The following is a 72,089-nucleotide window of genomic DNA, read 5'->3' as shown; positions in this document are numbered from 1 at the left end:
GAAAGTCTGATTTGCAAAGCAGTCACATTATATAAAACACCAAGTTTTCAAAAAATTACTAGATTTACGAAGAAACATGAGATTGGCTCATACACAGGCAGAATAGCAATCAATGAAAACTGTCTCTGAGGACTAGGAAAATACTTTAAATTAGCTACTTTAAACATGCTCAGAGAACTATACAAAACCATGTCTAAAGAACTATAAGTAAGACAATGATGTCTCACCAAATACAGAATATCAATAAAGAAACAGAAATTATTTTAAAAGAACCAAATAGAAATCTTAGAGTTAAGTTCAATGACTGAAATTAAAATAAATTAGAAGGTTGCTACAATAGAGTTGAACTTTCAGAAGAAAAACTTACCAAACATGAAGACAGATCAGTTGAGATTATCTTGTCTGAGAAACAAAAAGAAAAATAATTTTTAAAAATTAGGAGTGCCTGCCCTGACCAATGTGGCTCAGTTAATTGGGCATTATCCTGCAAAGCAAAAGGTCACCAGTTCAATTCCTTGTCAGGGCACATGGCTGGGCTGCAGGTTCAGACCCCAGTTGGGGCATGTACAAGAGGCAACAGATCAACATTTCTCTCTTGTATCAATGTTTCTCTCCCTCTCTTTCTCCCTTCCTTTCCCCACTCTAAAAATAAATAAATAACATCTTTTTTAAAAAATTAAGATTACCTTAAACACTTGTGTGAAACCATCAGCATACCAACAGATAAATAATGGGAATATTAGAAGGAAGAAGAGAAAGGAACAGAAAGAATATTTGAAGAAATAATAGCCAAAAAGTTGTAAAATTTTATGAAAGAATATAATTCTATACCTCCAAGAAACTCAACAAATTCCAAATAGAATAAACTTAAAGAGATCCACATCTAGACACATCATAGTAAAACTGTCCAGTGACGAAGAGAGAATCTTGAAAGCAACCAGAGAGAAGTGACTCTTCATGTACAAGAAATATTCAATAAAATTAACATAATTTCTCATCAGAAAACTTGGAAGCCATAAGGCAGTGAGATGATATATTCAATGTGCTCAAAATATCTAATTAAGAAAAAAATTTCTGCCCTGGCTGGTGTGGCTCAGTGGATTGAGTGCTGGCCTGAGAATCAAAGGGTTGTTGGTTCAATTCCCAGTCAGGGCACATGCCTGGGTTGCAGTCCAGGTCCCCAGTAGTGGGTGCATAAGAAGCAACCACACATTGATGTTTCTCTCCTTTTCTTCCTCCTTTCCCTTCTCTCTAAAAATAAATAAATAAAATCTTTTTTAAAAAAGAAAAATCTATTAACTAAAAATTCTATATTCATAAAAACTATCCTTCAAAAATGAGGAAGAAATACAAAATATTCCCAGATAAACAAAAAGATACAATTTGTTACTAGCAAACCTGCTATACCAGAAATATTAAAGGGAATTCTGCAGGTTGAATTGAAAGTACACTAGGCAGTAACTCAAATTTATATAAAGAAATAAAGAGTACCAGTAAAGTAAATTACACAGTTAAATATAAAAATAGTATAACTGTATTTTTTAAAGATTTTATATATTTATTTTTAGAGAGAGGGTAAGGTAAGAAGAAAAAGAGGGAGAGAAACATTGATGTGTGAGAAAAACATCAATCGGTTGCCTCTTGCACACCCCCATCCAAGAACATGGCCCGCAACCCATGCATGTGCCCTGACTGGGAATCAAACCAACAACCTTTCAGTTTGCATGACAACACCCAGCTCACTGAGACACAGCAGTCAGGGCATAAATGTATTTCTAACACTTTTTTCTTCTGATTTAAAAGACAAATGCATAAGGCAATAATTATAAATCTGTGTTGATGGGCATGAAATAAAGATGTAATATATGACAACAGTATACAAGCATAAGAAACAGAGCTAAAGTTTTATATACTACTGAAATTAAGATGGTACTAGTTCAAATTAGATTGTTATAAGTTAGGATGTTAAACATAATTCCTATGGTAATCACTGAGAAAATAACTAAAAAATATATACTAAAATCATCAAGAAAATAAAAATGTTACTCTAGAAGATATCTAATTAACAAAAAACAAGATAGCAATGAAAGAACAGAGGAACAAAAAAGACATGTGACATAGAGAAAATAAATAGAAAATGGCAGGTGAAAATACTACCTTAACGGTAATGACCTTATATGTAAATGGATTAAACTCTCCAATTAAGAGGTAAGATAGGCAGGATGGATAATATAACATGATCCAATTTATATGTATTTACAAGAGACATACTTAAAGACACAAATAAGTTGGAAAAAATGGATTAAAAAGATAGAACATCAAACAGTACCCCAAAGAGAGCTGTGAAGGCAGACAAAACAGGCTTTAAGACAAAAACTGTTACTAAGACAAAGAAGGACATGTTATAATGATAAGAGTTAATCATCCACCAAAAGGACATAACAACTATAATCATATGTTCACGTAAAAATAGAGACCAAATACGTATTGCAAAAACTGCTGTAACAAAAGGGAGAGTCAAAAATAATAAAAAATAAATTTAAAAAAAAGGTGAAGCCCTGGCTGGTATAGCTCAATGGATTGAGTGTGGGCTGAGAACCAAAGGGTCGCCAGTTCGATTCCCAGTCAGGGCACATGCCTGGGTTGCAGGCCAGGTCCCCAGTGGGGGCCACGTGAGAGGCAACCACACATTGATGTTTCTCTCCCTCTCTCTCCCTCTCTTTCTCCCTCTCTTACCCTCTCTCTAAAAATAAATAAATAAAATATTTTTTTAAAAGGTGGAAACAACTCAAATGTCCATCAATTGATGAATGGATAAACAAAATGTGGTGTATCCATATAATAGCATATTATTCAGCTATAAAAATTAATGAAATACTGATGTATGCTACAACATGAATGAACACTGAAAACATTAAGTGAATGAAGCCAGACACAAAGACCACATACATAATTCTCTTTGAATGAAATGTCCAGAATAAACAAATCTGCAGAGGCAGAAAATAGGTTAGTGTTTGTCAGAGACTAGGAGAGGTTGAGGTGGTGGTGGCAGAGAGATGGGGAATGACTACTAATAGATGCAGGGTTTATTTGGGAGTAATGGAAACACTCTGGAATTAGATAATGATGATGGCTGCACAAACTTATTGTGCAATATACAAAAAAGCTACTGAATTATACGCTTTAAAAGGGTAACTTTTATGGCAGATGAATTACCTTTCAATAAAAAATAAGTAAAAATTTTACAAGGTAGACCTGCCCCATTTTTTAAGATGATGGAGAAGTCTCAATTTTGCAAAACCACATGCACATCCCTCAGTATTCACTTCTACCTCCCTCCTGGTCACTACACCAGTACCTATGCTGAGTTACAATACCCAGATGAAAAGGTGATAATGGAAAAAAAAGAGACACTACACTGAAGAAGCTATAGGGCCTAGCCAAAATGTTCCATCAAGATCTAATTATTGGATCTGGATCCTAAGGATGCTGGTTCAAGGAAGCAGGGTTGGGGAGGGGGGAAGTTCCCCTTGACATGTGAAATCGGCATGAATCTGTGTTTATTCTTATCTTGGGTTACATCTCTTTCATACAATGTGAACCACTTAGAGCTCTGGCCATTAGGAGGATTTCCAAAAACATTGCTTTTTAGGTCCATTTCTAACAGCAATAGCAATACATTTTCAGTTTGCATCCATATTTTGAGCTAACCAATCCATGAATCAATCTTAGCCATTTACCACTTTTATTTCATGAGGACTACTGCTGGGGCCTGCCCCATCTTATGACTTGGTAGTTATGACAGACTTGAACTCAAGATGGGCAGCTCTGTTGCATAATCACGTGATGTCCCACAATTAAACACTCCATTTTTGCCAGGGTCCAGTAGCATTCAAAGAGCTGTTTTGAATGGTATGTAAGTTTTTGAATGAGGCTGCTGCAAAAGACATGACCTAGCTCTCAGCTCAAGGGGTGGTTCTTTTATTTTAGTTTGCCCTATACCCCACACAGCGTTGTTTGCCACCACACATACCTCTAGTGCTATGGGGTGTTCCTGGTTGTGTGGAAGAACTACTTATATCACAGCCTCAAACTACTGTGAATCCCCTTCCTTCTAGAGGATCCATTTTAGAGCTGGCCAATTCTGCTTTAGCTGGTAAACAGGTAGGAGCAGTATTCTGAATGATGGCATATGCTACTATGGACCAACTACTGGATTCCTAACAGGACCCTAAATTTTCACAGGGTTCAATACCGCCCTTTGAAGATTATGACTTACCAAGACTAGTCTAGCTATGACTCCACTGGTTCCATCACACAATCCACACCCAGAAACTGATAGCCTGACAGTAGAGCAATGGTCTCTTGAAGATTCAGGTAAGGCATTGGCTTAAATATTATACTCTTCACAGAGAGGGCCATCTTGCAGGATGCACTGTATACCCCAAATCAACAACTGTGCTATGTAGAATACATGGGTCTGGGAACCTAGGGGTGAAAAGAGAAATGGCTCTGCTTACTGCCACTCGGACTGACCCACTAGGAGAATTTGTTTCCTAACTACATTTTTAGGCTCTGTGGGCCTAAAGCTACACTGTCCAATAAGGTAGCCACTGGTCACATGTGGCTGTTTATATTTAAATGCAATTAAATTAAATTAAAATCTCAGTTCCTCAGTCACATCAGTCACATTTCAAGTACTCAACAGCCACATGATAAAATGGCTACCATACTAAACAGCACAAACACAGAACATTTCCATTATTGCATGATGTTCTATTGGACAGTAGTATTCTATAGGACCTGGTTCCCAGAATGGCCCACTTTTACTAGGGGTTACCAGTCCTACTGAAATTTAAGCTATGGCTGCTGCAATGTCACTTTGAACACTTCATGCCAAGAGACTGCAAGGCCATAAAGAGAGTCACTTAACTGGCACAGCTCATTGGCCCTGGTCGTCACAATGAAATGGTGTTGCTGTTACACATACTGGAGAAAGGGAAGAATATTGCACTTTGGTTAACCACTGGAGGATGTGTTAGAACTCTCATTTTAAATGTTAATGGTAATTGGACAAGTAAATCACCCATGGCCTCAAAACATAATAACAAGTAAGGGCTCATACTCCTCAACGATGAGGGTCTGGGTTACACTAACAGGCATGCCACTTACTCTAGCAGAAGGGCAAGCTGGCACATGAATGAGGGACACCTTAGCAACTTCCTGCATGGTAACATGACAATGATTCAAGGTCCAAATGAGTATGCCCCAATGCTTTGTTACAGTGCAAATCTCTCTGTAGCACTGAAACAATTGCCATATCTAAGGGTTGGGAGACTGGGACTGTCTGAGATTCGATTCCTCCAACTACGGAAAAAGAGTGGCTAAAACTATTTTTTTAGTTGTAGCCACTGACTGGTATGGCTCCATGGGTTGAGCATCATCCCGCAAACTGAAAGGTTGCCAGTTAAATTCCCAGTTAGGGCACATGCCTGTGTTGTGGGCCAGGCCCCTGGTTGGGGGGTGTGCGAGAGGCAATCGATCAATGTTTCTCTCTCTCCCTCCCTTCTCCTCTCTGTAAAAATAAATAAATAAAATCTTATTTAAAAAAAGAAAAATAGTGGCTAATATAGAAAGGACTATTTACAAAATATTTTTTGCCAAATTTGCCCCTCAGAGCCTTTGCATTTGCTATTCTTTTTTCCTAGAATACTCAACTCTCAGAGCTTTCACGCAGCTGGCTTGTTATCATTCTAATGTCATATCTTTAAAAGAGGTTCTCCCTGATCAACAAACTCTTCCATCATAGATATATTTCTTTTTTTTTAAGATTGTATTTATTTTTAGAGAGGGGGTGGAGACGGAGAAAGAGGGGGAGAAATATCAGTATGAGAGAGACTCCAACTGGTTGCCCTCCCTTCTCCTATATGCACCCTGATGGGGGCCCGAACCCACAACCCAGACATGTGCCTCAACCAGGAGTCAAACTGGTGACCTTTTGCTCTGTGGGATGACACCCAACCAACTGAGCTGCTCAGGTCAGGGCACAGATATATTTATTTTTCCTAGAACACACAGTTTCATTAACTCCTTTACATCTAATGAATTCTTTCATCAGACTTCTAAAACATATGTTGATATATTTACTAGTTTTTAATTTTCCTAATTTATTGTTCAATTCCACTACTGGAATTTAACCTTCACAAGGGCAGAAACTGGTTCTATGCACTGTAATAGCCTCAGTACCTAGAACAACATCTGGCACATTGTAGGTTCCAGGTAAATATCCATTAAATAACTGTCACAGAGGCTAACAAAACTAGATTCAAAGTTAAGGACATGTTATTTCAGTGCATTCAACTGACCAATAAGTCAGTGGGGACAAAAAAAAACCCTCAAGAAAATAACATGCCCAGAACACATAGCTAGTTTGTAACAGATTCAACATCAGAATCATGGTTTGGTGCTACTAACTACCCTGCTCTTTCCACTGAATCACTGATAGAAAAGTAAATGACAGATATTGCAACTATTCTTAGGATGTGACAAGCAGCACTGAAGTCACATGCAGCAAGCAAAGAAAGTAAATTTTAATTAGTGTTGACTTTAATTACTATATGAGGTCTGTCCAGAAAAATCCAACCATTGTTTACAGAAAGAGAACGGTTTGTGTGACATCGATGTAATGTGGCAGCCAAGGAGAGTGGACTGGAATGCACATGTGTGAACAATGATGACTTCACTGTACTACTTGGTGGAGGTGGTAGACTCTGTGCGTGAGCATGTGTGCTGTGCGGCTGTCACATTCAAAATGACTGAGTATGGCAACGAATCTGCATCAAATTTTGCATTAAGCTTGAACGTTACTCTATGGCAACTATTCAGATGATTCATAAGGCTGCAGCTGTGGGCAACTGGTGACTGGCAGCCTCATCACAACATGTCTGCTCATGTCTCATGCAGAGTTTTCTGATGAAACATCAAATCACTGAGGTGACTCAGCCCCCCTACAGCCCAGATTTGGCACCTTGTGACTTCTGGCTTTTCCCAAAACTAAAATCATCTTTGAAAGCAAAGAAATTTCAGACCATCAATGAGATTCAGGAAAATATGATAGAGCAGCTGATGGCAATTGGGAGAATTGTGTGAGGTCTCAAGGTGCCTACTTTGAAGGGGACTGAGGCATCATTGTCCTTTATACAATGTTTCTTGTATCTTCTTCAATAAATGTCTCTATTTTTCATAGTATGTGGCTGGATACTTTCTGGACAGACTCACACCTACCACCTCTTGTCTTTGTAACTTGAGAGAAGACAACAGAACAACTCTCAAATATCCATGACAGCAGCAAAGACGGGGAGAGTTAGCAACTTTCAATTCACAAGAGAACCCAAACTATAATTCTTTTTTTACCTGACCTTTTCATTTTTATTGTTATTTATTTTACATTTTTATTGTATTTCTTCCATTACCACTTATCCCTGTCATAACCTCTTCCACCTCTACCCCCTGCCATAATCACCACTCTGTTTTCCATGTCCAAACTATATTTTGGTATCACCATTACTCTTCTAAATTCTTCTTGAGGAAGGATAAAGAAAGTCCTCCAGTATCCATGCTAGATAAAAGAAGTGGGGTTTTGCTGTGAATAATCTGTACCTAGAACAATAGTGTTCTGGAAGCAAAATACTTCAAGAGGCCTAAAATGTCCTATAGTTTTTTTCCTAATTTACCTTGGAGAAAGCAACAAATTTACACATTGTGACTATTAGTAATTGTGCTAAAGTAGAACGCCCATGTCAATTTTCCAAATTATAATTATGCATTGTAACAAATATAACAAGTCATGCTCAAAAAAATTCCTAAAAGAAAACTGCTTGTCCAAATCAAGCTCCTTTTCTCTCATCAATGATGCTTTCAAGTAAAAAAAGAAAAAAAAACAAAAACAAAGAAGAATCAACAAGGAAACTAGGCCTTAAGTGACTCATTAGATTGGATGGATTTAATTGATATTGACAGAACATTTCATCCCAGAGCAGCAGAATATACATTCTTTTCTAGTGCACATGGAATATTCTCAAAGATAGACCACATGTTAAGACATAAAATAAGTCTCAACAAACTCAAGAAAACTGAAATCTTATAAGCATCTTCTTGGACCACAATGGCATGAAACTGGAAATCAACTATAATTAAAAAAAAACCCTCAAAAACATTTAAAAACATTGAGGCTAAATAGTATATTATTAAACAATAAATGGGCTATCAATGAGATCAAGGAAGAAATAAAAAATTACCTGGAAACAAATAAAAATGAATGCACAACTACTCAAAATCTATGGGACACAGTAAAAGAGTCCTGAGAGAGAAGTTCATAGTATTACAGGCCTACCTCAAGAAGCAAGGAAAATCTTAAATAAACAATCTAATCCTACATCTAAAAGAACTAGACCCCTGGCTGGTGTGGCTCAGTGGACTGAGTACTAGCCTGAGAACTGAAAGGTCTGATTTGATTCCCAGTCAGGGCACATGCCTGAGTTGTGGACCAGGTCCCCAGTTGGGGTGTGTAAGAGGGAACCAATTGATGTATCTCTCACACATTGATGTTTCTCTCCCTTTCTTTCATCCTCCCTTCCCCTCTCTCTACAAATAAATAAATAAAACCTTAAAAGAACTAGAAAAAGAATAGCCAACAGTGATCAAAGCCCAGAGTAAGTAGCAGGAAGGAAATAATAAAGATCAGAACAGAAATAAATAACATAGAGACTAAAAAACAACACAAATCATCAATGAAACCAAGAGTTGGTTCTTTGAAAATATCAACAAGATTGATGAACCTTTAACCAGACTCACCAAGAAAAAAAGAGAGAAGACTCAAATAAATAAAATCAGGAATGAAAATGGAGCCTTGGCAGGTGTGGCTCAGTGAATTGAGTGACAGCCTATGAACTGAAAGGTCTCTGGTTCTATTCCCTGTCCAGGCACATGCCTGGGTTGCGGGCCAGGTTCCCAGTTGAGAGAGTACAAGAGGCAACTTGTACATTGATGTTTCTCTCCCTCTCTTTCTCCCTCTCTCACCCTCTCTCTAAAAATAAATGGAAAAAAATATTTTTAAAAATGAAAAAAGGAAAGTAACAATTGACATCACAGAAACACAAAGGATTATAAGGAAATACTATGAATAATTATATGCCAACAAATTGGGCACCCTGAGTAAAATGGACAAATTCCTACATATAATCTTCCAAACCTGAATTAGGAAATTCCAGAAACCTTGAGTAGATCTATTACAACTAATGAAACTGAAGCAGTAATCAAAAAACTCTCAGCAAACAAAAGTCCTGGAATGGATGGCTTCACAGGTGAATTTTACCAAATGTTCAAAGAACTAACACCTATCCTTCTCAAACTATTCCAAAAAATTCAAGAAGAGGGAAGACTCCTGAGCTCATTTTATGACATCAGTAGTATCCTGATTCCAAAAGCAGACAAAGACATTTTGTAAAGAAAGAAAATTATAGGCCAATATCCCCAGTGAACATAGGTGCAAAAATCCTCAACAAAATGTTAGCAAGTAAATCCAACAATACATTAAAAAGATCATATACATGATCAAGTGTGGTTTATTTCTGGGAGGCAAGGTTAGTTCAATACAACAAACCAATTAACATGATACACCACATAAAGAAAATAAAGAGTAAACATATTGATAGATGCAGAAATGCATTTGACAAATCCAATACCCATTTATTATAAAAGTTCTCAGCAGAGTGGGAATAGAGGAAATGTACCTCAACATAATAAAGGCTATACATGACTAACCCATAGCTAACATCATACTCAATGGGAAAAAACTAAATGTATTTTCCTTAAGATCAGGAGCAAGACAGGAATGTCTATTTTCACCACTCTAACTCAACACTGTACTGGAAGCCCTAGCCATGGCAATCAAATAGGAGGATGAAATAAAAGGCATCCAAATTGATAAACAAAGAAGTAAAATTGGCATTATTTGCAGATGACATGACACTGTATATGGAAAATCCAAAAGATTCCACCAAACAACTACTAGAACTGATAAATAAGTTAAGTAGTAGGATACAAAATAAATATTCAGAAATCGGTTGCATTTTTATATAACAAAAACAAACTATCAGAAAGTGAAGCTAAGAAAGCAATCCTATGTACAACTGCATTAAAAAAAAACACCTAGGAATAAATTTAACCAAGGTAAAACACTGTACTCAGAAAGTTATAAGACACTGAGGAAAGAAACTGAAGAGGATACAACTAAATGGAAGCATATACTGTGCTCATGGATAGGAAAATTTTACATAATTAAAATGTCCATATTACCCAAAGCAATCTACAGATTCAATGCCATTCCTATTAAAACACTGATCACACTTTCCATAGAACTAGAATGAATGATCCAAAAATTTACATGGAACCACAGAAGATCCCAAATAGGCACAGCAATCTTAAACAAGAAGAAAAAAGTTGGTGGTATCATGCTACCTAATATCAAACTATACTACAAGGCTATAGTAATCAAAGAAGCATAGTACTGGCATAAAAACAGGCACATGAATCAATGCAACAAGATAGAGAACCCAGAAATAAACCAGCACCTATACAGTCCATTAAAATATGACAATAGAGGCAAAAACATATAATAGGGTAAATACAGTCTAGTGTTGGGAAAATTGGACAGACACATGCAAAAAATAAAACTAGACTGTCTTCTTATACCATTATAAGAATAAACTCAAAATGGATTAAAGACTTAAATATAAGACTTGAAACTACAAAATTCCTCAAAGAAACATAGGCAGTGAACTCTCTGACATATCTCTTAGCAACTTTTTTTCTGATATATTTCCTGGAGTAAGAGAAAAGAAAAAATAAACAAATGGGACTATACCAAACTACAGCAAATGAAACCATCAACAAAACAGACAACATACTGAATGAGAGATATTTAGCAATGATACATCCAATAGGGGGTTAATATCCAAAATGTATAAAGAACTCATAGAACTTAACACCGAAACAACTCTAAACAATCCAACTTGAAAATGGGCAAAGAACCTGAACAGACGCTTCTCCAGAGAAAACATGTAGATGGCCAAGAGACATATAAAAGGTGTTCAATATCACTAATCATCCTAGAAATGAAAATTAAAATCACAATAAGATATAACTTCATAGCTGTCAGAATGGCTATTGTCAATAAATCAACAAATGACAAGTGTTTGCGAGGCAAGGATGTGGAAAAAAGAACCATTGGTGGGAATGCAGATTAGTGCAGCCACTGTGGAAAATAGCATGGAAGGTCCTCAAACAATTAAAAATGAAACTGCCTTATGACCCAGCAATTCCACTTCTGGGAATATATTGAAAGAAACCCAAAACACTAATTCAAAAGAATAAAAGCACCCCTACGTTCATTGCTACATTACTTACAATTGCCAGGATATGGAAGCAAACCAAGTGCCCATCAACAGACAAGTGAACAAAAAAGCTGTGGTATGTTTACACAATGGAATACTAATCAGCCATAAAAAGAGTGAAATCTTACTTTTTGTGACAACATGGATGGATCCAGGGGAGTATTGTACTAAGTGAAATAAGCTAGGTGGAGAAAGACAAATATCATGGATTTCACTTATATGTAGAAACCAAAGAACAAAATAAATGAACAAAAATGAAACAGACTCTTAGATACAGAGAAGAGACCAGTGGTTGCCAGAGGGGATGGAGGCTGTGGGGGAGGATAAAAAAGGTGAAGGAATCAAGAAGCACAAATTGGTAGTTACAAAATAGTTATGAGGATATAAAGAACAGCATAGGGAATAGAGCTGATAATATTGTAATAACTAAGTATGGTGTCAAGTGGGTATCTAAAATATCAAGGATCATTTTGTAAATCATATGATTGTCTAACCACTGTGCTGTATACCTGAATCTAATATAAAATAATATTGAATATCTATTGTAATTGAAAAATAAAATTTAAAAACACTCACTTAGCATAATGCTTTCCAGTTCCATCCATGCTGTTGCAAAGGGTAGGAGCTCCTTCTTTCTTTCAACAAAACAAACAAGAAAAATAAAACCAAAGACACTGAAATTGAGAACAGGCTGACAGTGACCAGAGGGGAGGGAATTTCAAGGGAAAATAGGAAGAGTTTGCAGGAACAAGGATAAAAGACACATGGATAATAACAAGGGGAGGGGTGGAAATGGGAGGGAGATGAGGAGGGCTGTGGGGTTGGGCTGGGATGGGGGTAAAAGGCAGAAAACTGTACTTGAACAACAATTAAAATAAAAAAAATTAAAAACACTCTAAGATGCTTAAAGACCTAAAGGAAGACATGAACAAAGGCAGAAAATAATGTATCAACAAAATGAGAATATTAATGAAGAGGTAGACAATAAAAAACAGACTGAAAGAAATTATGAAGTTGAAAAGTATAACTGAAATGAAAAAAATTATATCGAGGGGTTTAAAAGCAGAACTGAGCAAGCAGATGAAAAAACAGACTTTAACTCCAAAGAGGTTTAAGGACTAAGAAGGACATTATATATTAATAAAAGGTTCAATACAGCACAAAGATATATAACAATTATAAACGTTTACATACCTAATAACAGATCCTCAAAATATATGAAGCAAAAATTGACAAAACAGAAGGTAAAACAGATAGTTCTACAAATTAGTTGGAGACTTAATACTCCACCTTTAATAATGGATAGATCAACCCAACAGATGAGTAAGGAAAGAGAGAACTTGAACAACTCAATAAACCAGATATATTTAAAAGACATGTATAAAACAATCCATCAACAACAATAGAACATTCTTCTCAAGTGCACATTCTTCTCTAGCATACATGGGACATTCTCCAGGATAGATCACATGTTAGGTCACAAAACAAGTCACAATAGATTTGAAAAAATAGATATCCTACAAAGCATCTTCTCTGACTAGAAGGGGACGAAGCAAAAGAAGGAAAACTAAATAATTAAACAATATGGAGAAATTAACCACATGCTCTTAAACAATTAGTTGGTAAAGGAAAATTTAGAACATGTTAAAGTGAATAAAACTGAAAACACAACATATCAAAAGTTAATGGGATGAATTAAAAGCACTGATAAGTTGGAAATTTATAGCTGTAAATGTTTACATAATAAAAGGAAAAAAATCTCAAAATCAATAACCTAACTTTACAACTTAAAAAAACTAGAAAAAGAAAAACTAAGCCCAAAGATAGCAGAAGGAAGGAAGCAATGAGGATTAGGCCAGAGATAAACAAAATAGAGAATAGAAAACAATAGAGAAAACCAATAAAACCAAAAATTGTTTCTTTGAAAAGTAAAAAAATGGACAAATCTGCAGCTAGACTAACAGAGAGAGAGAGTGAGAGAGAGAGAGAGAGAGAGAGGATATAAATAGCCAAAATCAGAAATGAATGTTGGCTATTATTACCAACCTTCAGTGATAAAAAGGACCATAAGAGAATTCTATGAACAATTATACACCACCAAATTAAATAACAGAATAAATTCCTTGAAACACACAAATTACCTAAACCAACACAAAAAGAAATATAGAAAACTTCAAGTAACAAGTAAAAAGAGGGAAGTAGTAATGAAGAAACCTCACAAAGAAGTAAAGTCTCAAACTAGGTAACTTCACTGGTGTATTTTACTAAATGCTTAAAGAAGAATTAATACCAATCCTCCTCAAACTCTTCCAAAGAAGGGAAGGGAAGGAAACACTTCCTAATTCATTTCATGAAGCCAGTATTACCCTGATACCAAAGCCAAATAAAAACATTACAACAAGAAAATTAAAGACCAATATTCCTTATGAACATGGGATGCAAAAATCCTCAACAAAATATTAACAAGTCAAATCCAAAAGCATCCTAAAAAAATTATTCACCATGGCCAAGTAGAGAATTAATCAATGCAATTTTAACACATTTATAGAACAAAGGAGGAAAACCACATGGTTATGTCAATTGATACATGTATGGCATTAGAGATAATTCAAAACCTTTTATGACAAAAAAAAATAAAAACCCTGTCATAAAACTAGGAAGACTGGGACAATTCTTCAACACAATAAAGGGCATTTATGAAAAACCCACTGATTGGAAGAAGTCTGAAAGCTTTCCCCCTAAAAACTGGAACAGGACAAGGATGGCCACTTTCACCACTACTATTCAACACTGTACTAGAACTTCTAGCCAGAGCCATTACATAACAAAAAGAAAATAAAAGGCAGGCAAATTTGAAAGGAAGAAGTGAAACAATCTCTGTGCACAGATGAACAGATCCTACATATAGAAAATCTCAAATTCAAAAAGAAAGCTACTGTATGCAGTATATAATGTGCTCCCATGTGTAATGCACACCCACATTTTTGTATGCATTATACATAGCAAACTATGGTACTCATCCTAATAAACTAATTCAGCAAAGTGGATGGGTACAAGATAAACACAAAAATCTGTTGTGTTTCTGTACAGCAGCAATGAACAATCTGAAATGGATATTAAGAAAATAATTTGGTTTATAAGAGCATCTGAAAGAATTAAATCATTAGAAGTAAATTTAACCAAGAAGGTTAAAGACTTGTATACTAAAAACTACAAAGCACTGCAAAAAAGCATTTTAAAAGACATAAATAAATGGAAATAAATTCCAAGTTCATGGATAAGAAGACTTAAGTCATTGTTTATATGTCAATAGTACCCAAAGCAATCTGCAGGTTCACTGCAATCCCTATCAAAATCCTATAACCTTTTATGCAGAAATGGAAAAGCTGACCCTCAGAAGTGTCTAGAATTGCAAGAGATCTCGAATAACCAAAACAACTGAAAAGAAGAATAAGAATTGGAGGATTCACACATACTGACTTCCAAACTTAACACAAAGCTTCTACAGTAATTAAAACAGAATGACTACACAGCAGCAGCAGCAACAACAACAAAAAAGATTAAAACTAGGCAAAGGACTTGAACAGACATTTCTCCAAAGAACATATACAAACGGTCAATAAGCACATGAAAAGATGCTCAACACCACTAATCATTAGGAAAATGCAAATCAAAATGCCAAGTGAGATAAGTCAGACACAAAAAGACTTACACTATATGATTCCATGTATATGAGGTACATAGAGTAATCAAATTCAGAGACCTAAAGTAGAATAGCGGTTGCTTGGGGGAGTGGGGAGTGGGGTATCAAGTTTCACTTTTGCAATACAAAAAGGATTCCTGGAGACTGGTTCTACAAATGTGAATGTATGTAACACTACTGAACTATATGTTTAAAAAATAGTTATGATGGTAAGTTTTATGTCATATATGTATTTATAAGTTATATGTATTAAGTTATATATGCATTATAAGTTTTATGTTAAAACTTATTATGTATGTAAGTCAACTTATACAACTATGTACATGGTCAACTGATTTCATTCAATGAGGAAAAGACAGTCTTAAGAATGAATGGTGCTGGGAAAACTGAATATTCACATGCAAAAGAATGAAACTGGATCTTACATCGTATACAAAAATGAACTCAAAATCCATTAAGTTTAGTTAAAGATCTAACTAAGAGAGTTATAAAGCTCTTAGAAGAAAACACTGAGGAAAATCTTCATGTCATTGGGTTTGGCAACAATTTCAGATATGACCAAAGGACAGGCAACAAAAAACTCCAACTTCATTAAAATTAAGAACTTTTGTGCATCAAAGGATACTATCAAGAAGATGAAGAGACAACCTACTGATTGAAAGAAAAAATTTGAGAGAAAAAATCATACATCTAATAAGAGAAGAATATTCAAAAATGTAAAGAATGCCTGAAACTTAGCAACAACAAAACAAAGAACCCAATTTAAAAATGGGCAAGGGACTTAAATAGACATTCTCCAAGAAGATATACAAATAGCCAATAAGCACATGAAAAGGTGCTCAATATCATCAGTCATTAGGAAAACACAAATGAAAGCTGCAAGGAGATACTACTTCACACCTACTATGATGGCTATAATGTTTTAAAAATGAAAAATAGGTGTTGATGAGGATGTGGAGAAATTGGAACCCTAATAAACTGCTGGTGGGAAAGTAAAATAGTATAGTCACTATGGAAAACAGTTAGTCAGTTCCTCACAAATTAAACATATATCTACCATATGACCCCACAATATAACTCCTAGGTATACATCCAAAGAAACTGAAAGCAGGTATCTGTAGACCAATGTTCATAGCAACATTATTAACAAAAGACAAAATATAGAAACAGCCTAAGTGTTCATCAACAGATGAATGGATAAACAAAATGGAGTGTATACGCACAATAGAATACTAAGGCATAAAAAGTCATGCTTACTGCAATAAGCCTGACACAGAAGGTCAAATATTGTATGATTCCACTTATATAGGGTGGGGCAAAAGTAGGTTTAGTCTGTGTTTCTCATGCTCACAGCTGTAAACCTACTTTTGCCCCACCCTGTATATGAGAATAGGCAAATTTACAGAGACAGAAAGCAGAACAGCAGTTACTACGAGGTAGTGGAAGTGGGTAAGGGAGAGTTATGGTTTACTGGTTACATAGTGTATATTGAAGATGGCTTTAGAAAATGATTTGGGACAGTCAGTACACCACTATTCTGTGAATGTATTTAATGCCACTGAACTTGTACAATCACAAATGGTTAAAATGATCAATATTATGTTATGCATATTTTGCCACAGTATAGAGAAAAATAAAACCAAAAGCTGATTCTTTCAAAAATATAGTCAGTCAAAAAATAGTAAATCAGCAAACAGTGAGTTAAGAATAAAAATAATAACAAAGGATATTTAATATCTAAATGAATAATTGTGAATGAGTATAGGCCAATAAATTTTAAAACCTAAACTTCTGGCCAAGATGGAGGTGTAGGTAGACACACTTCACCTCCTTACACACCTATAAGAAGGATCACAACTAACCTCAAAACAAACAAACAAAATACCAGAACTACCAGAAAATCGAACTGTATGGAAGGCTGACAACCAAGGATTTAAAGGAAAAATATTCATCCAGACCAGTAGGAGGTACAAAGGCAGGGAGCCAAAGCAGAGAGGGTGTGGGGTGGTGGTGGTGAGGCAGCAGTGGCAGTGGCCAGTGGAATGGGCAGTCCCACATTCATGTGTGGTGGACAAAAACCAGAAGGAACAGCTGGGAGGCAAGCCATCCCAGCCCCAGGCCAGACCGTGCAGCCCAGGGGTCCAGCACCAGGAAGAGAAAGCCTCATAACTTCTGGCTGTAAAAACCAGTAGGGTTTGGGGAGGCAGAAGAAACTGGTGGTCTTTCGAGAGAGTCCATTTAAAGAGCTCACCCGATCCTAGAACATATGCAAACACACCCACTCTGGGATTCAGCACCAGGGCAGCAGCTAGAAGGGTGCCAGTGTCATACTGGAAGTGGGGGAAGTGACTGGAAACTGGGCGAGAGCCAAACAAGCAGCATTGTTCCCTCTCTGACCCCTCCCCCACATACAGTGACACAAAGCTGTGAGGTTGCCTCAACCTAACAAATATCTAAGGTTCTGCCCCTTACAACATACAGGTGCACTAAGACAGGGAGCTGAAGAAGCTCTACCTAATATACAGAAACAAACACAGGGAGGCTGCCCAATTGAGGAGACAAAGAAATGTAGCCCAAATGAAAGAACAGAACAAAACGCCAGGAAAAGAACTAAACAAAATGGAGATAGCCAACCTATCAAACGCAGAGTTCAAAACACTGGTGATCAGTATGCTCAAAGAACTCACTGAGTACAACAACAGCATAGAGGAAGAAATGAAGGTTACACTAACCGAAATAAAGAAAATCTATAGGGAACCAACAGTGAGGGGAAGCTGGGATTTAAATCAACAATTTGGAACATAAAGGAGAAATAATCATTTAACCAGAACAGAAAGAACAAGAATTTTAAAAAATGAGGACAGTATAAGAAGACCCTGGGTGGGAAATCTCCAAATGTGCTAACATCTGAATCATAGGGATGCTAGAAGGAGAAGAGAAAGAGCAAGAAATTGAAAACTTATTTGAAAAAATAATGAAAGAAAATTTCCCAAATTTGGTGAAGGAAATAGACATACAAGTCCAGGAAGCTCGGAGAGTCTCAAACAAGTTGGACCCAAGGAGGAACACACCAAGACACATCACAATTAAATTGCCAAAGATAAAAGATAAGGAAAGAATCTTAAAAGCAGCAAGAGAAAGAGAGAGAATTACCTACAAAGGAGTACCCATAAGACTACCAACTGATTTCTCAAAAGAAACCTTGCAGACAAGAAGGGACTGGCAAGAAGTACTCAAAGTCATGAAAAGCAAGAATCTACATCCAAGATTACTATGTCCAGCAAAACTAACATTTAGAATGGAAATGCAGATAAAGTGCTTCCCAAACAAGGTAAAGTTAAGAGTTCATCATCACGAAGCCCTTATTATATGAAGTGTTAAAGGGACTTATCTAAGAAAAAGATGATGATCAAAACTATGAACATTAAAATGACAACAAACTCACAACTATCAACAACTGAACCTGAAAAAACAAAAACAAACTAAGCAATAAACTAGAACAGTAACAGAATCATAGACATGGAGAGAGATCACATGGAGGGTTATCAGAGAGGTGGGGGAAGGGAGAAAATGGGGGGAAGGTACAGGGATCAAGAAGCATAATTGGGTCCTAGCTGGTATGACTCAGTGAATTGAGTGCTTACCTGTGAACCAAAGGTTCACCAGTTTGATTTCCAGTCAGGGCACATGCCTGGGTTGCAGGTCAGGTCCTCAGCAAGGGGTACAAGAGACAACCACACATTGATGTTTCTCTCCCCCTCTTTCTCCCTCCCTTCCTCTCTCAATCAATCAATCAATCAATCAATCAATTTTTTAAAAGAAAAATAAATGATAGGTACAAAATAGGGGGATGTTAAGAATAGTATAGGAAATGGAGAAGCTAAAGAACTTACATACACAACCCATGGACATGAACCAAGAGAGGGGACTGCTAGAGGGAAAGGGGGTACTGGGTAGAAGGGGCAAAGGGGAAAAATTGGGACAACTGTAACAGCATAATCAATAAAATATACTCAAAAACACTTTTAAGACCTAGAAAAAACAAAATGACAAAAGTTGGTACAAGATACAGAAAGCTTAAATAGACAATAAATATTAAAGAAGTAAAAATATATCAAATACCTGTCTCTAAAAAGTTCCCCACGTCTTGAGAGTTTTATTTGTGAGATCCAACCATTTCAAAGAACACATTCTTGAATACTCCCAACAAGCTTAGATTCAGAAATATTAGGGAAAGCTCACATACACATGCATGTACTCTCAAGTGTGGACATGCACACACGAGTGGGTACACACACACATGGCCCTTCTCACCAATGGCTGGATCTTGAAAGGCAAAGCCCTGCACCAGTCCTTACTTAGATGCTCAAGCACCTTGTACATGTCCACTAATTTCCCCAAGTCTTCTGAATCTTTAGGGATTACAAGGTTCAGTGCATCTCTTTTCTCAGCCCAGTTATAGGATTTGTTAGAGGAAAAACTGAGATTAAAATAATTAAATCAAAATTAAGAGATTTTATTTTAACAAATTTTAAAGCATCTCTCAAATACTGAGATTTTACTTTGTACTAGGCCCCAGAATAAGGAATTAAAAACATTAATCTTCCCAACACCTCCCAAACTGTACAGATAAAACCAGCTCAGAGAAGTCATACAACTTTCCAAAGTCATACAATTGATAAATAAGAGTCAGGATACAAGCACAGGAAGATGTAACCCCCAAACCAATGCTTTTATCTAAATTTTTAAATTTTTATTTTAAAAAATGTATTTTTCAAGTATAGTTGTCATATAGTATTACATTAGTTTCAGATGTACAACATAATTATTAGACATTTATATACCTTACAAAATGATCACCTGATAAGTCTAACACCCATCTGGATCCATAGTAAAACCAATGCATTTAACCACTGAACTGTAACTGCCTCACAGATTAGAAAACATATCAGCAATATCTGATTGAATAGGTTAGGAAAGTAGGTAAGTGTACCTACATAGTCAGCTAGATACGACTTTTCTGAAGGACAGCCCTGCAAGTCTAGAATCAAGCAATTTCATTTCCATGACTTTACTACTGGAAAAAAATCAAAAAGTGTGGAAAGATAGAAATAAAACAAACATTGTTCACTGAGCCATTTTTCCCAAATAATTAAAATGTTCAACAAGAGAGAATTCATGCAAACAACTAGAACAGGAACAGAACCACAGAAATGGAGATCACATGGAGGGTTAGCAACAGGGGAGTGGGAGCGGGAGAAAGGGGGAAAAGGTACAGAGAATAAGTAGCATAGATGGCAGGTAGAAAATAGACAGGGGGAGGGCAAGAATAGTATGGGAAATGTAGAAGCTAAAGAACTTACGACACATGGACATGAACTAAAGTGGGGAATGTGGGTGGGAGGGGGTGTGCAGGGTGGAGGGGAATAAAGAGGAGGAAATGGGACAACTGTAATAGCATAATCAATAAAATATATTTTTAAAAAGAGAATTCATTATATTATGATACAGCTACAACAGAATATGGCACCATCAAAATTATATTGTAACCCACATTTGCTAATAGAAAGGCATTATTAGCTAGCAAGCCATTTTATAAAAAAGTAAACATGACCAATTTTGTTTAAAATTTAACTAAATTTGGTTAAAATATACATCAATATTTTTGTGTCAGTGTATTTTTTTTAAGTCCATGCACATGCAGACATCATCTCCACTGGGCAGATTATGGACAGCTTTTACTTGCCTCTTTATTCCTACAACTGTCATTCAGGCAATGCCCTTCCAGCTTCCTATGAAAATAGCTCTGCCCTCCCTTCCGTGTGTGTGTGTGTGTGTGTGTGTACAATGTAGGATGATTGTACTGCTCACTGATGATAAAGAAAACATAATTTTGTATAACTTATTCCTTTGACTACATATTAAAAATCAGATCAACCTTAAAGTCCCTTTAAAATCTGAAGGTTTCCTTGCAAAACTTAACATACTTTGCATTAAAATGAAGAGAGAACCCACAGGTTTGAGCGATACAATGGGAACACCTCATAGAACTTTGGGGCATTTTAGTATTGGCCAATGCTACTTTTATGAGGAGTCAAACATTCACAGTTGAACATCATAAATTAATTCCATGCAAAAGTTCAATATTTCATTGTAGATTGCAATATACAAGAAAGGAAAATTCACATGGTTCTGATGAAAATCGATCCAGTGGAATAAATACATTATTTTGATAATTCTTTGATGACTGTGTCTAACATCCACACACCATTCACCTGAACACTTTTACTGGCACATTTTTCTCCTTTTTTTTCTTCTCATCTAAGGACATTTTTTCATTGCTTCTTTTTTAGAGAGAGAGTGAGAGGAAGGAATGAGAAGGAAGGAGGGTGGGAGGGAGAGGGGTGAGGGGGAGAGAGAGAAAGAAACATTGATTGGTTGCCTCATTTTATGCACCCCAACTGGGGATGGAACCTACAACCTCAGTATGTGCCCCGACCAGGAGCCAAACCCACAACCTTTCAATCTATGGGATGATGCTCCAAGCAACCGAGCCATGCTGGCCAGGGTTCACTGGCACATTTTTCTTTCTGAATTCATTTAAAAAGTATGCCCTTCTACTTCCATCTGCCATCTCAGTTTTCCAGGGTGTCAAGTTGCTCTAAGTGTGAAGGTTTGAAGTCAGTACTTGAAAGTTCACTGAAACAAGGCAGGTGTTCCATGGAAGATGTGGGTGGTTTAAAACATGACTTTTCATGGCACGTGGTACCTGTGTCAGCCACAGACAGGTAAAGCTTCCCATATGGACACACACAAATTCCATAGAGCCTTTCTGAGTCCCCTGTGTTCAACCCTTTTCACACAGCTATTTGCTTCAAGGAAAGCTAAGGCTACCCACTAATCCTATACTGAATAATCTAAGGCTCTAAGCTAATCATGATACCTGTTCCCCTTGGTAGTAATTTGTTTTGGCATGGGCAAGAGATAACTGCAATTAATTTAGGCCAATGAGATGTAAGTTTACTGAGAGATGTCAGCAAATGTTTCTTTAGTGTTGTGAATAAAAGTAAGAAATGGCTCTTTATCTGAATATTGTGCTGTGTCTAAATATGAGACCTAAAACCACTAAACACATCTTGGTAGAAAAGAGCTAATCTAAGGGCAAACAGGTATGTTAACACCAGCAGAAAGAAAAGATGAAAAGAGCATGAGCTCATAATATTGTTGAGACTCTCAACCAGCCCTATGACTGCCTGTGCTTGGGATTTCTTTTTATATGTGAATCTTTAGATTCAACACAATTCCTATTAAACTACCAATCACATATTTCACAGATCTAGAACAAATATTCCAAAAAGTTATATGAAACCAAAAAAGACCCTGAATAACCTCAGCAATCTTGAGAAAGAACAAACGTGAAGGTATCACAATGCCTGATATCAAACTATACTACAAGGCCATTATAATCAAAACAGCCTGGTACTGGCATAAGAACAGGCATATAGATCAATAAGACACAACAGAAAGCCTAGAAATAATCTTCATGGTCAATTAATACTGTATTTTATCATGTATAATGTGCAGCCACGTTTTTGTGCGCATTATACATAGGATTATTATGCCCCATGGTATGTAATTATTATATCCATGTATAATGCACACTTATTTTTCCCTCTAAAATCTGGCCAAAAAAGTGTGCACTATACACAGCGAAGTATGGTAATTGACAAAGGAGGCAAGAGCATACCATGGAGTAAAAGATAGTCTCTTCAATGAATGATAGTGGGAAAACTGGACAGGTACACACACAAAAATGAAACCACCAACTTACACCATACACAAGAATAAGCTCAAAGTGGATAAAAGACTTAAATGTAAGTGGCAAAACCATAAAAATCCTAGAAGAAAATATAGGTAGTAAAATCTCAGACATCTCTTGGAGCGATATTTTTGGCACTATATCTCCTAGGGCAAGGAAAACAGCAAAAAACAAAACAAAAACAAATGAAACTACATCAAACTAAAAAGCTTCCTGCTCTGGCTGGCAGGCTCAGTGGACTGAGTGCCAACTAGTGGTCCAAAAGGTTGCCAGATCAATTTCCAGTCAGGGCATGTGCCTGGGTTGCAGGCCAGGTCCCCAGTAGGGGGTGTATGAGAGGCAACCACACACTGACATTTCTTTTCCTCTCTTTCTCCCTCCCTACCCCTCTCTCTAAAAATAAATAAATAAATGCAATCTTTGCAAAGTTTTTGCATAGCAGAAGAAACCATCAAAATGAACAAAATGAAAAGACAGCCCACTATATGGGAGAACATATTTGCCAATGATATGTCTGATAAGGGGTTAATTTCCACAATATATAAAGTTATATAACTCACTACCAGGAAGACAAACAATCCAATTAAAAAATGGGCAAAGGACTTGAACACTTTTCCAAAGTGAACATACAGATGGCCAACAGATATATGAAAAAATGCTCAATGTCACTAATCATCAGAGAGATGCAAATTGAAACAATGGGATATCCCCTCACACCTGCCAGAATGGCCACCGTTAATAAATCAATAAACAAGTGCTGGCAAGGATGTGGAAAAAAAAGAACCTTCATGCACTGTTGGTGGAAATGCAGATTGGTGCAGCCACTATGGAATACAACATGGAGTTTCCTCAAAAAATTAAAAATGGAACTTCCTTTTGACCCAGCAATCCCACTTCTAGGTATATACACCAAGAATCCCAAAATACCAATTTGAAAGAATATACACACTGTCATGTTCAGAGCAGTGTTATTTACAATAGCAGAGATCAGAAAACAGCCCAAGTCTCCATCAGTAAACAAGTGGATAAAACAACTATGGTACATTTACACAATGGAATACTACACAACTATAAAAAAAGAAGGGAATCTTACCTTTTGCGACAACATGGATGGACCTAGAGATTATTATGCTAAGTAAAAGAAGCCAGAGAAAGACAAGTATCATATGATCTCATTTATAAGTGGAATCTAATGAACAAAATAAACTGATGAGCAAAACAGAAACAGAAAACATGGATACATGGAACAGACGGACACCTGTCTGAAGAAAGAGGGGACTGGAGGAAAAAAGGAGAAAGGATTAGCCAAAGAACATATATGCACAACCCACAGACAACAGTGTGGTGATGGTCAGAGGGAAGGCGTGCAGGGCTGGGTGGAGGTGGGCAAAGGGGGAATGGGGCATCTGTAATAGTGTCAACAATAAAAAATAAAATTTAAAAATAATAAATAATTAAAAAACCAAACAACTCAACAAACTAGAAATAGAAGAGGACCTCCTCAACTGGAGAAAGGACATGTGTGAAAGTCTCACAGCTGACATCATATTTAATGATGAAAGACATAACATTTTCCTGCTAAGATCAGGAACAAGGTAAGGAAAGGTAAGGTCATATATTCTTACCATTTGTGTTCAATACTGTACTGAAAGTTCTAGCCAGAGCAATGAAATAATTTTTAAACATTGGAAAAAGAAAATATAAAACTGTCATTTGCAAACTACCTGTAGAAAAATTCAAAGAACACACAAGAAAACTACTAGAACTAATCAAAAAGTTTAGCAAGCTCATAGGAGACCAATACACAAAAATCAATTATATTTATATATTAACAATGAACATTACAAAAATGAAACTAAGAAACACTTCTATTAACAATAGCATCAAAAAGAATACAACACATAGAAACAATTTTAACAAAAGTATAAAACTTGTACATTGAAAACAATAAAACAATGCTTAGAGAAATTTTAAAAGCTTTAATTAAATGGAAAACATTCTTAGTTTGTGGATTATAACACTTAATATTAAGCTGGCAATCCTTTCCCAAATTGATTTACAGATTCAGTGCAATCCCTATCAAAATCTCAGCTGCTGTTTTTGCAAAAACTGTTTTAAGCTCATTCTAAAATTCATATGGAAATGCAAGGGAACCAGAATAACCAAAATAACTTTGAAAAAGAACTAAGTTAAATTACCTGACGGACCAGAGAAGTCTTCTCTAAAGGACATCGTTTTTAGCTCACTGAAACAAATGGACAGACCACTCATTTCCCTATTAGTAAACTTGAGGTCAAGTTCACGACTCTATCCTCACCTCCTTAGACAGCCCCAAAAAACACTTAATGAAAAACATCTGACTTGAGGTAAGCGGCTGTCTCTGAGGTAAGGCTCTAAGTTCATCCAGAACTCTATAGCCCTTATAATTCTCTCTTGAACTGACCAGTTAAGGAAAGTAAAATCATCTGTTTTATCCTTTTGTTTAAAAATTATTTCAATTGTTCTATCTAAACAATAGGCTATTTGCTGTAACAACCAAATTATGAAATGGGTATAATATCCAATTTTTGTAGCTAAGGAAATTAATGCACATTATCACTAAGTTAACTTGCCCTAGGTCACACAGTAAGTAGTGGAGTCAGGTATCTTACTATGTAATCAGGATAGGAGGAGCTTAGCAAATGAATAATCATGTTCTGCCTGGCCGGGTGGGGCTCAGTTGGTTGGAGCGTCACCCCATACACTAAACAGTTATGGGTTCAATCCCTGGTCAGGGCAAACGCCCCGCTTGCAGGTTTGATCCCCGGGTGAAGTACATGTAGGAGGCAACCAATCGATGTTTCTCTCACACTGATGTTTCCCTCACATTGATGTCTCTCTCTCCCTCTCTCTCTCTATCTCTCTCTCTAAAATCAATAAACATATCCTTGGATGAGGATTAAAAAAGCATTTCTAAGTAAATAATCATGTTCTAAGTTAGTATCAACTAGCACTGATATAGTATTCAAACTATATAAGGTAGATAACACAAGTATTTTCCCACTATTTGAAAGAAATCAGTGCTCTAAGTATTAAAGTGATATGTCCAAGTATAAACATTTGTTGATTTGCCGGAGACTATATTCAAAACAGGAATATAATGTGAGAAAACAAAGAAGGTTTAATAAATTTTTACAAAGACCATGGTTTACAGAAATATTTTTCTTCTTCTCAGGTTGTACTGAAGTCATCATAAGCCTTGGAACTGAGGAACTAAGGAACAAAACCCACTTAAACTGAGAGTGCTTTCTCTGTTAGTTTACTGTTGCTGAGTGATCTTAGGGGAAAAGCTTGGTATTTATCTTCCAAAAAACAAAAAGTCAGCATTAAGAGAGAGAAAAGGCAAACCACTAAAGCAGGAGAATATCTTCACAACATATAGAGTCAATAAAAGCCTTGTATCCAGAATATACACAGTATTGCTACAAATAAGTAAGAAGAACAACTCAATGGAAAAATAAGCTAGAACTCATAAAAGACATCCAAATGACCAATAAATATTTGAAAGGTGTTCAATATCATTCATAACCAGAAAAATGCAAAATAAAATGAGACACAACTGTACACCACCAGGTAGTCTGCAATACAGGTATCTGACAAATACAAAGTATCAGCAAGGATGCAGTGTGATGGGATCTCTCACACATAGTGGGTGGGAGCAAAAACACAACTGTTTTGAGAAAGTGGTATCACCTAGTAAATTTCAATGATCCAGTAATTCCACTCTCACATATGAACTGAATAGAAATGTATGTGCAGGAACAAATATAAGAATATTCACACTAGAGTTCATGATACCCCAAAAGTGGAAGAAACTCAAATGTCCAGCAATAGTAGAATGGATAATTAAACTATGGTATAGTCATCCAATGGACTACCATGCAGTACTTAAAAGGAACAAACTGCATACACACAAAAATAACATGGGTATATCTTAAAAACATAACACAATGAATAAACTACACAAATAGAATATATACTGTATGAGTTCATGCACATAGCTTTTTAAAAGGTAAAATTAAAGTACATTGCTAAATTATAAAATTGAATTATCTCATAAGACCATTCAATTTAAACATTTATTCTATATACCAAGAACAGAGAAAATTCTTCAAGACATTAACAAAAGTAAACTGTAGAACAATATGTATAATATTAGTTTGTGTAAAACAGACAGCTGTTTGCATGCTATATCCCTGAGGCATTATTCAAAAAACCTTACTTCAATAATGGAAATGTTCTATAATCTGTTAAACTCAGTAGCCACATATGGCTGTTGCACACTTAAAATCAGTTTTTAATTTAATTTGACTTCAATTTTAACAGCCTCATGTGGCTAGTGCCTCAGCACTGAACAGTGCAGTGGTAGATAAATATAGAATAGAACCTTGACACTGCTGACCTTTGTTTGGGACACATTGTTGTGGGGGCCTGTCCTGCAGACTGTACACATTTGGTAGCATCCTTAGCCTCATGACAATTAAAATTATCTTCAGACCTTGCCAAATGTCCCCTGGAGGACAAACTGCACCCAGCTGAGAAACAGTGCTTTAGAGGTAGGAGGAAAATGGGGAGAGGGGGCGCACTATAATATTTTTGCTCGATTTCTTTTTTCCTAAATTGTTTACAGGAAACACATGCATACATGTTTTTGATGTCATTAATAATTTGAAAAGTTAGCCTATTTTCTCATGGGTAAAATGAGAAATATATACCTTAAGTCCAAGGTTGCTTTAAATATTAAAACAAAATAGAAACACATCATTGATTTCCTGGTACAGTAAAAAAATGTTAGAAAGTTCATGTGAATAGTTATTAAGAACAGTAGTGAGAGAAGATGGCATCTGGGAAGACAGTCTGTAGCTGGGAGAAAGGCTCGGTCATTTTTGCCATGCACGAAGACAGGTAAAACAGAAATATGAACCATTTAAACAAAGTTTAATGAGCTTGGCATGGACATATGAAAATGGAAGAACATGTGGGCCATGTAAGTAAAGCTGGAAAGTGGTAAAAGCTAGAATTAAAGATTCAAGAGTTATCAATACATAGGTAGTATTTGGAAATCATGAGCCTTCAGAGAAAGCAGAATGGTTGTGAAGACACTGGAAGCCATGACTGAGCACTAAAGCAGGAAAGCTAGGGGAGATGTGAGCAGTGGCAGTCAGAGAGAAAGACACACCAGAAGGCAGGTCATGGAAGCCAGGAGAAGGGATTAAAGAGTGGCTACCATTTCCTCAATTCTCATCTCTATAAAAAAAGAAATATGAAGTAGACTATTGGCCTAAGAACAAAAGAAATAGATTTAATTCAGGAGAGAGTGTGGCCGATCCAAAGTAGCACTCACTGACCATCAAGGGAATAACTCTGGAACTGAGAAACCACTGGCCCTACAAATCATTGAAGAAGGTTCTGCTGGAAGAAAAGCCCTGGAATCTCATGTGCCTCCATCATTCTTGCCAGTTCAGCCAGGCCCCCAGCCTTGGAAGCTCAGCCATGCTCTGGTCCTCAGGAGAGGAGCAGGCTACACTCTCCCTGGCAGCACTTTCTGAAAGGTGTGCAATAGACCTTGGTTTCTGACCAGACTAGGGTGGGTCCCCCTTGGACTACGGAACACATGATCCACACAGTTAATCAGAAACTCTCTCCCTTGGGCTCCAGACTTCATTCATTCTTAATGTTATTTCTACAGGCCAAGTTTCCATAAGTAAGTCTGATAGATTAATTTAGGTTAATGGCCCATGTAGGCTGGAATATGATGTATTCTCATGTTAAGGTTCTAAAACTGGTATATATCTGTAAAAAATACACTTTTTCATTTCATTTTAGGAAGCCTTAGCCCAAGATCTGAGTTCTATATTGAACTGTATCAGATCTGGAAAGCTCTTAAACTATGGGCAAAAAAATTAGTGTGTACCTTTTTAAAGAAGAAGTCCTTGATTTTCATGATTTTCAAGAGGGTCTGTCACCCTAAAGATTAACATTCACTGTGACTATATTTTTTTCTACCTCGGGCTGTAGTTATCATCACTCATGGAATAATTTGCAACATCCATTCTAGACTTATGTGTGCAGTCCAGGTTAGGAAGCTAGGTATAAGGGTCTAGGTTAGACCAAAGAGAAAGATTTTAGTGCAATTGTAGGAAACTGTTCTGCGTGGCATGGGCCCAGCTCCCACTTGGAGATGCATAGGACCCACACCCACAGATAGGTTCTCCTGTGGGGAATCAGGCCTGCAATGTGCTTGGGCTGCTTTGAGTCTTGCTCTTGTTTAAAAACTCCCTCATCCTGAATTGAGGACATTCACTGCAAAGTAACTTCCTAAAATCCATTCTACACCTTCCAAGGATGAGTGTAACCGGTTCACCCACTTTTGCCTTTTCATTTTCAAATATCCCTCTTCTGTGATGTGATTAACAGCATTGGCTCCTTTGTTTTCTGTAAAAGGTAACCACCTAAAGCTAACCTGTGCATAGTAAATGAGGACCATCATGTAATGTGCCGAGGAACCCAATAAAAGCCGGTCATGGCAAGGGCCAAGGCTTTTGCTCCCCTTGAGAGAAAAGCCATGCTGTCCCTTTTCCTCCACCAGACTCAGTAGTCTGTGTGAATGTCTCATTTCATCCATAATGATGCAAACACTGCAGGCTGGTGTCTGCATCATGCAACAAGACAGTTGAATAAATCATAAGCATATAAATGGTTGTTAATGCAGTGGGAATGGACAAGATTTTCCCTCCAACAGTATAGTATTGTGAAAAGGAAACAGGAACTAGACTAAGGAACATATACAGGAGAAAGGTGGGTCAATGAAAAAAGAAGCCTTTGTCTAAGTAAAAAGTTATTAAATAATTTTTAAAATGTAATTATATTAGAATTCTAATTTCACCCAAGCCAATATAACCCAATAATTTTCACTATTAGAAAATAATATATGGATTGAATAAAAATGTTTATGCATAATACATAATTCTAAAGTAAATAAAAAAAAAATGAGGAACCAGCAAGGAAGGCCAGGAAAGGAGAAAGGAGAAGCATTTCACTGAAACACAAGTTAAAAGTGTCTACTGAGTTTGGCCACTAGGGGGAACCTGAACCCTTTATCAGACAATTCTAGGCCTTAGACTTAATGTCAAAAAATGACACTGGGAGGTGAGAGGACAGCGAACACAGCATATAGTTGAGGTTTTTCTTTTAAGGTTTTACTTTATTTATTTTTAGACAGAGGGGGAGGGAGGGAGAGGGAGAGAAACATCAATGTGTGGTTGCCTCTCATGTGGCCCCCACTGGGGAACTGGCTGGCAACCCCAGAATGGGCCCTGACTGGGAATCAAACCAGCCACCCTTTGGTTGGGGAGCCAGCACTCAACCCACTGAGCCACACCAGTCAGGGCCAGAGCACGTAGTTTTAAGTAGCTTGCCAATGAAATCAAGAAGAGCCCATCAGGTACAAGAGGGGTTTTGTTCACAACTTCACTGAGGTTTCGTTGGCTGCACGCTCATACAGGAAGGTAAAGAGAGGTAAAGAGGCTGACTTTTCAGAGTGAGCACTATCTGAGCAGACAGACGCCCTGCGGGCTGGAGGGTCCTCCACATTATAAAAACACTTTAAGAAAGATACTGAACAGTTCCTTTGGTATGTGTCCTGCCGAAACGAGCAGCTGACCAGTTCTTTAAAACACTTTTCCTACCACTTCTCTTAATCTTCAAATGTTTCACCAAAAAAAAATTACTTTCCCTGAGAAAAAGAATAAAGAATCTTCACAAAAGTTAAATAACCTCTCAAAAGTAGCCTCGACCTTGAAAATGACGTCCAAGACATCCCTGGGCACCGCCCCCCCCTCCAGGAGCACCCTCTACTCTACCAGCCCTGCAAGCACCCCTCTCCGGGGCAGAGCCCCACAGGCCCCAGGCCATCTTGCCAGGCTTGTCTTTAGGGTCTGCTCCCACCGGACTAGCCTGAGTGGAGGGACCAGCCACAGCGGCAGTGGCACCGGTGCAACCCACAGCCCCAGCCAGTCTCACGCCTCACCCCCAGGAACACGCACCACAAGCCCAGCGCCTTTCCAGAAACCTCCGGCCCCGCCCTCCCCAGAAGGCCAGAGGCTGCTTGCAGAGTGCCGCTGCCATTTTGGGCACTGGGGCTATTAAAGTGGGAAAACAAAGCTCCTTCCCTCGAGAAGTTTCCATTCCTGTAGAGCAGACAGACCATAAACTAACAAATATGTCCTTTGACAGGGAGGCGGAGAGGTAAGCCCCACAAAGAAAAATAAAGCAGGGCTGGGGAGAGGGTAATCAGGTCCCTGATCCTTCACGGGGGTCAGTCTGACGGGCCCGAGGGCTGGAACTCTGAGACTACCTGAAGAGAGACTATTCCAGGCAGAGGAACCAGCAAGCAAAGAGGTCCTGGGGAGGCAAGTGCAGTGGAAGGGTGGGTGTTCGCCCCGACTCCCCGCACGCGGGGTCCCCCAGGCCTGGGGCACTTTGACGTGCCCACGCTGCTCTGCGCGCACCACAGCGGAAGCCACGTGACTGCCCGCCCGCCGCCCAGGGTGACCGGGCTGCGTGGCGGAACAGTGAAATTGGGTCGAGAGGCCGGCTGCTTTTCTTACTACGGAGGATAATTATGTTTATGGTTGCTAGGTAATTAATATATGGGATGCCCAGTTAAATTTGCAGTGGGATAAGCAATAAAAGTTTTTTTAGTCTATGTCACGTGAAATTATTCGCTGTGTATCTGAAATTCAGATTTAACTAGGTGTCCTGTATTTTTATTTGCTAAATCTGGCAACTCTAATGTTAGAGTTTGGATGCCAGGTTTGGAAATTTAAAAACAATGCTGTGCCAAGCCACATCGCAGCCTGAGGCAAAAGGAAACATGTGCCTCTTATATACACATTTTTGTGCATTTTTTAATAGTTAATGTTCCCAAAATAAATTAGTTGAAAATGTTTTAAAATTGAAGAATTGGTATACTCAAATACACAATATTTTTAAGTTTAAATATTATACTAAAAATTACTATAAATTTTATTTCCTGGCTTTAATGGAAGCAAACTCACCAAAATTTTAAAAATTTACTTCTTTTGACCAAGCGAGATTTTAAACATTTTAAAATTAACTTCAGTTTACTGAAACTTCTTTTACAGGATACCACTGTGACTAATATTGTTTTTAAAAAGTTCCCTACACTACTTCTGTTACCAAACTCAAGGGGTTTGCTGCTTTCTGTGTTCTCTTCAAGAACAAGTTGTGGTTGTCGTTAGGATCCAGTAAAGCAGACAGAATTCACATCCAAGCTCTGTCTCCTTGATTGCTTACATACTTTATTTGGTTAATTATATGTTGATTTCTTCTTTGCAGTTGGCAAATGTTGGCTAAATGTATTAAATTAGTTGTGGTTAGAGTCAATGTCAAGCTCATCTGCAAAATACTGTGCTACATTTTAGCATCTAGCAAGAATAGGACTTAGTAAGAATCGCCCAGCCCTTGAGACCCTTGTACTATCTAACAATTCCAAATTTGGGTAAGATTGTACTAAGGAAAATTTGTGAATCAGTTTTAGAGGATCCAAACACAATGCTGGTTTTATATTATAAATTATTGGTATTGTATGCTGCTTAAAACTACTTCAAATGAAATACCCACATGATTTAAATCAGACTATTGAAAAGGTTGCTTTTTGTAACCAGATGTGTCCAGAGAAAAGAACTTCTCCAGCCCTGACTGGTGTGGCTAAATGGTTTGGGCGTTGGTCCTGCAAATCTGGGTTTCTGGCTAGGTCCCTAGTTGGAGGCCTGGAAGAAGCAACCAATTGTTGTTTCTCTCCCTCTCTTTCTCCCTCTCTTACCCTCTCTCTAAAAATAAACAAATAAAATCTTAAAAAAAAAATCTCCAGGCAAAAATAACTGAGGATGCCCACTTGATTTTTCACATCTCTATTTCTAGGACATTTATTCTCTTTATATTTGATATTTTATTATAATTGATCTATGCATCCAGTGATTTTTACATTTCCAGTTTCTTCTCATTTTCTAATTCAGGGAATATTGATATATTCATATCTTTGCTAAAGTTTTACCTTAAACATACTTTTATACTTTACCTTAATCAAACATAATGCTCTCATTTGTTAGAGGCAGAGAGAGGCCTTCTGTTAAGCACATACCTTTCTGTAGTCATGGATTTTTAATTGTAAACCTTTAATTTTTTCTACTTATTTCAAAACAACATCCCATACAGGTAAGTTGCATAAAAATTTGTAATCTATTTTTGCTATTTCAGCATATTATATTTTGTCATTTGATGTTTTACCTTTTAATGTTTGACAAACATCTTTATCTAAAGTTCCTTGACTGCATTTGATCTTGATACACCTCATGATTTGTTTATATGTTTTAATGTAGTTTTCAGAACAGGATTAATATTCTATCTGCTCATTGAATTAACAAAAAAAGTATCCTTTGAACAATACTGAAATGGTTATATTTAAATTCATTGAAAGTAGCATTTCTGCACATTAAATTGAGAGTATGAACTGAGCAAGGCACAAATTTGGCATGAGCACTTTGAGGGGGAGTAATGGCTTGTACACCCTTGTATATATACCTGCTCTATTCCTTCCATTATTATAACACTGGCTTCAAAGGTTTTTATGTCAATTTCATCTTTTTCCAATCAATTGAGAATTTCATAAGATCACCCATATCCCTTTATCTTGTCAATAAAATCAACAAAATTTCCTTCTATTGTTATGACATTTTAAAAAATGTTTATTGATTTTAAAGAGAGAGGAAGAGAGGGAAGGAGGGAGGGAGAGAAATATTGATTTGTTGTTCCACTTATTTATGCATTCATTGGTTGTTTCTTGTATGTGCCCTGCCCAGAGATTGAACCTATAACTTTGGCATATCAGGACAATGCTCTAACCAACTAAGCTACCTGGCCAGGGCCTATTGTTATAACATTCTTAATGCAAGCACACCTATTAATGATGGGCTATGTCCACTGTACAAAGAACAGGGAAAGGTCTTTTGCTGCTTTTATTCTGCGTAGTGTTTCAGATCTAACGTGATTTCCTAGTAGCATTATGAGTTTCCCCCAAATTCTCATGTTGAAGTCCTACTGCCAGAACATTGGATTTGGACTTAGGGCCTTAAAGAGGTAATTAAAGTAAAATGAGGTCATATTGGTGAGCCCTAATCCAATATGACTGGTGGATCTCCAACACAGAGATCAAGGGGTCATCATGTGAGGACAGAGTAAGAAAGTCACCATCTGCAAGCCAAAGAGTCATCAGAAGAAAGCAAACTTCTGACAGCTTGACCTTGGACTTCTAGCCTCCAGAACTGTGAGAAAATAAATTTGTTGTTTAAGTCATCCAGTCTGTGATACTTTGTTATCGACAGCCTTAGCAAATGAATACAAATTGTAAATTTGCTTTGAATTTTATTAGACAAATGAGGCACAGACTCCTCTTTATGACAGCTACATCAACATTAACTTAAGAAACATAGAATTTGGTTTTTCAACTTTTAGAATCAATTTATCCTGTCCAAAGTATAACTGACAGAGGTCGGGAGGTAAAGGGGCATGTGCTAATTTTATATGTCAACTCGGCTAGATCATGGTGGCCTGTTGTTTGGTCCAACACGAGTCTAGGTCTTCATCTCACATACCAGATGTCAGAGAGGCTACCTCAGCCTTACAGAAGAACCAGGCAACTGAGGCGGGACTATAAATAATATAACTATCAAACAGTGGCAAAGGGAGGGGGAAGTGTATTGAAAGGTAGTGAATATAGCTGGATGATCATTTCTCAATTTTCTAAAGTGAAAAAATCAAGAGACAGCATTACATGATTTATGTTCAGAAAAATGAAAAGCAAAGAATTGAAGAAGGTTCCTCTAGGAAGGGGGGCTAGGGAAAGAAGGAAGAATTATTTATTTTGAACTCTTCCTTATTTTTTAAGCTATGTGCATGTATTTTCAACTGGGATAGCAGAGGAGGCGAATTTCTATTTAGGCTTCAAGACCCAGATCTAGTGTTGCTTACTGTAGTGTAAAATTCCAGACCTTCGCTCTCCTGCCTGAGCACTAGGTCCTCCGGGACCAGACCTCTCCCATGTCACACATCTACTTATGCATCTTTTCCATCTCTCTGAATTAAAGTAACGGCAGTACTTTATCATCATGTCCACATCTGATCTTTAATAACTATTGGATGAAAATGTAAATTACTTTTTTAGAGCAAAGGCTTTGGGAAACTGCCAGATCAGTGTTTGATTCCTAGGCCTTTCACTAAACAGCGATGAGACCTTATGTGACCTCAGATACATTATTACCTAACCTTCCTGACCTTCAGTTTCTTCATTACCTATTCTAAAGAGTTGCTGTGAATTTGAAACAGGCTGTAACATCCCCAGCACACTACCAAAAGCATACTGAAGTGCTCAATTCTTTGGTGCCACAGTGAACATGTGAATGCTAAGTAGGTTAATCAGCATTACTGAAAACAGTGCTCTGTCTCTAAGGTTACCCCGTGTTTGTTTCCAGAGCCACACTGGATTGGCAGGCCGGCACCAACTCATAATGAATTGCTTAATGGCTGATTCCATGCTGAATGCAGGAAATGTCCAAGATGAACGAGGAGCGTGTTATACCAGATAACTGAGAAAGGTATCAAACACAGGTTTTCTATATCTATTTTTCACATGAAAATTAATTTTTAAAAAATGAACAAGATTCCCAGCTGAAATGGAATCATTTATGGTAGACCAACTTTCATATCAAAAACCACCATGAAAGCTGGATAAAAATCTCCTAGAAATCTGTCTGAAGCAAAAAGGGTTTGTGCATCAAGATCCTGGGGAAGATGAATCTCAGGTTGGGGAGCCAAAAGTCTGGAGCCTCTTTTATTCTTAGGTCATTTACTGAGTCTAGGCCTAGGGAGAAACTGAGAACCCAGAAGAAGGACTGACGCAATGCACAACTGCCAAGAGGCACAGAAACCTCGCAGTCTCAAGGGGCACTGAAGGACAAAAATGAGACTGTAGTTTGTTAGAAAGTTACATAGGAGGGAGGGGTAAAGAGCTTAGTCAACCACTCAGCCTGTTTACCCCAATAGTTTCTGAATTCTGAAGCTCTACAGAATGGAAGATCAAGAAGCTAGGCAGAAAATGTCAGAACTTAAAAAAAAAAAAAAAAGAAGAAGAATTTCAGGGCCAATGTCTAAGTTACTAAGGATACAAGGATTAGAGGTGTTAACTGCCCAGGGATGCAGGGTGTGGCAGGGAAAAAGATCCAGTTAACAATTTATGCTCTCAACTGGAAAACCCCTGGGAAACTATATCCTGTAAGAGATAAAATGAGGGTAAACCAGATAGAGTCTTAAAAAAACTGCAACCCACCCTTCATTAAGTTGACTCAGGCTCTGATTTGGATTCAAGTGATCAATCCCCACTCCACCTAGTAGAGGAAACGGTGAACCCTTTGTGTAAGGTTATCAACATCAGAGCTTCTACAATTTGTCACACACCATGTCCAGCATTCAGTCAAAAAATCCCAGGCACAGCAAGAGTGGACCAAATGACCAGAAACTAAGGGAAGATAAAGGCAACTGAAAAAGATCCACAGATAATCTGGAGTTTTCAGACAAGAATTTTTATTTATTTATTTATTTATTCTTAAGATTTTATTTATTTTTAGAGAGAGGAAGGGAGGGAGAAAAAGGGAGAGAAACACCAATGTGTGGTTGCCTCTTGCACTCCCCCTGCTGGGGACCTGGCCAGAAACCCAGGTATGTGCCCTAGACGGGGAATCGAACTTGTGACCCTATGGTTCCCAGGCCAGCACTTAATTCACTAAGCCACACCAGCCAGGGCTCAGACAAGAATTTTTTAAATAACTGATTCATTAGTTAAAGAAAAACATGGAGAAAGTGAGACATAAATTCCCTAGAGAATTAGAACCTAATAAAAATAACTGAATGAGCCCTGGCTGGTGTGGCTCAGTGGATTGACCACCAGCCTGCGAACCGAAGGGTTGCCAGTTTGATTCCTGGTTAAGGCACATGCCTGGGTTGTGGGCCAGGTCCCAGGCTGGGGGCATGTGGGAAGCAACTGATCTCTGTTTGTCTCTCACATTGCTGTTTCTCTCCCTCTTTCTCCCACCCTTCCCCTCTCTCTAACAATAAATAAAATCTTTTTTAAAAACTTCTAGAACTGAAAAATATGCGAACTGAGATTAAGAACTCAATAGATGGGTTTAGCAGCAGAAGAGATAAATTAGAAGGCAGATTAATAAAAAATATCTAGTCTGAAGCCGAAGGGAGAGAAAGGATGGGAGACAGAAAAGAAAGGGGACACACGCAATACAGTGAAAATTTCTCACATCCAGATTATTGGAGTCTTAGAAAGAGAGGAGAGACAGAAAATAGGACAGAAACAATATTTTTAAAATGTCTCAGAAATTTCCAAAACTGATCAAAGACATTAAGTCACAAATTAAAGAAGCTCAATAACCCCCACGCTGAAAAATAAGAGAAAGAAACCCACCCTAGGTGTTGTCATAGTAAAACCACTGAAAACAAAAATAAAGAAAAAATTTTAAAAAGCAGACAGTAGAGAATGGGTGGGGGGAGTTACTTTCAAAGGAACAATAAAAGGAAAAGAATTAAATTAAAAAAAATGGTGTAAGAAAATAATGGAATTACATCTTTTAAGTGTTTAAATAAAAACTTCTAGGTGTAGTCAAGAGAAGAAAAAATTAGTAAACTAGAAGATAGTTGTAAATATTACCCCAAAATATAGCAGAAATATAAAAATTATACAGGTTAAGAGATAAGAATAGTATGATATAGTCTAATTTACATTTAAATATTTTCAGAAGGAACAGAAAATATTGAAAGAGCAAATGATTTAATAATTTTCTAAAACTTACTAAAGATATTATTATACAGATTCAAGAAGCCCAAAGAATCTCAAACAAGAAAAAAAAGAAAAAAAAACACCTAACATGCCAGTAACTTTTCTGCTGTTTCTCAGCTCCAAGCTCATCCTTCTATACTCGTCTATCGTACTGGACTTGTGACTACCTAAAGTGTATTTCCTGGATTCTCGCACCCGCTGCTCCCTTTCAGGTTCTGCTAACGGAAGGCACTAGAGGAAAATCTGATGGCACTAGGTAGGTGGCAACTGCCCTAGACCCAGTGATTTTTTTTTACATGGGACACAGTTTTATACATTAATAAGCTGCAGACATAAATGAAAAAGATAAGGTTATAATGCTTTTAGAAAATAATACAGGAAATATTTTCATGATCTTGGGGTAAGAATTTCTGTCCACAGTCCAGTGCTCAACCCACTGTGCCACACCAGCCAGGGTGGAAGATTTTCTTAAGGCATAGAAAGCATAAGTCAAAAAGGAAAAACTTGATAATTTCACACAAAACTTAAGAACTGTTCATCAAAAGACAGAACTAAGAATGAAAAGACAATTAGAAAAAAGATACAATTTATAAAATATATAACCAACAAAGAGCTGTGTCCGTAATATATTAAAAATTCCTATGAATCAGTAAGAAAAAGACTTGAATACGCACTTTTAAAAAACCTGAAGACCAATAAACACACAAAAAGTGTTCAATGTCATTAACAACTATGTTAAAATTAATACTAGACATGTAACAAGCTAGTTAAAATTCAAAAGTATGACAATACCAGGTACTGGAGAAGGTTGGGATAACAAGAACTCTCATTTACTCCTGGTATGAATGTGCATAGCCACCTGGAATACATTATGTGGTAACGTTGAAGACTCACCTGTAAGACAGCATTTCCACTTCCAGATATACAAATACTACAGAAATGTGTGTTTATGTACACCAGGAATCATGCGTAAAACTGCAAAAATGGCAGCATTATACATAATGTACAAGGACTGAAACCAACTCAAATGTCCATGAACACATGTTGGCAATATTATGGTACTGTCCTTGAATAAACATGAACAAAGCTGAATGAGCTATACAAATTCAAACAAATTATAGCTACAGAGCAACACAGATGAATCTTAAAATCAACTATTGAATAAAGGAAGCCAAATACCAAATACACACACACTCTCTCTCTCTCTGATTTCATTTACAAAAAGTTCAAAACCTGGGAAAACAGAATGACCACTTATTTAGGGATACAGACACAAACAGTGAAACTACAAAGAAAAGCAAAGTACCACAAACCATTAGACAATGGTTACCACCAAGGTACCGGGCAGGGGAAGAATGAGGCATGGTCCAGATGATCCAGGAGCAGCTCGCAGGGGCTCCCAAGGTGTGGATTTGAAAATCATCTGGGTTGTGATGATGTGGGTACTCGTGCTTACCTTCGTATTCTTTAAACTGCACATCTGTATATCACAAACAATTCTGTGTATCTCAAAATTTAAAAAAAGTTTCAATTTGTAACAGCATCACAGTTGTGAGCATAAATGATCTCTATGCTCTCTGGGAGACAAGGAGAGACGACCTGCCTCACTTTCCAGAAAGGACACTGAAGCTTGGAGGAGATGTAGTGCTGAAACCGGACTAGTACCTAAGGTCAGGGTCTTGTCCCTGAAGTACTCATTACCCAGATTCTGCCTCCTCAGAGGAGATGCATAGGAAATGGTGAAGTTGGTAAAAGTTCCCATCTTAAAAAAATACTCCAAAGAAGGCTCTTTAAGGCTTCTGGCAAGGACATTTTATTTTTTGGTTAAAGCCACATTAACAGAAACACCATAAAAACAAACATGTAAACAAGGTATCAGAACTCTGGTTCACTGAGACACCCCACACCCAGAGCATCTGAGGTACAAAGGCACCTGGCCAGGTGCTGGACAACCTGACTCTGCAGCAGCCGCTCTGACCCAGGATGGCACAGGCTGACCGAGGCCACCCAGGACCCTTCCCTGTCCACTTGGTCCACTTGAGACAAACCTTCACTACTCCAAAGACCCGCCTGACAGGGGCTGGGATACAAAGGTGTTTGCCACGTTGAACTTGCAGACAAAGGGCTGTAGGGCCAGGAAGAGGAAGGGTAGAAAAGGATGTCAGTCGACTTCTGTTGATCCACACGGCCTCAAGAATTCCTGTCCTCGTTCGTGGAACCACTTATTGGAGACTGTGAACAGACAAAAGGTATGTTACCATCCTGCTGGCTAGGCCAGCCCCCCAAATTAATGACTCCTTCAGGAGGAATCCTGCACCGGGCCCTCAGATTCAGATGAGAGTATGAAATGGTCTCAGGTCTCGAGCTCAGGAGGAAGCTTAGTGAGGAAGACACATGTATAAACAGTATGTATAAAGAGATGTGTGTAAGGTTGCCATAGAAACAGAGCCAACAGTCATCTAATCATGTGGAGGAAGAGGAGACCCCAGGCTGGACACAAAGTTGGAATGGGACTTGTCCAGGGGAAAAGATGGACAGACCATCATGGTTTCTGTACCAAGGGGGTCCAGGAAGTGGGAACAGGATGAGAACGACATCCAGGTGTGAACTCCCCGGTGTGTGCTAAGAACCCTGGCCAAGCTGCTATTATTACTGACAAGTGGCAGGTGGAAGTGGGAGGCAGGAGACAAGGATGAGGAGACCTGTCAAGACAGGGGAGGGCCTGGATGTCACCTCAGAAGCTGCAGGCCAGCAGATCCGACCTCTGTGCCATGGGTGGCCAAGTGGTCACCTAAAACTGTGCCTCAAACCCCATGAACCACATTTCATTCCTCAACACAGACTCTTCCACAATGAATAAAACAAATTTATTCCAATGTACTACAGAAGGCACAGGTCTTCTTAAATATAAGTCAACTTGCAGTAATACGAGTACTTAGTTGAAAAAATCAAAATGTCTACAAGGCTTATAGGAAAACCAGCCATCTCCCACCTTCCCCTTCCCATTACCAAGCCCTGCTTTCAGAGGACATTCGACTTCTTTAGCTGGCTTTTCTGATGATCTGCATTTTTCTAAATAACCTGCTTACAGGGCTATTTCTTAACTTTCAATTTTGGAATTCTTTTATACTACCCCTAAAATATCCCTATTACCTCCTATCTTCCTAATACATTTAAATCACAGGTTTTAGTTATATTAAATATTTAGTTATATTTAGTTAATATTTAGTTATATTAAATATTTAGTTATAAAAATATTTAGTGTTTACATATTTACATATTAAATACTTACATGTAAATATTGCTCACACATGAGCCACCTAACATTTCCTTTTTTGTACAACTTTTTCCTTTCCCTGCTCAGCAACTGCCTCATTTTCTTTCTCATTTCTTCAATTTTCTGTGAACCTATCACTATTTATCCCCAGAACTCCATAGGAGGGCCTTAAACTCATCTCTCTGTAATCACTTCCTGTCACATGCTGGTTCAAGCCTCTCCACGGTGCATCCCAGCTGCCTCCAGACAGAGCTCAAGCTTCAGCCTCTAGGGTTTGGACCCAGCCTCATCTCTTGGCCCACAGGCCTCCCCTTAGCCAAGTGACAAAGGCAGCCAGTCCCCACAGCTGTGGGGCTGGTTTCAGCCTGTGTGCGCCTTGTTCCACGTGGGCCTTGCTGGCCTGGGGCACCCCTGCCCCTCTCTGACTCCCGTCCTCCCCAAGGGCTCCCTCAGAACCCTTGCCAGAGTCCACTGCTCTGGAGAGCCATCCTGGACCTCTGATGCGTGTCCAGCTATTCTTCCTCAGCTCTCGTGGCATCTCTGAGAGTGACCTCAAGTGATTGTCCTGACATATACCCAGCTCAGTGGACTGCTACATGTTTGGATGGGATTACCAGTTAGCAGAAATAAAAATTTAAAAAATAAAAAAGGAAACCCAAACACTTCAACAAGAGAGTGAGTCTTGGCTCTGTGAAAATCCGGAAGCAGTTGTCTGCAGCTCGGGGTCTCAGAACGAGCACAAACATTGAGGCCGCGAGGCCCAATGCCACTCCTTCAGCCACTCACCCCACTTGCAGCCCACAAGCACGGGGCAGGCAGCATGCCTCGTTCGGTAGTCGCCTTCCCCACTCCGCAAGAGGTTGTACCAGAAAACTGCCGTGCCCTGGGAAAAGGAGACAGCCCAGCAGACCACACCATCAGAGGCTGGCTCAGGACCTGACCCAGGGCACCAGAGCCCCAGCCTGAGCCAAAGTACCCTCACTGTCCCAGACACGGGGGACAGGGCCCTGGGACTCCAGCCACAGACAAGTTCCCCAGAAAGCACCTGCCCCTCCCAGGCAGGTGGGTATCTAAAAACCCACCTGCCCCTCAGGGGCCTCCCACCCCACCCCTTCTCCCCTCAGATGAAAGCTGAGGCCACAGGGTCAGAGGTTAGACAAAAAGGGGCTAAAGCCCCTCCCAGTGAGAGTCAAGTAGGCCATCAAATGGGACTGGGGGACATAACGCCCTTGTCTGAACCATACAAACCAGAACTTACCTTCTTGGGCCAAATTGCGGCCCCCAGATCAGGAAAGACAGTGGCACCCCCAGCTTCTACGTCGCTCATCTGGGAATACAAGGCACAGAACTTGGACTTTACCCGAGGCATTCAGAACAACCGAGCCACAGAGGACAGGACGAGGTGAGCAGATGAGCCTCCTCTGAGCTCGAGCAGCAGGGCTGGAGGTGCTCTGCTCCTCGGCCAGCCTTTCAGGGAAGGAAGGCTCTTCCCACACCCTGCCCCTCCCTCAACCCTGATGAATCTGTGTGGTTCATCAGGACAGTCTCCACGCCATGGGTGCTCGAGACCTGCAGGCCTGTGGGAGACCCACACCCCGGCAGTCCTCAGATGGGAACAATCCAAGTCTGTACTCGGAAAATGCCTGCCAGGCTTCCACCCCTTGTCCCCATTCCGCCTGGGCCTTGCCTAAGCAGAGACACCCCAGGAGCTGCCCTCATGCTGCCAACACCGCCTGTGGCCCCACTGTGGGCTCTGTTTCTCTGGCTCTAAAAACTTGTTGCTTTAGTTAGTTCCTCACCTCCCCAGAACAGCGCCTTGGCCAGGCCTGTCTGGGTGGACAGGCAGGGCACCGTCTCTGCCGAGGCCCTGCTTCCTGCCATGGTAAGGCTGCAAACTAAACAGAACACAGGCTCCCTGGCAGGGAGGCAGCACTCAAGCCCAGAGTGCGCCTCGACCCGCGCCCACGGCACCACTGCTCCCTTGTTTGGCTCTCCGCTTTTTCCTACCATGCAGGAACATTTGCAGCTAATAAATATTTCCACAGGACACACACCAGACAGAATGACAGGTCCTTGACAGACATGGAGAATGAGTAAGATGAAAACCCCTGATGGCCACAGCCCGGGGGGTCAAACCCAGACTCTTCTCCAGGATCTGAAGGCCCTGTCAGGCCACCAGCCTCTCCCTCCAGCCACTCTCTGAGCCACCAGCCTTCTGCTACTTTTCCAACATCCCACACTCTTTCCCTCTCCAAGTCTCCACACACTCTCCTCTGCCAGAAACCAAGTTCCACCAACTAATTTCCACTCCACCTTCAAGTCTTGACATTGACATGTTCTTCCCAAGGGAGGCCTTCTCTGAAAGCCAACCCTGAGCTACTGGCTTCAAAGCACTTGTCACCATGGTAACGAAACAATTACCTCTCCTATGTTTAATGTGGCCTCTCATCTTAGACCATCCGCTTCAGAAGACAAACCACACATGTCCTGCTCACCAGCGTGTTCATGGCAGTCCCCAGCACATAAAAGCCATGTAATAAAAAGCTTAAATGAGCCCTGGCTGGGTTGCTCTGTGGGTTGGAGCATCGTCCCATACACCAAAGGGTTGTGGGTTCAATCCCCAGTCAGAGTGTGTACGGGAGGCAACAGATCGATGTTTCTCTCTCCCTCCCTCCCACTCCCTCTCCCTCTCTGCCCCCCTCAAAGCATTAAACATATCCCAGGTAAGGATTAAAAGAAACTAGAGGAAAAAATGTACATAGGCATCTGTCTCTAAATTTCCTGACAGCTTCTCAGTCTCTCTGGGGCTGGCTCCCTCAGCAGAAGGGAGAGAAAACTGTCGCTCACATGTCAGAAAAACCCAACAGCCTATGGCTGGGGTGCACGTAGCCAGAGGGAGGCAGGGCACCAAATCTGGGAGACAAGGCAGCTTCCATCTGACGGCACCTCGTGGCTACTTCCTCTCTCTGCTGCCAAGGACAGACCCTTCCAGGGCACCCACCTAAAATTTCCAGACCAGCACCAGGCCCATCAATAAGGAAGATGTGAAGGTCCTGAGGGCCCGGCGGGGGATCGAGCCCACAGATGGGAGAACAGGCCAAGAAGTGTGCTGGGGGCCAGAAGGGCCCAGCCTTTGAGCACCGCTGCTGGTATCAGCCTGGACAGGAGGGAGAGAGAGCTTGCTGGACCCAGGCTCCCCTTAAGGCCCACACACCTCACACATCATACTCACGTAGTTTAAGAATGTGGCCACACGGTTCCCCGTCCCTAAATGCTTGAAAACATCTTGCTCATGGTTCTATAAAATCAAGTGAGAGTGAACTGGGGGGCCTGGACCCGATACTTACATAGTTAAGAAACGTCGCTAACCTATTCCCCTCTGTTTTGAGGCCGCTGTCAAAAGGTCGCTGCAACAAACAACAACTTTCACCCAAGTTTGCAACTGGCTTCACCCACCATCCCTCACCCCCATCCCCCACGGGGGCAAAAAGGGTCGGGGATTGTAATAAGGGTGCGTTCCATCCATTAGCCTGGACCACGGACCAAGTGAACCCAGGCAGGACACGGGAGAGGGCAGGAACAGCTCTTGCAGAGACCCAGTGGGTCCTCTGCTGTAGAGTCAAAGGAAAGGACAACAGGGTGGGTGGAAGGAACACTCCCCGTATCGCAGGAGAGACAGCCAGGCACCCTGGGCTCGCAGGTCCCGGGTTCCAGACTGAGGCTTCTCCCAATAACAAAGAGTGACCCTGCTGAGGTGAAGGGAGCCTGCTGTGGAGGCTAAAGTGCTTCTAGGAACTCCAGCCTTCTCAAACCAGCTGGAACAGGGCCCTTTGCAAGCATGGGTGATTTGGGTGATTTGGGCCTTACCCGGGAGAAGTCAAAATGTGGTTCGTACTGTCCTCCCATTCCGTAATTAGCAACCTGGTGGGAAACAACAGCATTGACCTTGTCAGCAGCATGAACAGCCCTGAAGCAGCCCCTCTCCCAGGGATGCTGTCTTCCCAGGTAACCACTAGAACACCTGAACCCCCAAACAACCAGAAGCCCCAAGATCAGCCTCTCTAAGGTGGAAGGTAACTATGCCCAGCCAGCACTGGCAGAGCAAATGCTACTGACATGTCTATAGCACAAATGTGGTTTCCCAGAACAAGATGGGCCACCTGCACGTGGCCACTGCGGAGAAGCTCCAGCCCTTCAGGGACACTCAGATGGCAGCAGAGGGAGCCCTTGAGACAGGCCATGGCCTGAGTCCTGTTTGGGAGATAATGAGAAGGTAATCCAAAGGAAAGCCAACAACAAACTCATGATTGGGTTTTGTTTTAAATGCTAGTTTGGGAGCTTCTTAGCACCTGGCACTGCCCCTGCCACATCTGCCAGCATGCCACAGGAGCTGCTCCAGGTCGCGCTGGGCAGGCTGACAGAGCCTCTACCCTACAGTGGCCCGCTGCCTGCAGGACTTCTGTCTCCGAGTGGAGCAGCAGGACCTGGGTGGCAGCTGCAGGGTGGCCAGAGCTGCCGCCCCACCTCGGCGCCTCCAGCGGAAGACTGGCCCTGAACAGGACCTGGGCCACCTGAGCTGCAGCAACTACCCAGTGTCAATAATTGGATTAGAAATCATAAGTGCCTTTGTGAACAGTTTATCAGCACAAGGTAAGTCTAAGTCCCAAATCGCAATGGTTATTTTAGCTTCAGTAGACAGAGAGATGAAGTTCAAGATGAAGTTCAGAATCTAATATGAAAGCTGGCTGATCAAGTGGCACCACTGAAGTCCACCTAGGAACACTTCCTGAAACCCTAAAAATTTGTGGCAGTCAGCTATTAGCCCTCAGAAAATGGGTACTTTTAGTGGATCCTTCTGAGCAATTCCAACCATCCGATGAGAAATGCTGCAAAACTGGCAACAAGGGAGGCCATGAGGGAAGAAGGCAAGGGGGGTGGACTTCACAGAGAGAACCCTCCTGTGGGAGTCCAAACAGAATTTGTCCCATGTGATAGTTCTGTAGTTCCTAGTGCAGAAACCGGGCAACATGGCTTTTAGTCTTCCCCAAATAAAAATCTTGATGTGGAGAATCAGGGGATAGAAAAAGGCAGTCACCCACGGCTTCAGCCTTCAAGATGCCCACACCAAAGCCCCAGGGCACCCTGTCAACGGAGCAGGGGCCCTGCTCGGTGGCTGGCCTGCAGGCCAGAGGCGCCTCTGTGGAGGGAAGTGCTGGAGCGGATGATGACACGACTGCACCAAGGCTGTTTCTGTGGCTCTGCTCAGGTCGAGAACTGAAAGCAACTTCAAACATGACCGTGCTTGCTGCGCCAGGGAGAGTGCCAGCACTGCACACTGCTCTGCTTGCTGCTGGGGCTGCGGGGTACGGCTGTACCCCCAACACTCCCATGTGTTGGGGGAAGTGCTTACATATTCAAATCCCAGGTAGTGAAAGAAGCTGCACTGCTCCAGCTGGTCTGTCTTTTCAGCTGGAGAACCACATGCGGTCATGGAGCCGAAGCCCTTGGACCCACACTAACACCGTCTCCAAACAGGCCAGTGCCATGGAAACTGCCGGATCTGCAGCCATCTGACTCACCGTCTGGGTAAGCTCCAATCCCTAGGCTCACACCTTTAATCACAAGCAACTGCACGTCCAAACCAATTCCCAGGAGGAGGCATTCATTTGAACCTTCGGATTTGTTGTTGAAAAAGTAGAAGAGTAGTCACTGGAGAGAGCAGGGTTTTTATGATGCTGAGATACGAGTGAAGGCCAAAAATAGTTAGAAATCACTTTTTTGGTGAGACTAAGGCATCGAGTCAGAAATGTCTTCCATCTTAGAGGATTCTAGCAGTGTAGCCTCTATCTGGCCCTTACCCAACTCACAAGAAAACCTCAACTGCCCCCTTTTCTTCTAAATGACCTAGAGCAAACCAATCAACTACAGCTAAAGGAGCGTGAACTGGCGGCAGAAGAACCGGGTCCCACCCAGAAGCCTGCAGCGCCCCCAACAGACCCCGGGCGTGCGTTCATCACGCTGCAAGCCCTCCACGTGGAACGGGCACTTAGAGGGGGGCGCCAAAGCCCATGCCCCTGTCCCCCAGACAACGTGGGACCAAAGCCTCAACACTGCTGGCCGGCAGTGGAAATGCCAAGACAGCACCTGGAGGTAAAGCAAACAAACCGGTGTCTTGGCCCCCCTCGGCAGTCTGCACTGTCCGGAAGAGCCTTGACCACAGCCTGCACCCGGCCCCTTCGTCCGCCGAGCAACAACATGATGGGAGGCTAGGCCAGGCAAAGCCAGTCCAGGCGCAAAGATGCCGCCTTCTGGGGTTGCGTGTGAGACAGAGCACAGAGGGTACAGCTGGGAGGCCAGCCAGGAGGGCGACAGGGGCACGGCTGCTGTCCCCTCTTCTCAGCAACCTCAGTCCCGGGGATGGGATCAGCCCGTCCAGCAAAAAAGTACAGCTACTTGGTCAGGACCACCAGAGTCCTAACACCAACTCTGATGCACAAGAAGCAGTGGTGGGTACCTTAACAACCACAAAAACCCTGCTCTGGGTGATGGGGATCATAACAAAGATGACCAGGATGCACCTAGCTCATCGAGAACCCTTATTTCTCTTGAAAGGGCGGTGTTTTCACACATAAGAAGGAAGTGGGAAATGTGGCGAATTCCTCTATCGATGAGCCTGTCTGCAGAACTTAAAAATCAGTTGAGAACTAAGTTGAACTGCACTAAGAAGATTACAGAAAGTTTTCACAAGGCTGTTTGTAAGGTAATCAGCATGTTTTTTAAAACCTGTGGTTGACTTCGCACAAATCCATAAAGATGACCTTCAAATTTGGTTTTCTGATTGCTGACACAGCTATAGACTAAAGTGGGGGTAGAGGGAGTGGGGAGGGGGAACAGAAAGTGAGAGAGAGAGAGCGCGAGTGCAAGCATGCCAATTTGCTTGGGTGTGTCCAGGCACAAGTTCAGAAACTCTGTCCCAAGTGGCCTTCAGTGCAATGTTCTAATGAGAGCTGCAGTTAATCAGATCCAAAGGCCAAGACTCAAGATGAAGGGTGAGATCCTCAAACATGTAGAAACTCTAGCCGGACAGATCCAGGAGACCCTCTCTACAAAAACGCCAGGGAAGCTTCTGCAACAGTGTCTCAGGCCATCGCTTCACAACAGAACCAGAGGCTCCGACGTTCAGCAGGAGGCCAGCGCTGACTTGAACTCAACAGGCTGAGGATCATCATCAGGAGCTTCACCCCGAACCTGTCAGCAGTGCGGCCACATGTCTTCATAATCACCTTTGAAACACATGAAGCCAAGGGCCCACACGGACGCTCTGGGAGGAGCACTCTGCCTTTACCAGCCAATCGGTCCAGGTTCTCACTTCTAGCAACACACCCCTGGAACACTGTCCCCCCATGAACACCTGACAGGACTCAGCACCTGCCCTCTGAAGATGTTTACAGCTCTCGCAGAGGTGTCCCCGGAACAGCTCAGGATTTCTGCGTGTTAGGTTTGTAGAAGAAAATACCAATGGGCCTGCCATGCCCGGTTCCCAGTATAATACTTGGCACACAGAAGGTAATCGATAGTTGCTCACTGTTAACTGCTGAGTGCCGGCGGGCATGCTTAATTCTGGACTCCCAAAGTGAGGTCACTTCATAGTCACAGCATTATACAGTCATTTCGTTTATTGGACAAGCCTCCCTAAGCCTGTCCCTGGGCACCATGGGGGACCTTCTAGCCAGAAACACCCGCTCCTAACCCAGGGTCCCAGGGACCAGCCATACCTGCAGCAATTCTGCGGTCTTTACTGTTAGCCCTGTGATGTGCTGCATCCGGCGGTTCACTCGTGCCACCACGGGATCATCGCCCTCCTCCAGCCAGGAGCTAAGCAAAAGGAAGAGGGAGAGAAAGAGAGAGAGGAAAGACAGGCTGAGGTGAGGTCCTGTACCCTCTCCCCAGAGTCAGGGCTGGCACTAACAGGCAGCATGGGGACTGCTGTAAGCAGGGGAGGTGCCAGCGGGTTGGACAGGCCAAGCCACCCTCCCCTGGGACTCCCTGGGTGGGGACTCGGAGGCCTTGGAGCTGGGCTTGAGCAGTTGCCCCGCCACTGTCGCCTTTGCTGACCTTTTGGAAACCCTGTAGCTGGCCACAGTGAGGACGCCTGTCTTGGGATCACGAACAGTGGCTCGTGCGAGCTGGAAGGCAGAAAGAGAGGGCATACTTATCTTCCCTTTGCCTTGAGTGTTTTCCTAGAGAGACTGGAACCAGATTTGCCAGTCAGGCCAGCGCGGGAAGAAGCTTTGCAGGCAGTGGCTCCAGCCATGGCCCTGTGATCCCGAAGCCAGGCCAGTGCAGTTGTCTGAGGCTTCCCCATTCCCGCTCCACGGTCAGGCCCTGACTACTGACCTGCTCAATCTCTGCATGCCCCTGCATTCACCCAGGTCCATGCCATCTGCAGGATTGTGCCTACGGAGTCTGCTTGTCCATCCGCCCATCTGCCCAGACAGCTGCCTTCCTCACCAGGCCCACGCACCACCACCCTCTCTACCAGCACAGCCTGCGCTTGGCTGCCCCCCACTTTCGGACAGTGCTCCCATCCCCGAGTCTCAGCTCTGCATGCTCCTCTCAACCTGGTCAAGTCCACAGCTCTTCCCAACCTCAGGGGCCCCCTCTGCCGAGACACGTGTCCAAAGGCTCCCCTGCCACCCCAGCTGGCACTGGGCTCCCGCTGCATAGGACCAAAGACAGGAGGTGCAGCATCCGCGTCCCTAGGCAAAGTCTCCAAGGTCAGACAACAGAGTCAGGAAAGGAAGTTCTACAAGTGGAACCAAATGAACTGCTGCCAGGAAGCCAGCCACCTCACCCACCTCATCACACACGCACACCCCTCGCCCACCTCATCTCCCCCAGGCTTCACGGGCAGGTGTAGTGACGTACTCCCGGGGGGGAAGTGCTGCCTGGACCTGCCCCAGTGCTTCAGCTGTGGACCGTCCTAATGAACTCACATGGCTTAGACCACAGACCAGGACACCCCCTCCTCCACAGCACCTGTCCTGAACTTCAGTGAGCGCTTAACGAGTGCCTCCTACATGCCTGGCACTGTGCTGGGTGACCAAGGTGTGACACCTGCCCTCAAACAACTCAGTCAAGTGGGGAGGGCCGAGAACCAGCTGGGTCACTGCCGCACAGCATGGATTTGGATGTGAGCTTGCAGCCAAGGAAAAAAAGGGAAGGCTTTATGGTAGGCAGGGACACTCACAACCTGAAAGTAAGAAGGGTCCTCATGGAAAGTTGAATAGGGTGGGCCAGAGTGGGAGCAAGGGGCCAATGAGGAAGTTGAGGCAGAAGTCAGGGCAAGGGATGACGGTAGCCCAGGTGGGGCTGGCAAAGGGATGGTGAGGAGAAGGTGGGCCAGAGGCTGGTCAGGAGGTGAGACCAGCTCGGACACCATGCTGCTCTGTCATGTTCTGGTGGGACAGCCAGCGTGCTCCGAGGGCTCCTCCCTGATGGCAGCCATAGCCACCGCGAGACCCCATCAGAGCACCAGGGCCTCGCTGCTGGCCAGACACCCACAGGAGGCTCTGGGCAACTGTGCTCTGCTCCCAGGGACAGACAGCTATTCTGAAAACAGGCTGGGGACTCAAAGGCAGCTGCCGAGCACTCCCCACAGGCCGAGTTAAGCTCGTCGGCCCCACTTCAAAGTCGGCATAGCATCTGTCCCTCAGAGACTCCGGAAAAGGAGAGGTCAGCGTGCTTGGCTCTTCGCATGGCTTCTGTTCAAACACAAGTTTTCCCAGCATCACTCCCACCGCCCATGTCACACACGTGCATGAGTGCACCACCCCCACCCCTTCCCAACACACACACGCACACACACAGAGAAATGCCTCACTGCCTGGGTCTAAGGGACTTGTGAGGAATTTCTCAGGAGATTCGGACACATAATGCCTCTCTCACCGGGCAACCAGGAATGTGGTGTTCTTTCCTGGAGGCTGTGGAGCTGATCCAGGGGGTGCAAAGCGGTAGGTCCTGGTCCCCATTCTCCACGCACACTAGCTAAACCCTCCTTTGGCCACATCAGTGACACAACTGACTCTGGCAACTCAAACCAAGGTCGTTCCAAGATGAGACCTGGGGGCCAGGGCAGGAACCTAGCTTAGGTCTCTCTGTGAGCACGGGGCCTCCTGGCTGCTACAGTTCTATGAGGGACAGAATCCTCCCTGCCAATCACCAGTGACAGAGAGGGGAGGGGAGATGGCAGCAAGCAGTTATCTTTGAAAGACATCAACTCCTTCAAATCTTTTATGTACTAGAAATAGAAGAATAACTTTATAACATGATGACAGATATGCAATACACCAACAGCCAACTGCATATGCAGCAGTGAAATACCAGAGGAATTTTCAGCTAATTCAGGAACAAGACACGGGTGCCTCTTGTATCAGTGATCCAGAAGTCTGGGGCAGTTCAATAGGACACTAAAAACAAGGGAGCTATAACTATTAAGAAGAAGACAATTTTTTTCTTATTTGCAGGTGAAACTACTATCTGAACAACCCAAGAGAATTGGCTAAAATCAAAAGAGGAATAAGTTCAGTGGCAAGCTGTGATGGGCACAAGTCTCCACCCCCTCGTGGGGAGGATGAATGGGACGACACAGCCTGCTTAATGCCATTAATATATGTTAAGCACTTAGAACAGGGCCTGCCGCACTCAAGAACTCTATAAATATTAGCTTTACTAGGAAACATACTTTTACAATCAACAGTTTAGCATACAGAAACGTAACTGGGAAAAGTACAGTGATGGAGAAACAAAGTGAAGCTACAGGAACAAAACACCTGCCCAGGAGTAGATGCCATGAGCCTCACGCAGGGCCTCCTGCAGACAATGTTAAGAGATATGAATCCATAATGACGCCCAAGGTGGAGGAGGAGACTCAACGTGGTAAACATGTTCTTTCTCCCCCTTTGCAGGTCCGATCAGGAGCTCCCCAGGACCCAGCCAGGTGGCACCCTACAGCATACCTCCTAAAAACTCGCCCTCACACCACGGCCCCCACAGGGGGGCAACACGCGGCCCTGTTGGACTGCCCTGGCCCCAGTGTGCCTTGGCTGTCCCCATCAGCTCCTCAGATCTCTTTCCCACCAGCCCACAAGGTCAAACTGAGTCTGCAGCTCCTCAGTACCCCGCCCCCTAGCGGACTCACACTAGACACCGACCAAGGCCAGCTGGGGAAGGACAAACTGCCCCCCGGGTTCCAGGGATGAGTGACCCAAGAGGGACCTGCAGAGACACCTACTTTGGGTTTTGCGAGCTCCTTGATCCTCTGGATCTCCTCGTCGGACATGACGTCATAGTACCTGACGATGTGTGGGCTGTCCCACTCGTCCTCCTCCTTGAAGGGGGCAATGAGCAGCTGGGGCGTCCCGTTGCCATGGTGATACCTACAGAAAAGCCTCTTCTGCCTCTGGGGTGTCTGCAGAGCACAGAGCAACAGGCCCCGAGCTGAGCGGGCCCCAACCCACCGCCCCAGGCTGGCTAGCTGCAGACACTGGACTCACACCCCATGTCCAGCAGCTGCTGCCCCCGCCCCCACCCCCAGAAGAAATCAAAAGCCTCTCAGCTTGACTGGCATAAAATCACACCCCACACATCAGGCAATGTTTCTCTTTCCCCAGAGTACCATTGGGTTCTGTGGCAGAGGGTAACCCCTGTCCTTTCTCACAGAGATGTGAGTAGGTTTAAAGGGCTGGGGTGGGGGCTTTCCAGGAGGAGGGGCCAGTGAGAGCCAAGCAGTTGGCCCAGAGGCTGGAGGCAGACTGCCTCACACCTGAGCCTCCTTGTGGGAGCCCTGGGAGCCCTGGGACCCCTGGGACCCCAGGGCTCTCAAAGGCCAGTGATACCTGACACCAGACTGTCCTATAGAGCCCACAACTTTCCTTGGGGACTGAGGAATGGCCACACCCAGGATTTTCTTCCCGAGAGTGACTTGGGCAGAAGCTGGGCGTGCTGGGGTAGGGAGGGGACTCAGGCATAACTTAGAGAATTGAAAAGCTACCTGGGACCTGAGGGGAGAAAGTCTGCTGTCCTATACCTCAAAGAATGCCCACACGTCGGCCTGTGCAGACACTACAAAGAACTAGGGAAGACGCTGAAAAGTAGTCTACAGGGGAACATCCTCCCCCAATCTGCCTGTCCAGAGTCGGAGCACCGGTCCACAGCCTGAGCTCCAGACCCGCCCACGTGTCTCACCAGTTTGACACCCTCCCCACGACAGAGGCTCTCGTAGACGTCCCTCTCTGGCAGGTAGTCCACAGGCCTCTCGTAGACACTGTCCTGGGTCGCCTGCTCGGCTCTGGTCTGGTTTGATAGCATTTTTTCTCTTTCTTCCTCCAACAACTGTTCAAAGTATCGCAGATTCCCTCCAGCTCGTTCATGGCTCGGGTCTAGAAAAAGCAAAGAACAAGGAGGAGGAGGAAACCACAAACATCTGTTAGGTCATTTAGAGAAATTATTCTATAAGTGGTTTTCCCTCCCAGCAATGCACTTGCACGCAGCAGCTGCCTTCCACAGCACCTAAGCAGGTTCAAGAGTCAGAGCAAAAAAGACAACAGACATTCTCCCATTCTGGTCATCGATGAGAAAAAGGCAATGAAGGCACATGGGGGGCGAGGAAGGCTGGGGAGGGATACTTAGCTGGTCACTGAGGGGGCTGCCCTCTCAGGCCTCCCTGGAGGTCCCAAGAACACAGGTCCAGAGTCCTGCCTCCTGCCCCCCGACTTGCCTGTGTGCCAATTACATTTGTCCCCTAGGGTACACCCATCCCTGGTGACCCCATCACAAGCTGGCCCCAGCTAGAAGGCAGGCTGAAATAGTGACAACGAAGAACAGCAACGTGGCACTGCCCCAGCCCCACCATGCGGGCCTCACAACACAAAGGAGCCAGAATTACTGTGCCCCTTCCAAAGGTTTCCTGACTCCCTGTCCAAGGTGCTTACTGACATGATGGAATCTATAAATCTCTCTTCCCACATCCATCTTGCTGGACACGCATATACTAGTGGACATCAGACTCATGAAAAGCATTTCCAGACTATGATGTTCCATCTATTATTAAAAGGCGGAACAGATGGTTTTAAAAACACAGTGCTTTTGACCCCATTAGTCTCACAGCATGAAACACATTAACCACCAGAGCCAGGGCAAGTCCACCAGGTAGACAGCAGGCCTGTGCCCAAGGGTCCGGTTACTGTCACCACGGCAACCCTGCCACACAGCTTGCTCTGAGCTGGCTGCGGGGGAATCTCTGTCCTGCTGAACAGCAGGTGCGCTGCAGCACCAACTCCTAGACAACAGCCACAAGGGTCACAGGCCTCAGTGTGCCCATTAGTGACAGGCCAGATCTGAGTTGGTTAAAGAGCTAGCTGGCAGCTGGACTGGGTCTGAAAGAAGTAAGACATTCGTCACTGGCCAGGGGACAGGTCAGGCTGGCTCAGTCCCAGGAGAATGGCCAGGTGGTGGCCAGCACAGTGGCCAGTTCTCCTGCCAGCTGCCGATCCCCATCTGACCTTCCCCTAGAACCTTCTTACCAAGAGACAGCAGGCGGCGGGTGAGCTCCAGGGCGCGGTGCAGGTCGCCCAACTGGAAGACAGCATAGCTCAGGTAGTCCAGCACCTGGGCCTTGGTGCTGACGGCCTCTTCCCCAGCATCGAGCTGCTTCAGCACCTGCTCCATCCACAGCACCGTGTGGTAATAGTCCCCGTCATTGTAGGCAGAGCGACCCATCCCAAAGCAGTCATCTGCACTCATCACTGCCTGGTACTTGGTTCCTGCAGCAGGCAAGGCAAACAGTCAGGCTCCAAGGGGCCTCTGCACTGGGGAGAGAGACCCCCACATCCAAGAGGCCTGGGCCACTGGCAGGGGCATCTTCCCAGAAGAGCCTAACCAGGACTTCAGACCATACACCTCAAAGGGCCATTGGTACTGTGAGCACAGCCAGGCTGGCCCTACTGCGGGCTGCGGCTCACAGCTGACCTCTGAGCCTCAGATGCCCCTCAACTGAGTGGGAAGGGGCCTTTCATACAGAGCAGCCCCGGAAGCCCACCATATTTCAGGAGAAGGTCCTATGAGCCATGCAGCAAATGTCTGTGGGCAGCTGGATGTGTGAGGCTGGAGGGTAAAAAAATTAGTTGAATATAAAAAACAGAACTCAGCTGGCATCTAAAGCATGGATGAGGGTAAGTGCTTCCAGGAGAAGTCTGAGGAAAGAGCAGACAAGGTGGCTGAGACCAGAGCCCCAGAGGGCACCTGTATGGAAAGGACAGAGGAAGAATAATAATGATGAGAGGACCTCAGGGGTAAAAAAAACAGGAGGAGCAGGAGCCATGAGACGGACACCAAGGGAGGCCAAGAGCCAAGGCTGTAGTGCCGGCTTTGGCCGTTAGGTGGCAGGGACCTTGCTGAGCATCATCTGCTGCAGGCTGAGCCCTGGAAAGTGCCCATGAAGAGACCCTTCAAGTCAAGAAGAAGATGCGGTGTGTCAGCTATGGGGAGATGTGGGGTTTAAGGTGGTGGTAAGGTGGTAGGGGCTGTGAGTGTGTCCCTCGGAGAACCCTGGAAGTAGGTCCCATGGAGAGCAAGAAGGAGCTGCGACCCCGTCCTGGAAAACAAGGGTACCTCCCCATGGCCCTGCTACCAGTAACTTGGCCTGGCTGACATGGAGGAGCTGCCTCTGAGGGGGCTCTTCCTGCCCAATGTCCAAGATGGGGCTCTGCATGGAACGGAACCCTTGCTGCGATGGGCGGGCAGCTTCACAGACCGGAGTTTGCTCACCCTGGTGGCTCAGGAACTACGTGGAATAGAGAGCTGAGGACAAGAGGAGGTAGTAGGCAGACCAGAGATTATGGGGTTTCTTGAGCCCCTGTCCACACTCCATGGGCCCCCACAGACCTCCTCTGGCTCTGGGGGCCCAGGAACCATGCTGCCAGAGGCAGTGTGACACAGTCAAGCAAGCTGGAGCTCTGGGTCTGGGTCAGGGCGGTTTTCACTATGGTACCACCAGCAGTGTGACTATGGACAAGTTACTTAGCCTCTGTGAGTCTCAGTCCCCTTATCTCTAAATAGAGATGATACCATCAATTTTGGTATCTGTCTCATGGCTCCTGCTCCTCCTGTTTCTTTTACCAATGGCAAGAATTCAAAGAGATGATGTACAAAGATATCTCCTATGGTCCCCAGGATGGTAATAATCCATAGCTATTATCAACATGTTTCACAGATGCAAGAATGTCAAGAATGGCTCCCAGATACTCAGCATCCTCCCCAGAAGCCAACTCAAATATCTACCCCCTGGAGAGGGCCAGCTGAGCTGGCTGAGGGCTGGAGGGCAACCAGACAGGAGGCCTGCTGGCATGGGAAAGGGAATCCTGCAGAAGGCACGGGGTGAGCAAAGGAGCTGAGTGTTGAGGAAGCCTTATCCAACCAATGGGCAAAGAGGCCAGTGAGACAAGGTCACACAGGACCTCAAAGACTGCTCGTAAAAGGAGTTTAGGTGAAGCCCTGAAAGTTAAGTGCTGTGATCTGGAACTCACAAAAAGAGATGAGTGCCTCAGACCACATAGTGGGCCCTGCTAGGGTGGCTCAGTAGCGTCATCCTGTATACCAAAAGGTTGTGGGTTCCCTTCCGGTCAGGGAACACACAGGAGGCAACCAATCAATGTTTCTTTCTTTCTCTTTCTTTTTCCTCTCTCTTCCTCCCTCTACCCCTCTCCCTCTCTCTCTCAAATCAATAAACATATCCTCAGGTGAGGATTTAAGAAAAGACCACATGGTACGTGATTTTTAGAGCTGAGCTGGAGGTACACAAGTCACAACAGTATTCCAATGACCCCACTGAGAAAGGAGTGATCACAGAGCTGCAGTCAGGGCCTCCTGCTCTCTGAGCTATGCCATCTCAGATCAGGGCCTCCGAGCACAGAAGACATTAGGGAGGTGGAATCTCCAAGCCTTAGGATTCTGGCGTAGGCAGCCAATGAATAGAGGTGCTTTTTCCTGAGATAAGGGGTGAAGGAGATGGGAAGAGAGCTCAGAAAGGGACAAAGATTTCAGTCTGGGACATGTGAATTCTGAGGAGCCCAATGGAACATCCAAGCAGTGCTGTCCCACGGGCCTTTGTCTGCACTGGCTGGAAGCTCAGGGGATAAGCCTTGACAGGGAACTCAGATCTGATGTCATCTACGTACAGGTGATACCTCGAGTGATGGAAAGGGCTGGGCTCACCTGGGGAAGGTGTGCAGGGAGACCATGAGGTAGGGGTGGAGTCCTAGGAAGTAACTCCCTTGTATCTCTGGGTCCTCCAGGACACACACAGGACTGCTAACTGCAGTAAAAGACCAGTGCCTGGGCGTGGCTCCACACTGGTGGCTCTTCCACCAATCGCCTCGCAGCTATAGGGCAAGCTGATCTTGCAGGTGCCCCAGGCCGCCTTCTCCCTCTGGCCTCATGGCCTGGCTGGTCGAAGACCTGACCAAGGCAGGAATAAGGAGAAGTCCATGCCCATGGTGCTGGTTCACAGGCTCCTCAGTACCAGGGCTCTAGGCCTTAACCGGCCAACGACAGAGAGCCTCCTTCCCCCACACACCATGATTCCTTTGCTTGTACCTCCTCCAGGGTCTCCCTAGGGGAGGTGGTACTAAAGGTTTAACGGGGTCTAACTGAATTCCTGAGTTTTTTGGCCTCTAACAGCCCTCCCCAAACCTCAGATATCTTCTTATAGACACACTGGAACAGTCAGTGGGAAAGGGGCCTGTGGGGGAAAAAAATGAGAGAGAGAGAGAGGGAGAGATTTAAATTGAGAGAATATAACCACAGAGGCCAAAAAAGAAACAGCCAAGATCAGTGTCCCAGAATTCAAAGGAGGGAGAATAGCAGGAAGAAAGGGGCCATCAGTGTGCCAAATGCTGCAGAAAGTTAAAGAACATTATGTCTGAACCTGTCCTTGGTTTTAGCAGCTGCCTGGCCCCTGGTGACCTTCCGGCGGCAGGCTTGGCGGATGGGAGTCAGTGGGGAGGGGCAGGCTTTGTGCGTTCGGGAAGGCCTGGGAATCAAGGAAGTGGAGGAAGACTGTTCGGCAGCCTCACCAGGGGAAGGAAGAGCTCTATGAGTAGCAGACTCTCAAAAGGGCCTTTGACCCTGAGGGCGAGTTTGTAAGATGAGCGAGAACAGAGCCCGCCTGTAAGCTCAGGGGTAGAGCCCAGAGAGGTCCTCGCAGAAGGAATGGGGCAGGGACTGCAACTGAGGGCAAACAGGACGCGACTGTGAATCAAGAGATCAGCCCTGGACAGGAAGAAACCAAAGGGAGGGGGAGGGAAGGGGGTCTGAGTGGTGTGCTGGGGGCAAAGCCAAGGGGGTCCTGAGCAGCAGCCTCGGCTTTCCCTGAGACGCAGACTAAGAGAACTTGGCTCATACAGGGAGGGAGGCTGCAGGAACAAGGCTCTGGGGAGATGGCTGTCATGGGAAGGGGTCCACCACCAGTTGGAAACCCCAGAGAGGCTCACTGCCAGAGGTGATGGGGCACCTGGGGGCAGAGACCACGGGTGAGCAGTGGCTCCAGCCCTGCCCAGACCCTGCAGCAGACTCACAGGCTGAACAGGGAAAGCCAGGAGTGGTGAGTTACCTGGAAGTTCCCCTTTGGAAATCGTGTCTGAATCCAGCTTGTATGTGTCCTGAAGCCTCATCAGGGCCTTGGCGGCTCCCATTTCGTCCTCGTCAGTAGGGAAGAACTGTCGCTGAACTGAGAGGTTGGCAATAAAACCTTCCAAATGACAGAGTGAGAGCAAGAGGTTACCCTTGACCCAGGGGAGGAACGCCACCTGGGACCAAAGAGGTCCTCACTGTAGTAGGGTCTCCGGCTAGTGTAGGTTCCCTGTCACCAGGAAGCTGTCCCAATGGCTCCTCCATGGAGACCTCTCCCTTCTTACCCCTCACTGTACCAGCCGCCGGTGCTGCTCACTGGGAACAGGACAGAAATGGCCCTGCGCATTGGTTAGCATGTGGGAGTCTTGGCTCCAAAGCATCAGCTGGACCAGCGGAGATAAAAGGGACAAAGGACAGAGAGGGTAATTTTGAGGGGCACAGAGAGGACTTGCTGACCACTCAGTGGAAAATGACTCACATGGAAAACCCTGACCCAGGATCACTGGGTTGACCAGGTAAACACAGACTTTAAGCCCACATCTCAGGCCGAGGAGCCCAAGGGACAGAGGTAGTTAACTCAGGGAGCCCAGGTGGCCACTCACCACTGACCACTGGCCCTTATCATCCAGAACAGTGATGATGACAGTGCTGGAGGCATCTGGCCCTGTCTGCACCCCCTTGATTAGGGACCAGGACTCCACGTGGCCAGGTGGGGCTGCACTGGCCCAGCACAGTCCCCTGAGAGACCGCACTGGGCCTTGTTCTGCTCTCTAGGTAACCCCCACCACTCAAACCTGCTATGACCTCAGGGTAGGAACTCCCCAGCTGTGCTGTTCAAGACCACAGCCTAGAGGGTAGGAGAACCCCTGACCTTAGAGAACCCCAAGAAAGCTGTTCTGGAACTCTAAGCCCTTGTTGTAAAGCAAGATGTGCACCTCTAGCAGTCTCAGGGCTCCAGGACGGGGCCAGGCCCCCTCCCTGACCCATGCTGATTCAGAGGCTGCAATTCTGCCCATGAGCTGGGATCTGGGATCAGCTCTGGAGCTGTTCCTTCCCAGCCTCCTCCCCGGAGCGGCAGTCCCCATAGCACCTGCCCTCACGACTCCAGCTTACACACCCACTCCTAGCCACGCCTGGGGACCTGGGGGCCAAGGCGCTGCAATGCTGTCTTCTTCCTGACTGTATGGCCAGAGACCCTAAAGAGTTTACAATCCAGGAAAAAGAAAACACACCCCAGAAAAAGCCACAGTATCAGCATGTCCCCTCATTTCTGGGGTGAGAACTCTGAAAATTGGAGGTGAAAAGAACCTATCATTCTGTGGGCCTATCCTGTCTCCTCCAGGTAATTTTTTTCCCAAAGAAAAGAGATGTTGATGGTGGAGAGGGGCGTGGACAACAAGAGTGGAGAGCGGAAGGCCCCCTGAGTGGGCCTGTTCTCCCACAGCACAGGCCAGACGTGCAGTTCTGAGCTGCGGGCCCAGGCTGAGAGGCCGGGGCCTGGGAAAGGCAGCCTCAGCTTCTGCAGGCGGTGAGCTCACTGGGCACAGCTCCAGCTCGGCTGAGCTCACCAGCCCCTCCCCAGAGGCTACCCTGTCCAAGCCCAGCCCAGTCTGGCCACAAGGGCTGAAAGGCCTCGGCCAGAGAAACAGCTAGGCTGAAGTTAATCAGCACTCCCAACTCGGGGACACGAGGCAGGGAGTCCTGGAGGCTGGGCTCAGGGCTCAGAGGCAGGAAGGCCCACCCCACCATCTCCTGCTGAGAGGAAAATGCTAGGGCCTAGAAAGTTCTATCAGAGCGAAAGCGCCAAGCACAGTTAGAGCTTTAAAAAAGTCCCTGCACTGACCTGCAAATACCACTCCTAGGAATGTATCCTAAGAAAATAACCAGAGAAGATGTGTGTGCAAGATTGCTGATGATTTGGAAACAAGGCCACATCCACTGGCTTGACCAAGTTTACGCGACATCTGTATGACAGATGACTGTCCAGTCATTAAAATGGTGTTTCAGAAGAGCACTTAATGGGCATACAGAGAAGCTGCAAAATGTAGGAAAACAGTATATTCTTATGCCACAAATCTGCCAGTAGATTTATTTTATATCTAAAAGACATGAATGGGAAAAATTAAAGATAAAAAAGACATGAGTGGGAATGAATTCAGATGAGGCCCCTGCACTGCAGCTCGTGTGGGCCCCACCACCAAGCCCCCCCAACTCACTTCTGTTGGTTCACTCGGCCCCTCAGAGCAAGTGGGTCGGCACCCCTGGTAAATACGTATGGTTCCATTTTTTTTTAAATGTATATGTATGTCTAAAAAACCTGGAATTTGAGCAGTACTTATTATCACTAAGCAATTGGATTAAGAACTGTCATTTCCTTATGTGAATGTTTTTGTATTTTCCCAACTTTTCTATAAAAATGTATTATTAAAGTATGATTAGAAAAAATCACTACCAAAAAAGGGAAGTGAAAACACAAGGAAAAGGCAAGAACTGATTACTCACACGTATTACACCACAAAGCCAGTCACCGGTCGGTCCCCACTGAGAAGGGAGAGGACAAGAGACGAGAGGGTCCCTGCTCACACACGCACGAGCCCTCCTGGACCCAGACCCAGGACAGGCTCAGCCACACGCGCCCCAGGCTCTCCCAAGCACCTGCTCACCATCCCTCACCTGCGGCCGAGTCCTGCAGGACAAGACCCTCTAGCTCGGGCCACTCTGTGTTCAGCCGCTTCACCAGTTTGTAGGCATTCACAGGGTGGGACAGGTAGCCCTCGGGGTCAGCAGCGGATCTGCTGGTCAAAGCTTCCATTTTGTCGGCCCAGCTGTGGAGCCAGAGGAAAAAGGAGACTGAGAAACTCACCCACAAGGGCCTGGACCTGTGGTTACTTCCTTGGTGGGACTTAGGATGCTCTTCACCAAGAGGCAACAAAGAATGAATACAGTAAGGCCCCATGGATCCTTACAGCCCCTTAATCTGGACAAGAGCAGTGGAGCCCACCAAATACAAAAAGGCTCTTAAACAGAAAGGAAAAGGCAGTGGGTCATCAGCCCACATGGAGCCACTCTGGGGATGGCCATGGGGTAACTCCTGGCCAGCGGCACAGTGCTCTCTCAATGGCTTCCTCTTATGGATGCCCTGGATGGGTTCCCGGGGGGGCAGAAGGGCTGACTCAGGGTGGGCTTGGGGACTTAGGACACTGGGCACCTCTTAATCCTGGAGAGCTTGGCTTCCTCCACAAGGATGTACTCCTTCAGAGACTGCACCAGGTCCTTCTCTGCATAAATCAGGTCCGTCATGTGCCCTACAGGGGACGGGAGAAAAGGCCCAAGAGAAGTGGATGAGAGATGTCCCGCCCCCTTCCTCGGGGCACAGAACACCAGCACAGAGGCCAGTCCCCTGGGCCACAGGCCTGTCGGTGCTCTCGGCACATGGGAACCTGGAGTTAAAGCGGAGTAGGCGCTCACACGGTCCCGGCCCCCAGCTTCAGGAAGACAGAGGCAGAATGCTCTCTGCTCAGAACCACTCCCCCATCTGGGAGAAAGGGAGTCAGGAAGAGCAGGTGGCCCAGCAGCAGCCTGCACTTCCCAGGGATGGGGGCCGGCTAAGACAGCTGGCTCCCGAGACAGCCACATAACCAGGGCCTCGGAGGGGGAAGGGCAACTCTGCAAGTCCCACTCCCCCAAGAACTGGTCAGAACCAGTGGGTGAGGCCACCACTCCCTGAATGAGAACAGGCCTCAGGCAGGGACATCAGGGCACTTGAGCCAAAGACTGCTCTGCAGGGGACAGCCCCATGGGCACATACCAATAGAGGTGAAGAATTCAGCCTGCACACAGCCCAGGACACCAAACCAGGCCACCAGCAACATGGACACCCAGAGTTTCATGGTCGCAGAAGGCAGCGTCTGCAAGGTATTCAGTGACAGTCACTGGGTGCACAGTGGGGGAGGAGACACACATGTATGTGCACTTGTATACACACACTCAAACACGCCAAAATCCTGACCCAGCAGACAGAGGCTAAGGAGATTCAGGATCAGCGGGGGGTAAACCAGGGATGTAGGCTCAATTCTGGCCCCGGCTCTAGGAGGCTATGGGCCCCTGGGAGAGACTGCCCTCTTGGCTCCTGGCAGCCACCGGCCACATGGGAAGGCTGGACTGCACGGGGGTCAGTCACCACTGGTTCTAACAGTCTGTGCGCCTGAGACTCTGGCCCACCCCTTCTTGTTTCACAGATAGCTTGTCTGTTTCTGCCTTTCCTTCTGCACGTGCCAGGGCACAGCCAGGTGCTGGGGACCCAGATGTAACACGCAGTCCTGCCCACAAGGAGACTGACATTGGAGGAGAGACAATGACAGAAAGAGAAACCAACACACGATGTTCCAGGGGACCCACACCCATGACGAAGTGCACAGCAGCTGGTCGACCAGACGGGGAATAAAAACTGCCCCTGCCAGTCTGCACAGGGCCACAGCAACCACACTCTGGGAGCAGGCATGCCAGGCAGACGCCACTTTTCCCAAAAGGAGGCTCCCCAGCATGTGTCGGCCTCACAGGTGCGTCCCCATTCACAAATGTTTACTGCAGGCTCACGTGTGCCAGGCACTGAACTAGGCACTCTGGATACAGAAATGAACCAGCCACACAGGGCCCAAGCCCCTGGCTGGGCCAGGCTGTGCTGCTCACGTGGGTGAGAGGCCAGCTACTACCTTCTCAGGAGCCTAGAACCAGCCCTGAAGGCAGCAGGCACAACCTGCGACAAGCCCCACTGGTGCTGGACCTAAGCACACAGCAGAAACCTCAGGCGCCGCTGCAAGCTCAGCCACGCAGCTCGGGGTGTGCTGGGGGTGGGCACCCATCTGAGCTCAGCTCTGTCAGTCCTTCCTCTTCCTGCTCGACTCTGGCCAAGCCCCACAGGAAATTTACTAAGAGAAAACAAGGAAAAGAAAGGAAATACAAATGCTTCCCCCTAAAATCTAAGCTTTATCTAACAACTCTAAGTCCAAGTTGACTAATACCAGGGGTTTTTTGGCCTGCCATGCTCAATTTGGCACAGTCACATGCGCCATTCCTTGCCTCGCCTTCTCAGAAGAAATCCCAATCCACTGTGGTTCCAGGTTAGGCTCAGAGAAGCCCAACCACAACCCCTGCCCCCAAACGGGTTCTTGATTCAGGAGGAGGGGAGAGTAAGTGAATGGCCTCATTTGTCTGTGCTTCTACCCAGTGTCTGCAGAGCCAGAGGCTCGCCCATCAGTGCCCCAGGTGTTGGAGGCCCAGAGATTTACGGGACAAGGTCCTTCAGCCCAGAATCTGCTGCAGCACAGGGAGTGTCATTCTAAGGGGTGCATCCTGGAGTGATGGCAGCAGGGGAAAGCAAGTCACAGGAAGAAGGGGAGTATGGCTAGCTCTGAGGGGGGCGTTCAGGTCCCCCTGATGCAGCCCCAGGTGTGCTCCCAGGCTCACCATACTGCATCTCTGCCCCAGGGTTCCAGAAGGCCTTTCTTATTGTTTACACAAGGCCCTTTCATATGCCTTGGTATCTGTTCCTTATCTCTCAAGAGGCTAGACTAGCTCAGGAGAGCACCTTGCTGTGTATCTGTAGGGAAAGGACAGTAAAAACCCGGGCCAGAAGACTGAATCTGTGGACAGTGAGGGACCAGCTGACAGGCACAGGCTGGTGGGAGAGGGGGCCTCAGGCAGAAGACTAGACCAGACATGGTTAGACATGGGAGACCCCAGCGCTCCTCCCGTGTGTCACTGGCTGCAGTGGCATACCTCTTCAGAGAACAGGTGACAAATTCAAGGGAGGGAGAAGCCTCTTCATTGCTTTCAAATCACCCTGGCGATATTGTCCATGGTCCATGCCTCACAGGACACAGGAGAAAGCGCCCAAGTTCCTTCAGTACATGAACACCAGCAGCCATTTCTCTGGAATGGGCTGTCCAGCTTAGACCCAGCCCAACCACGAGTCCCAGCCTGGAGGCAGAGCTCCAGAGAACCTCGGATGGGATTCTGGGAAACTGCTTCCCAAGAGCCTGCAAAGCCCTGCTCTGATGGGGGAGGGGACAACTCTGCTGGCCCACAGAGCTTGGCCCAAGGAGCCCCAGACTGCTGCCAGCAGCACCGCCACCACAGGCAGGGGTGCCCAGGCCCCGCCTGTTTCTCCTGATCTTGGGCCCCCCAAACACCAAGGCTTCGCACAAAGAGGGGCAGGTTGGGAGTGGGCAGCATCCCATCTCATGCCTGTACTCAGAGGCTCCTGGGGACGAGGCAGGTGGGAGTCTCTGTGCCCGCCCTGTGCTGCTGATGCCCTCCAGGAACCCTTAGAAATCCATGCTGAACAGTCCTGGAAATGGGCAATGCTGAACCTCTTTCTACAGAAAACAATGTGGCACGGAGCCTGGGCAGAAAACCAGCACTGAGTTTTATGAGAGCTGCTCCTGAGTTGACAGCCATGCCTGGCCCACATCGTGCGCCCAACACAGAACACTTCACCACAGACTTGTTCAAGTTAGGAGACCACCACAGCGGAAGACCGGCATTTCCTCCCTGTGAAGGGTTGCTATGGATTGTGTGTGAGTGGATGCCATGCGCATATACCGTGGAGTGAAGGTCCGAGCATACTGTCCAGTGAGAAGAGCAGGCTCCCACACAACATGTACTCTATAGTTTCATTTTTATATTTCATTTCATTTGCACATATGCAAATTTATGTATACACACACACAATGCAAGAAGAGAATCATAAATCTAGGTTGTATCTTGGTGAAATAAGTTTCTTTTCCTCTTTATGTTTATTTGTATTTCCTAAACTTTCTACAAGGAGCTCCATGGGGAATTTGACGTAGATTTTCTAATATGCTTAAAGTGAAAAAAAAAAAAAATCAAGTAGGCCCCTCAAATGGACTCCAAAGCAGAGCCAGCAGTCTGAGTTGGGACCCCCACAGGCAGGACCTCCAAACCCTGCCAATGCCCCAGGGACAGTGATTCACCCACCAGGCGACCAGCACTGTTTCTAAGCAAGGGCAATTCCAAGACATACAATCAGAGTCCCCAACAAGCCTTCTCTTTGGAAAGGACATTTATAACCTGGCCAACTGGGCACGAAAAGATGTTTCCAGCTGCAAACCAGCAGCGTCCTTAGCTTCTCCCCTTACCTCATCCATCAGGCAGGAACCTCTGCCAAGCTCCCAGCTGCAACCCAAATGCAACAGCTTGCCTTTTAACAATGTATTTAACAGCCTAGAGACAGAACATGGGTTTGCTGAGAATAGGTCTTGCTTGGCACTGAACAAGAGGCTGCCTGCCTTCTGTGTAGGGGCCAAACCTGCCTGAACAGGGCTCCCTGCAGCACCTCTGCCTCCTAGCAGTGTGGCCCACTCCGGGACGGCAAAGCCAAGAGGACAGGCATGCTCAAACCTAGGAGCTGTGTGGAGCCTCCCACAGGCCCCACCACCTGAGCATGTGGATGTCCCCTGAGGCCCACAGACTGCTGTCACTGGCACCCCAGGGAAGGAGGGGAGGTACCCTGCTCCCCTCACCCAATGTCACACAGCATCATCACCTTGGTCTGAGTCCCCCAACCCCCTGTTACAGCCACGCTGGCTGCCTGCACGGCTCTCTTATCTCGCCTGGCCTCCCACCCACCTCCGCTCTGTCAAGCAGCCAGCGAGGCTTGCTACAGCCCCTCCTTTGGTCTCTCTCTCCCTAAGAACCCTCCAAAGGCTCTCCACTGCCCTCAGGATCAAGTCCAAACTCCATAGCCCTCAGGGGCCTTTGGACTCTCCTGATTTGGCCCTGCTGCCCTCTCCAGCCCCATCTTATGACTCCAGGTTTCATACCTCCAACTACCACCCCACAGGAAAGATGCTCTTCTTCACCGAGAACCTAGCAAAGCCGAGGTGTTCACCTATAGTTATCCTTAGGCATTCTCTCTGGGCCACAAACACGTAGATGTGTACTTCCCACTTGGGCACCATCGAAACCAGTCTCCTGCTCCAGTAAATAAGCAATGAAGCTGCAGAGAAAGTTGTAAAAATCGACCTGCAAAAGCCCCATTGGGTATTCAGTCACCGTCTTGGCAGAGACTTAGCAGTCTAGGTGAGACCAACTCAAGAGAAGGAAATCCACACGAGAACGAAATCCACGTGCATCGGACTCACCGCCTCCACCTCTCTGGGCCTCACCTGTGTCCTGAGCAGCTGGCTCACCTGAGGCCTAGTGGAGGAGACTGTCAGGCCCCGAACCTCTGGTTCCTCCCACTTCTTGGGGGCCCCAAGGACATACCACGTCCACCTCCCCAGGGGCTGCTGGGGGGCCCTGCTAGTGCACCCCAGGAGCAGGGGGAGTTAAGGCCTCACGAGGCAGCTCTGACCTGTGAAGGGCAGAAGAGGTCCACTGAGGAACTCCTGTGACATGGACTTTCTGTCGAGCTCACCCAGAGGCAGCCCATGTGGCCGAACAACTGGCGCAGCCGTGTGCAGACCAGCCAGCTTGCTGAGCAGTCCCCTGTATTTGCTTCCTGTCCTCCCCACCGCCCCACCCCACCCCGCCCCTCCCTCACAGGCCCTGCAAGTGAACCTTCCCACCAAGCAGTCAGCACTTATGCTCCGCCTCGGGCTCTGTTTTCTGGGAACTCAGCTGAGATAACCACTATTTATGATTCCAAAAGTCTTTCATTTCTACCTTCTAATCCTAACCCAAATCTTGTAAACGAGATAGATTGTCATCTCCATTTCAGCTACAGAGAGATAACTGAGGCTGAGAGAGTTTCCTGCACACCTGACACGCTCCAGCAAATCACCGGCAGAGCAGAGATTCAAACCCCAAACATACTTTCCACCAGATACTTCTGTCTCAACCCTTCTCAGCAACATCTGCTGGCTTACAGCACCAGGGCCTCCCAACAAGAGGGAGCCCCACTTTGCCCTGGCACAGCAGGCCTGCCCGGGCCAAGGACTTTACTGCGGTTCACAAAGCGACTTCATGACACCCCTGGCTGGATCTTACCAGAAGGCAGACAGCAACATGAAGCCAAAAGATGGGAACATGGTGCCCGGAGTTCAGGTGACAGACGCCCCTGCCCAGACATCCATCACAGCTCACAAATGACCAAGCAGCCCAGCTCAGGGCAGAACAGTCCAGTCAGCAGGGCACGCCCACCCTGGCATCAGACAGCCCAAGACCGCCACCACCACTCAGCTCCATCACCACTGCTTGGCCTGTGACCTTAGTGAAGTTACAGGTCTCCTGCACCTCCGTTTTCCCATCTGCACAATGGTGCTAACATTAGGACCTGCATCCTACAGGGCTGCTGTGAGGACTGAGTGAGATGACAGATGTCAGTGGGCAGCACCAGGCACAGCTGACACCAGTCGGCAGCACCAAGGGTGTTGCAGGCACATCAGTAGACCCGAGGTGGCCAGCTGCCCAGCTACCCCTGGAGAAGAAGGTCCAGTCTATGGGACAGTGAAGCCAAAAACAAGGCAGAAACTGGGCCATCTCTGGTCTCAGGAGTGCTCGAAGGGATGCAATGTTCATTCATGAGAGAGAGCCGTCAGGGGTGCGGAAGCACACCGGCCATTCAGAAATAGCCCTGCAAGCGGCCGGTCACTGGCTGGAACTCTCACCAAGGGAGGGATGTCTCTGGCAAAAGGCAGGGCACTGGGCCAATCCTCTGGGAGCTCAGGTATTTCCCTGCCTCCTACAAGTACGAGGCCGCAGGATGCTGGCCACACCCTGGCCCTCAGGAGTTCCAGATACACCACAGGCTATACTCTAGTAAGCACTTCATGAAAGGTCGAGGGCAGACGCTGGTTTGTGAACAGGCTCAGACAGATCCTATCTCAGCTGGAACACTCACCGCCCAAACACTTAAAAAGACACTCTTCCACACCCCACAAAGTCAAGTCCCTACTTTTTATTCCCCTCTGCTCTATCCCTCCTTCCACATCTCCAGCACAACCCAAGCCCAGGAGCCACCCTCCCTCTCTGCTCTAGGACAGGCTGATGTTCCACCAAGACACTTCAAAAGCCCAAATTACTAGATTTGAGCAACATTTTCAGGGTGACTCTCACTCCAGCACTCTGGGCCTGCACGTGCCTGCATCACAGCACTTCCTGCCAACGCCATCTGCATAAGATTAAACTCTGACAGATCCCAGGAGTCAGGGACACACCCACCAGCGCAGTGCAGACTATCAGCCAGCGTGGCCACAAATTGGGCAGGCAAAAAGTAAGGCTTTCTCAGGAAATGAGTGGATCCCAGATTCCCTCACCCCACTCATTCCGGAGGGCTGCACCCTCTCAGTCTCTCCTCCTGATAAACACTCACATTCTGGGCTCCTCCCCCAGAACTCGGCCAGCTGCCAGCGCGAAGCAGCAATCACGAAGAGATTATGAGCTACCCAGGGGCAAGAAGAGTGCTGACACTTCCCCCTCTCCCTTCCTCATTCCAGCGTCAGTCGTGTCCTAGCAGAAGCCAGGCACACAGGGGGTACTCAAGGAATAAACAGAGATCAGCTGTGAGCAGAGGAAACCAGCAAAGTAAGTACTCTCCTGGGCAGCCCATTTCAGAGCCTGCAGCAGGGCAGAAGGGCCCATCTCCCGCCCCAGACTAGCTGTCACCATGTCTGCCTGCTGAGCTCTCGGAGAACTACAGTAGCCCAGTATGACAGCATCTCCGGGGTGAGGCCTCCAGCCAACACTCTCCATCCTTGCTACGTGGCTTCCTTGGCAGGGCTGCACACTGGACACGCTTGGCCATCTGCGAATAAGAAGGTACTAGAAGCAAAGGATTCACAGCCCAAAGATCTCGTGAGTAGAAGTGAACAAAGAGGCAGAACCCTGAGGCCCAAAACCACCCAGTGAGAGAACTGCACCCTGGGCACTTCAGGAGTAGTTTAAGCACAAGGCAAAGGAAATCTTGGTCCATTTCACAGAGAACTAAACCATGGAATATACTGCCCCAGATGTGACATGTGCCGGAAGCAGCAGCAACATGCAGAAACATTCTGCAACTTTTACATGGAGAGTGGATCTCTGCAAAACCTGAGACATCTGAGCATGCCCTAAGCTACAAAGTGACATTCTCCAGCCCTTGTGCTCAGGGCCCGGACCTCCTGCAGGAGGGCTGCTGCTGTCAGGCTTCCATCAGGGAGCACAAGCCTTGGGTGTCACTCCACAGCAGGGGACACAAGTCTCAGTCTTGGAAGGGACTCTCATGTTCTTCTATGCCATCTTAAAGGTGTCCAATGCAGAGGCCAGGGGGCCCACCTCTGCTGTGCTGATCACTCTCAGACTGCAAGGGTTTGCTGATCCCTCTCCACATGCAGGGCACAGTACGAGGCACTGTCCTCTCACTTGAAGCTCTTGTGGACAGGGTCCATGGGCAGCTACCCCCTAAACTGTCCCTTCCCCCACCACCCTGCTTCCACTGGAGCGCCCAGGTCTGATCCTTCTCACACAGGCTGTTCCTCTGTCCAAGTTAGCCTTTATTCAGACTTCATCTGACCTCTCCAGCTAATGAGTCACCTCCCCCAGGGAGCCCTCTGGTCTGAAGCATCCTTCCTCTACAACCATCCGCCGCTTGGTGCTCTCTCCCAGCCCAGCACTCACCACACTGCTCTGGTCCTGGACTTCCCCGGTCTTCCAGTCCAGTGGGTCTGCCCCACCGGGTAGCAACCCCTTCGTTTCTGACACACAGAAGGGTCCCTTTGTGGAATTACTTCACTAGTTATCACAGTCTTCGCAGACGCAGAGGAAAAGCAATGCAGATTCCGAAGAGATGTCTGGAGAGGAAAAAAAAAACCGACTAGAAATAAAACAGCCAGTCTTTTCATGAGCGCCAAAGTGGACCTCGGTGGGTCAGGACACAGACTGCCAGCCGTTCGCCCTTTGGAGGCAGGAAAGTGGACTCACTGACGCAAAGCGGACCCCCGAGGTCTGCGAACGCCGAAGACCCCGCCCCACCCGCCCCGCCCCGCCGGTCTCCAACTTCGGGCAGCCTCGGGGCCAGGCCGCCCCTTCCCGGAGCGTGACAGGGCCGGGCCAAGTTCCCCGCCCGGCGCGGCCGCCGAGGGGACCGGCAGGAAGGGCGCCGCTGACCTCACCATCCAGAGCCCGGGGAGGGGACGGGGACGGCGGGACAGGAACCCAGACGGGTGTACAGCAGGGCGGAGGGCGCGGGGCTGCGGCCGGGTCTGCGCTGCGGCGACGGGACCCCCGGCCCCGCGCCCCCGGCCCGCGCCCGAGCCCCGCGGCGGACCCGGCGGCGGAGCAGGCGCTGCGCTCACCTGGACGCACACGCCGTTCCCGGCGTTTCCAGAACCTCCCGCGGCGGCGCCCGGCCCGCTAGGCACCGCCTCCGCCCGCGGCTCCGCCTCCCGCCGCGGCCGGCCCCGCCCGCTTGAGCCGCCGCCACGTCCCCACCTCCCGCCCCCGAGCCGGCCCGGCTCCTGGCTCCGAGCCGGGAGATCCTCGGCCAAGGGTCGCCACCGCCTGCGACCCCGCGGGCAGGCTCGGGCCGCCGGGGCGCGCGGGAGCGCGGCGCGGGCCCCGAGCCAGGTGGGAGCCCAGGGCCGGGCGGGAGCCCGCCGCGCGCCCTTCATGTCGGCCGCCGCCCGCCGCACGTACGCCGCGCCCGCCACCCTTCGCCCGGCTCCCACCTGTGGAATTCGACCCGCCCTCCGTCCCAGCCCCCGGCGGCTGCAGAAGGGCCCCAGACCTGACCCCGGCCTGCGTGCTGTACGGGGAGCGGCCCTGGATGCTGGCTGACTCCCCTGGCCTCAGCTCGTGCCCGTTTCCTTGGTGGTCTTGATGGACACAGGTTCAACTAGTGCCCCCTCCCGGTCAACACCACCGGGGGGTTGGGTGTGTGTAGGGGGTGAGGTGGGGCGGGGAATGTCACCCGGGGCTGGAGCCGGGCTGCCCGAGGAGAGTACAGAGCAGAGGAGAAGGCCCTGAGGAGGACTAGAGATCTGGTGGCCACCCCCAGGGCCAGTCTCCCAAAGGGATTCAGACTGTCGCCAGCCCCTGGGCCACACGCACAGCTCCTCATCGACGTGTAGACGAGGGTCTGGTGAGGGAGGGAAGGGGGTGTTGGCACACTAGGTCCAACCCTTGGTTTGCCCAGACCCTGCCATACTACACCGGCCAAAAACAGTGGCTCCTTCAGCCGCTCCAGT

General features: G+C 45.2%; 1 protein-coding gene across 5 annotated transcripts; it reads right to left on the bottom strand.

Moving 5' to 3' along the window:
- Nucleotides 1-39,726: 39,726 nt before the first annotated feature.
- Nucleotides 39,727-71,708, bottom strand: P4HA2 (prolyl 4-hydroxylase subunit alpha 2). Of its 5 annotated transcripts, none has more exons than XM_045828313.1 (16): nt 71,635-71,708; nt 70,522-70,694; nt 62,711-62,810; nt 62,111-62,207; nt 61,576-61,727; nt 58,883-59,020; nt 54,798-55,037; nt 53,461-53,654; nt 52,508-52,684; nt 49,330-49,400; nt 48,990-49,089; nt 45,082-45,135; nt 44,447-44,512; nt 42,473-42,541; nt 42,001-42,097; nt 39,727-40,169 (listed from the first exon to the last, which is right to left on the bottom strand). In XM_045828313.1, exons 3-16 carry the CDS (start codon nt 62,790-62,792, stop codon nt 40,099-40,101), a joined length of 1,608 nt encoding a protein of 535 aa, XP_045684269.1. In that variant the 5' UTR covers nt 62,793-62,810; nt 70,522-70,694; nt 71,635-71,708; the 3' UTR covers nt 39,727-40,098. The 5 variants fall into 5 exon arrangements, with proteins under 5 accessions (XP_045684269.1, XP_045684263.1, XP_045684276.1 ...); XM_045828307.1 differs by lacking the exon at nt 71,635-71,708 and adding an exon at nt 71,199-71,332; XM_045828320.1 differs by lacking the exons at nt 44,447-44,512; nt 71,635-71,708 and adding exons at nt 44,562-44,621; nt 71,011-71,192.
- Between the last annotated feature and the right edge of the window lie 381 nt (nt 71,709-72,089).

This window comes from Phyllostomus hastatus, unplaced genomic scaffold (genome assembly GCF_019186645.2).
Source record: "Phyllostomus hastatus isolate PE091 unplaced genomic scaffold, TTU_PhHast_1.1 phas_contig_150, whole genome shotgun sequence".
Classification (NCBI taxonomy): Eukaryota; Metazoa; Chordata; class Mammalia; order Chiroptera; family Phyllostomidae; genus Phyllostomus; species Phyllostomus hastatus.
Note: the sequence above shows the minus strand (reverse complement) of the source record. Positions and strands in the feature narration are given on the sequence as shown.

What these genes read in the sequence shown, in the direction of transcription:
- P4HA2 (XM_045828328.1), bottom strand. Translation starts at nt 62,792, where the DNA reads ATGAAACTCTGGGTGTCCATGTTGCTGGTGGCCTGGTTTGGTGTCCTG. An exon ending in AGCTACAGGGTTTCCAAAAG is followed by an intron (nt 49,090 to 49,329) that starts GTCAGCAAAGGC and finishes CCTTTTGCTTAG; the next exon opens with CTCCTGGCTGGAGGAGGGCG. An exon ending in AGACCGCAGAATTGCTGCAG is followed by an intron (nt 45,136 to 48,989) that starts GTATGGCTGGTC and finishes GTTTCCCACCAG; the next exon opens with GTTGCTAATTACGGAATGGG.